A 72,089-nucleotide genomic window follows, 5' to 3' on the forward strand; every position below is an offset into this window, starting at 1 on the left:
TATACTTGTGGAATTTAAGACAATTGTAGTCTTAGCTTAAGACTACAGTAAAAGAAAGTAAAAGAAAAGGAAAAAAATCCACTAGTACCTACTTTTTAGAAGGAATTGACAAGGATGATGCTTGCAGAAAGACACACGTGTTCCTCAAGCGCAATCCACACTCTTCTTGAGCATCTTCAAATTTTTGGGCAAGTCCAAAGGAAATTGCCATGGAGAAACTTCCATTTTTTACTGTAGAACTAAATCTAATTCCTGAAAGAAATATTTTAATGAAACTTATCTGAAAAGTCTTGGTGAGAGATGGAGAAGAGTTTTCCAGGCAAGAAAGGGTACATTTAAGCCTTGAAGCCTGCACTGCCTTCGCTCACACACATTTCAGTCAAGCTGTGTGGAACGGATGGTCTCAGGTGGTCACCTGGACTCGGTGATGGAAGTAGGGAGCATCAGTTTTGGGAAACAAGGTCAAGGGCCACCAAGAAGATGCTGACAGGACTCCTAGGAAAGCAAGGAGTGACCTGTCCGTGATGCCAAGCCTGCCTTTCCGGTGCACTGGGAAGGGGTGGCCACTTGCCAACATCTCCTTCACTCCATTCCCATCTTTCCATCCCACCGTCCTCCTGTGGAAAGAAGTCACAAACATCAGGCTGCTGCTCTGAGGTCCCTTATCACAAGAGACCTTGTGATAAGGTCCCCTTAACCTCATGGGTTAAAAGAGTCCCCCCCAAAGGGACTCCGGGGTACCTTTAACCCATGGGTTAAAACACAAAATAATTAGTGACCAATGCTAGAGAACATGTGAAAATATACAAACAAGAAAAATCCACATTTATTGAGAAACGCAACTGTATTGGGCTAGATCAGATCCAGCCACAAACTGGAAAGAGCCTTCCCAAGGACTCATTAGTTATCTTGTTATGTCTGCTAATGAATGCTGTAGCCTTCCGAGAACATACTTTTTTTTTTAATAACTCATGTATAAATGGCAGTAAGATGCTAGGTGAGAATTAGAAAATAGAACATCTTTTGTAAGCACTCATTTCAGAGAGATTGAGACTTAGTAATAGGCACGTGCATCAAATTAAAAATTAACCAGATTTCTGGAAGTGTGATCCAGGGAGCACAAGAACATCTCCAAAACAAACCGCTGTGCTTTCCTCAAGGAGACATAAGCTCTGCTTTATAGAGCAGAGATTTGTTCCAGGTGCTTCCAAAGGCTGGGTTTTCCTCATGCAAAAGTTGAAACTGATTTCAGCCTGTTGCCAAGACTATTTCCTTGAGCTCATAAACAGTGCATGTCAAGCTGTTTTCAAGAAAGAGCCCTCTCTTCCATGAATTGCTAATATTTAATAAAACATCTGATCACCAAACCAAATCTAGAAAATCAGTACTAAAATAACACTGCAACTTGCTACTAAATACAATGTTCTTCAATATAAGTCCATTTCAACTCCATTTATTCCAAGGTTCTACAGCAGTCAAAATAATCAATGCAGAATTTTCCATGTGATTTACACATTGCCTTTTAAAATGAATTGACTGAAACAAAAAATGTTTATTTCTGCTGCCTGGGTTGTTTTCTAAAACATGTTCTCTTTCTTTTAAAGTGAGAGAACGACCTCTGCTTCAGGAACAATTTTCTGAGACAGTGTTTTTATCAAATAGCTTCTCTGCTTTCATGAAAACAATTTATTTTCACTGAACTCTTCAAGATAAGCATCCAAGTTGGGAAGAATGTACAATGACATTTATAATTACATTCAAGAAACAAATATTTTTGCTCCAAGAGAGGTTGGGGATTTTTTTTTTCTATTGTCTTTTTTTTCTGAGATGCAAGCCCACTGCAATCCTCCACCGTACTATTTAATAGTGTTTTCACCCTGAAAATATAAACGCATGTTTTTAAATGCAAATTCAGCTAACTAGCTATGCAAAAGCTGTCCATCAATTTGGGTAAGGGCTCAGTTGAGCTTGCGTGGCCCAACTGGATTAAAAAAATGTATTACAACCCAAAACAATGAATACCCTTTAATTTGCAGGAATTCATTTTAAAATTAAAAATTCCAGGTTTGGTTTATTCCTTGCCAGTCAAAACTGGAAGCTTTTTAATATTCCATTTCTCAGTGCATGGATATAGTTCTCATCATAGAGGTGCTCTGATAAAGTTCTCCTCTGGAGATGTACTCTTTGGGAAGGCTCAGCTCATGAAGAAATATCCTTCATTTGTAATACTCAAAGTGGTGGCAGGGGGGAATCAAAAGCTTCTAAAAAGAAACTGTTTTTCACTAATATATACCAAGGCTTTATTTAAAATGTACAATGTTAAATTCGATCAAATATCAACCCCCTATTCAGAGGGAAATAATCTCTTTTAATTTGCATGCATCTCCGTGCACTGAAGAAAAGCGCCTTTGCTTTCAAGCAGGTGCACATCCTGCTAGGACTAAATCTCTAACTCAAATCACTTTACCAGAGTGGGATGTGCCTTTTTTTTTTTTTTTTTTTAATTTTTTTCCTGGAATAGCTTCAAGAATTTTCCCGAGCATTTCAGCCACCTGTTTACTAAGTTCGTACTCCAAAGGAGATGTTTGCAATTAGAAACAAGGAAATGAAAATAAATGACCTTGTTTGTTATAAATAACAAAGAGACTCAGCAAAATTAACGCAGCAGAGCCTGACCTCCTGACCTGAAGGAAACGTCACCTCGTTCCCTGCGGCAGGGCTCAACGTGCCCACAACGGGCCCTCTTCCCCAGCTCTGCCCCTTTGGGCAGCCTTAAACCACTATATTCTAAATACTCAATGTTTTACAAGTTAGAGCAGGGAATTTGCATTAAAAGCAGGTGGAAGCTGAGACAAGAGAGTAGCACTAGAGATGGTCATTTAAAGAGCACAGGTGAACAGAGTGTGCAATCATCTGTTGTATTATGGTTTTTCCACTGAAAAAATAAAGCAAACTGGCACTGCAAACAGGCACTACCAAGACATGGGATGTCTCTTGCAGTGTTCACCGAAGTGGTCAAGAAAAAGGTTCTAAATGACCTAAAGCTCTCCTTGTGTCCGTTGTTTGTGCTCTGATGATCTGATTTTTGACGGGATAGCAAGTGTGGAGCTGAGGACCCCTCCATGTGTCCCATGTTTAGACTAGATCTGTCCTGCCTATAAACTGCAAATTCTCCCATGAACTCTCTCTTTCTATCCCAGACAGCTTCATGCGCCTGTCTTTAGTTGGGTTTTAGTGGCTTCATCCATCTACTGATAAAGTTCCTCTCTCCTTGTGAAGAATAAGGGGAAATAATCAACTTCCTTTCGTAAACTCCCATGTTGATCCCTTCAGAATAAATTCTGGGTGAATATTCTCCAGCAGAGTTACTTAAAATTCACATGTCTGTTGTTTGTCCTGAATCTCAGCCACCAAAGTACTTGTAGAAATTCAGCTGAAGCAGTGTGCCATTCCAGGCACTGCAATTCAGGACTCTTCAGGAAAATCCTATACACTATATTCTAACCTCAATATAAGATCTCTTAAATGGGAAAAAAATATTGCAAGTCTTATGTTGATAAGTCTTTACTCAGGACAAAGTGCACAGATAAATGAGAGCTGCCTGAACTGTAAATAGAAGTATTGTAGAAATATTGTAGATATTGGACTGGACAGATTTCCAGTTCTTCTTATTCACCAGCAAAGGTTTCCCACTGGAGCTGCGTTCCAAGGATAGGGTGAGGAATGCTGGAGACAATTTGAGAGGATGAAGTTGGTGTCTGGGACAGTGTCCCTGTCTCTGTGAGCTAGCCCTTGCTGCCCAAGGTTCTGGGAGCTCTTGCAGAGCCTGTAGTGATTTATCATGGAAATATTAAGCTCACTGTGCCCTGGACCGAACAACTATAACTTGTACTCATTCCTCCATAAAATGCTTTGCTGTTCCTGGAGAATGAGTTCTGTATAAAATTGCATTTTAGCACATTCCATCACTAAAGAATATCTCATATATATTCAACTGCCCTGTAACAGTCATCTGTTCTTCTCCAAAACTGACACGACTCTGAATTATTTGCTATATCAGCTATTGCTCTAATAAATAGGCCCGTTGTGCTGTGCATGGTGAAGCTGCAGAAACATCCTCGGCAATAAGAGGAGTGGAAAATTTGCCCAGGATGGCACCCCCTGAGCACATGGTCCTTTGGCCACACTTGGGCCTCGACAAACCAGCCTTTCTTCTCCCTCTATAAAGGGACTAGATAGGGGCCTGCTTTGGCCAGTAGTTTAAAGAAAGCTTTTATCAAGCCTGTAGCTGCTGCTCGTATTGAAAGAATACATCACACTCCTATTCTGGGTATGTCCTTGCAGCATTCACTGCTGTCCTTGTTTTCTGTGGCCGAAAATCTGGGTAAACAGCTTCCCCGCACCACTGTGGCTACACGGCTAGCCGAGCAGCCTAATTTCAAGCCATTTTGGATGCCCCTGTAAGAGCTGAACCCCCAGGGTCGGGTCTGGATGGCATTGTGTCTGTTGCAGGAACGGCTCCTCAGGCTCCTTCCCAGAGTCTGCACCCAACAGCAACTCACTTGGCCTCAGAGGGAGGAAGAGGAGGAAGAACTCAGTATTTTCTCTGAGCTTCCTGAAGCAAACACAGTTGGGACATGTTTCAGAAACTGTTTGGAGGCCTGGGATTTTTAGCATTATGTACATCTGCCTCAGTTTCAGCCACATGCACACATCTGGGGACTCGATGCCCCCTGTACTGTTTTGAAGCCACAGCAAGCAATGCTCTGAGCTCCTCCCTGTACAGCAGTGCCACATGCCACCAACTGCACAATCACACGTCACTCCTCTCTGCAGCTTCAATTTGCACCATCATTTGCCATTTACTTACATTTCTGCCTATCTTGGTGTTATCAGAGATGAGCAAAGCAGAAGCTCCAGGTTTTGGCAGACCATAGGGACCTCTGCTGACAGCTTCTCTGCAGACAGTCATCTGTGGGGAACAGAAATGGTCTTGCATGAGATCCAAGCTTCATGTTCACCGTCAAGGTGTAAATCTGAGTTTGCACCACAAGCCCAGGCTCCCACCCACAGATAGGATGTGAGAACCTCCTTTGAGCTCTGAAGGTCTCCCAGGTACAGCACCAAATGCAACATATGGACAACCACGCAGCCTACAGAGGTGCTTAACTTCAAAAACAAAACAAAACAAATCATCTAATTGCACGATGCCTTCCACCATCCACAGCTTCCATCAGGACAAGGTGGTAGACACACAAATATACTCAAGCGAGTCATTTTTACTCCCTTTGTACACAACATGCATCAGTGCTGCTAGGGGATCCCTTTAAGAAAACATCTACTACTCAGAGCTGCACCCACCTCTGAGTTAAAATTTCTCTTACATTTTTTTCCTCCCTTCTTTATTTGCTTTTAAAACAGATGCATAATTATTTGTAAAGATAACAGCTCACTGCAAAAGCAAACGTTAATTGTCAGGATTCTTTTACGCTGCAAATAATTGAAATGATACTTAGAAATTTAAAGTATTTTCTCCTCTTGATACTGTTAGTGCACTATTCTATATACACAATTTCTTCCAATTTCTATAAGAAGCTCCAACTAAATATTTTTCCCAGACATATATTTACATATATTTATATAGTTACACAGGTTGGTGATGAATAGGATACATATAACCTCAGACAGAATATACAACTCCAAACTATGGTGCCCATAAAGAACGTCAACTTGTCTAATTCTTCTGTTTTTATAACGGAAGACTTTGAACTAGACTGTGGGGCTGTGTGAAGGGCACAAGCACTGGGAAGACTTACTCAGCAGAGTCTTTGTCTTCTTGGACTGCTCTAGTTGTAGTTGCTCACATGGAAGGAGGACATGTCCTATACCATCCAACACCTCAGCTGTGTCCTGTCTCGTTGCATGACGTGCTCAACATCCTCCTACCTGTTTTATCTCCTCCTAGCAATCTGGGATGATTTTATGAAGCCCTAGACTTGATCAGTATTCAGACGCAGTATTAACTCCTTATTCTTTTGCTGTGTTCCCCTATGTCTTTTACTTGTCCCTACCTGACCTCAGAAAACTGAGTCAAAATGTTTAACATTTGAAAAAAGCATTTCTTGCCTGTCAGTAGGTTACCTTTGCTGTATGAAGCTACTGTTTTCCCTAGTGACCTCGTGCTGCTTCCATATTCAGAAAATCTCTTATCTTAGCCCTTTGCACAAAACCTTTTATTTTGTGCTTCTCCTTACACTCTTCACTTTTTCATGTAATCTTTCAACCCTGCTCATCAGCTTTATCTTACAGATGTTTGATATATGCACTTCTACAGTCTCCACTACTCTCATCCCAAATACACACTACACAAAGTTAGACATAATCACCCACAAAACTTTACCTTTACACTCCCTCCAGTTTCATTCTTCATCCATATCATTCCATGATGCTCTCTTTTTAAGGCTTTTCTTTCTTCAATCGTTTTTTGATTTAATTATCAACCTACACTGGTGGTAGCACCTCATATTCAGATATTCTGCTATACCTGGTATGCAGATCCAAGACAAGGATTACTCCCTTTTTGGCCCATCCTTTTAAATTACGTAAAGAAGAGATATTACAGCATTTGATGTGTGATTTAGGCTACGCTCCCAGACTGAATTAAAGCTAGATGGAGTGGCAGCTCAGGTACATCGTGTGCTTAAAGGTCTCTGTGTGAAAGAAAAAGAAATCTATAAAACTACCCTCAGGATTTCAGACAATGATATTCCAAGTCTGAAAGAAAAGGAATAAAGGAACCTGAGAAAGGATACACACCACTGACCAATCAATTGAAACTACGATAAATGGAAAACAGAAACCTCCCTGGGTTTGCCTGGCGGGCTGAGAGCACTGGCTTTGTGTAACAAGAGAGAACAGTTATGATCCGCTTGCTCCTCAGGACAGAGAAATTAGGTTTTCTAAAGCTGTAACCTACAACAGCAAAACTTAAGGTGGTGGGGAAATCCCATCACTCACAGGTATGGAATGGGAATGGCACCTTGTCCTCATGGACCCCAACTCCTCACCACACAAAGGGGACTGGTATGAAACCCAAATGCCACTGGGATGCTCCAGCACTTGCCAAACTGCCCGTCACCAAGGTCAAGGACAAACAACCAACTTCCCTGCCCCAGGTGCCACAGACGCCACCACAGCAGAGAGGCCTTCTCCTCTGCACCAGTCTGGCCACCATCTCCATTGGGGCTCCAGGCCCCAAGATCCCAGGAACGTCTGTGGGACCAGTCCAGAAAAACAAGTACAGTACTCACCTCTACAAAGCTTTTCTCAAACAACTCGAACACATTTTGCAACCCACAGTCCACCTTTTTAGTATAGAGACAGTTCAAGCAAAAAAAGTAAATAGACAAATATTAAGTGAGGTGACTCAAATGTTTATGCAGACAAAGCCAACCTTATTTTGTCAGAAAACAAAGTTCCATGCTGGCAGAGCTTTCTAAGCCATCATGCTTCACTTTGTTTTTCCACTTCTTTTTCAGGGCCTAAACTGGAAAGGGGAGGTCACCTTGGTGGCTGCTCCAGCCAAACACGGCCTTTCCAGACGGTTCTTCGGGATGTCCCATGGTGGGGACATGCAATGGACTGCTGGGACCACGTTGGTGTGTGGGGCATCAGCTCGGCATGCAGAGAAGATCAACCCAAAACCTGACCTTTCTTTCCATTCACATCAGAAGAACACACACTGGTGATATTCCTGTTTTATCAAGCAGCCCCACATGGAAAAGGGAGACTGAAGTATCTTTGGTTGCATTTCAGCCATCAAAAAGTCCTACCTTCATATCCGAAGTCATTATTTTTTCATTTGATAGATCAATTGCTATCAGGTTTCTCAAATACTGTGGAAGAGATAATGAAAAGATCAATTCTAATGGACCAAAAACACACCTTCCTTTAAAACAAGGCAAGAATTACGCAGCAGCTCTACAAAATCTGTATTTAATTTTAATCCAAGTTATGTGTCAGAATAAATCAGATCTCACTGAAATGCCTCACTGTCTGAGCTTGGGACTTGGACAATTCAAGCAATATAACTTCAGGGGAAGACACTGAAGGGAGACTTGATAGCTCTGTTCCAAAATGAGGCATGCAAAGGTTGTACAAATGTTTAGTGGATAGTGCCCTAATTCATTACAGAATGGGATTCATATACTTACACAGTGAAAAGCCCAGATTAGGCACACAACATAATTTCCATTATGTTAATGTTGCTTTAAAATATATTGCACAGAGTACTGCAACAATCAAATTATCAATTATAATGTCTGCTCAGAGTAGAAAAGTGTTGCAAACAGAGGGCTGATTACTGCTTCAGTACTTCCAATCTGCATACTCATTGTTTAGTACAGGGAAAACAAATTATCTTGTGTTGGCCCTAGTTCAAATTTAATTAAATGAGTGCAAAGCAATTATAATAAAGTACAATAGTATAGTAATGAAAGGAAAATAACTCATTAACCTATTAATCTTTATTTATGTTCCTCTCAAATAAGTATGTAATTTCTTTATCACTGCATCCCATAAGAAATAGCAGGCTCTCACTGCTCGTGGCCTGCTTTAGTGGGGCTCCTTTTGCTAAAGATCACTACATGACTTCACCGTTGCTACTTATATAGATTTTATTAACATGCCTGATTTTCCCCTTCTCCCTTGCATGGTTTATTTTTGAGCCCTTTGCACCACATCTCTGGGATGCAGATTAGAAGCCTGTTCTCTCCCACCGTGTCTCTTTGCACTTGTCGCTGGTGCAAGGTAAGGCTCTCGTTGAGCACTGTGGTACTCCCAGAGCAGCTGCTGCAAAAGATGCTCTTGCATTAAGACATGAGATGAAAGCACATTATTTCTACAAAGACCTGACACAGCTATTGCCTTACAATCTTTATGGGTATAACAACCGCCCCAACCTTTGAAATGTGCTTTTTTTTTTTTTTTTTGGCTCCTCATTGCGTGTTTTACTTAAGTAAAGCAGAGGTGTTCTGCTCTTCTGACAAAACTCAAGTTTAAGAAAAAAATGGTATTTTAGAAAAGTAGTCAAATATTATACCACAGTACATTTCAGCCCATCTTGCTGCACGCTAGCTATCATTATGACCTTATCTCTCCAGAGCTGCTGGTTTTGTTTTCATTGACATCTTACATTCTGGTGTGTACATTTAATGTCACACACCAGTGCTTAGCTTATTGCAGCCAGTCGGAGATCATTCTATCCTTTCACTAAGCTAAACCATACAAAAAAAAAAAAAAGAGAAAAAACCCCACCAACCTCCAAGGCTTTTGCTCTAAATTGTGAGGAAGCAGCAGGATTATGAGTGAAAACATGTTTCAAATATTGTTAGAGGCAAAGCTTTCTCCTTATCATGCTAGGAAATTAAATGGTATTATCATTAGAACTGCTAAATATAAAAGGAAAGTGAGGTGATATTGTACCACGAAAAGTGGTATTGTGGTGAACAGACCACATTGGCAACAGTGACAAAACTGCGTTAGAAATACATTTTTAAGAAAAAGCTTCCAAATGTTCATTATAAATGTAGTTATCAGTACACAGAGAAAATGAGAGGTACCTCCGTAAAACATAACCCGGAGAAATAGTCCTGCATATGCATGAAGTCTGGGTAAAGGGTCCTTTTGAGGGCTGGGAAACAAAACCTTCACAAAAGAGTTTGCAAAGTCAGATGTCCCTAGGCTTTCTCCTGATACAGCTTGGATTCCGGACCCCTTGCTACCTTGCAAAATTCTGGCAGAAGAGCTTCTAAAAAGTTATTAACAGATTCTCCGAGAGGATGGGAGAGGTGCAAATTTGCAGCTCAGATGGCTGGGAAACACACAAGTTCACCATATCCCTCATATCACACGTCGCAAAAAAAAGGAAAAAAAACTTCTGCCTTGCAGAGTATTTCTGGTCTCACAATCTGCTGCCGAGCACTGTGTTAGCAAGAAACGCAGCTCTTTAATCTTAATGACACCTAATGAATCAGCCCATTCTTTGCACATTTTTAGCGCGCTGCTCCTCGTTTCGCGCTTGCTGCTCAGTTTTGCGCTCCGGCCCCGCGCGGGCACCCGCGCGCGCCCCGAGAGCGCGGCGCCGCTGCCAATAGGTGGCACGTTTGCATTTGAGGAGCACGGTGCCAAAACCCGACTGCTTGCTTGTTTGTTTGTGTTGCTTCCACAGCGAGCCCTGTTTTAATTGCAGCGTTTCGACATGTGAAGTTAATGCTATCGTTAAAACAAGGAGGAAAGCAAAAAAAACAACAAAAAAACAAAATAAATCCCCATGTGCAAGCATCACAATCTCACACTAATTGTCTTTTTCAGTCTAGAGCAAAAAACTTTACATTGAGGTGTATTAATATTTAACTTCCGTGTGGAGCAGCCACTAGAGGGGAGTTTGACACCCATGCTCATACCTGCACACTAGCTCACAACTACATGCTAAATGGCAGGGAAATGTAAAAGATAAAAAAGGCCCGGTAACTACACACGATCCTTTTGTCAAAACCACAAGTTCTCATTCTCTTTCCAGATTACTGGGTAAGATGATTTCTATCTGACTTCATAAAAGTCTAAACGCTGCTACCAGTTCAACAGCACTTTGTCCAGCTTCCTGATACATGAAATGGGGGGATGAGCCTGCAGGGAACAGGCATAGAGTGCTCAGTAATGAAGCAAAATAAAATTGCCTGTAATGAGGCTAGACATCATAGACATTGGGCTATAGGAAGCTTAGGAGTCTTCCTCTCTCATCTTTATGCCTGCAAATCAGTGTCCTAGCACGGTATCTGGTAAAGATTTCCAAGTTCCTACTAGGTCCGACATATTCCTTATACTAAAGACCTGCCTGTATCTGTTATTGCAACTAAAATGTACATCTAACTGTCCTTGCTGTTTCCTTCTCTTCATCTGGATTTTATTTAAAACCTTACTGCTCTGTGCACCCAATGTACAATGAAAAGGTCAGAATTTCAAAAAGTCTTGATATCCCTGTGCAATAGGTAGAATAAAACAAAATTTCACCAAGATGTATAACTCAAGCAGGCATAGCTTCACTGAAGTCATATCCAAAAGCTTGGGATTGTACTTGGTGCAACTGCAGATATTTTTAAGTGCAGGAACATATCTGTCACAAGGAGAAAGAATTTATATATGTATGTGTACACATACAAAAATATATGTAGATGCACAGGCACATATCATCTTTTTCACATACTGGGTCTCAGATTTACTTCTACTGATCTTCAGAATAATGGAAGAGTGCAGATTCAAAATAATGGAAAGGATAATGCATCTTCTCAGAAGGAAAGAAATGAATACACTGCACATTGCTTGTCACAAAGAATGTACTTAATCCATACTCTTATTTATAGCATCAAAATGTTTTTGACAGTAGTAAGGAGAATAAAAAGTCAACAAACACAAGGCAAAGACAAGAGGCAAAACTGTACACAATTTAAGTCAAACAGTATTTAAAGGGATATTAATCATGTAATAGCCTGTGAAATATATACTTAAAACTTAAAGCCGTCTCCTATTATGATGCTGTTCCTGTTGTGTGCTGCAAGGCACTATCCACCTAATTCTTTTTAACAACCTACCAGTGTAAATTTGGAGTTATTCCTCTGACAATGGAATTTTAGTCGTACAGTTAATGCAAGGGACAAATTTCACCCCATATCTGAATGCTGCCTTCCATTAAAAAGATAATTAATGTACACAGGTGGGTTTTTTCTCTTTTTTTCAAAAATAATTGATGTGGAAGTCTAACAAGTTCTAAAGGCTATTTGCTTGAGAGACAGGAATTTATTTTCCTCAGTAATGAGCTGAGTTTCAAATGTATGTGCCTTTTTTTTTTTCTCCCTCCAGAAAATAGAAAACTATATTTTTTCATATTTTCAGCATATATTTCAGTCCTTCTCATACCAAAACTACAAACGGCCCCTAACAAACAGCCCCACTGAGCTCCCACAGAGGTTTCAGGGCAGATAATAGAAATCAACAGACAAAATAACCCAAGAGCATTACTTCATGGTGGCAACTGTATAGTGAAAATACTTCTTACGCCAGCCCTCTCTGAGGTGCAGTTCCAGAGGAGGACAACGTGAACTCGACATGATGTCTAGTGATGTGACTATTAACCCTACAGAATAAATCACCCTCCACCAGCGGTTCGTAGAGGCTACCTCAGTGCTGTGACTATATGCACTCTCCTTTGTAGATTAGTTTCTAGCATCCGCATTAAGAACATCTACTATAGAAGTAGATTTAAAGATCATAGCATATAAATTGATCATGAAATAACTGTGAGACTGCAATGTAACACTGTTCCCACAAAGGGCTATGGTGGTCTTTAAACATTTTATGAAAATGGTAAAAGGAACATGTCAGTGTTACCATGTATAGATGTGCAAATAGGATGAACATGAGTATGCTGACCTAGTCTTATAAGAAATATTCATAAAATTTGCCAGGCTAGCAAAACAAGCAACTCAAAAAAATCCTTAAAATCACTCTTTATCAAGGATGATTCATCTGTTTAATGGTGACAGCATGTAGTCCAGGTAGTAGTGCAGATAACAAACCTAGTTTGGCTTTTTAATAGCTCACAAGACAGACTGGCTCACAGGAGAGGTGGACAGACAACAACCTTCTCTTTTTTGAAACAGTGTTTGCTGTTAATACAATAGAATCCAAAATTCAACTGGGCAAGGACCTTATTAACCTACAAAACTAACACAGAGACCTGAAGACATAGACAGGTTTCTATTTCAAGTTTAGAAGTTCTTATTTTTCTTATTTTCTTATTTTTTGTCCCCTTAGGAAAGAAAAAGGCAAGGCCAGAGTTCAAAAGCTTACTAAATAATGGATCTTAAACTTGAAGATGGAACGGGACAATTTGGGGGCAAGGCAGTGATTCCTCAACAGCTGGTATATGTAGTACTACAAGTTTTTGGCAAAGAAATTCCTCTAACTGGATTGCTTTTCCCCAACTTTTAACCCACAGCAATTTACCTAACTTCTGTCTGTTCCTAGTTAGCCATCTGGTAAATAGATAATATAATTGCACCTCTTATAGGCTCATTGTGTGGCTTTATTATTGGACATCTTTAAGATATACTGAGCTTCTTGATGAAGAGCTCTACAGTCTATTAATAAATGATAATACAGATTGACTAAGAGGAGTGGGAGCATGAAACTAAATTGTTGTATGAGATAAACACCAGTCAAACAGAGGCAAGGGAAATAACAGAAAGCTGAGATGATCCAGAAAAGGGCATAAATTAACTGCACTAGGAAACATAGGGAAGAAAAATTGGTGAAAGGGAAATGACCAAACGAAGAAAACTTGGGCAAATGAGAAGGGATGGATCTGCAGACCAGAGTCAGCTTCTTCTAGCCAGAGCAGTGGTGACATTGGGCTCAACCAGGAAGCCTACACTGGTGAGGAGGAGAACCAACCAGCACCTCACAGCTTCTTCTGCTCCATCTTATTCATTTCCTCACGGTATTGCTTACATGCATCCTTCTAACAGGAGGCACTGCCCCAGGGCATGTGCCCTCTTCTCCCTCATCTGAAGAGGGTGGTTCCCCAGGGACTTGACAGTTTATCCTGAACACCTGATATTCCTGGGACAGACATCTGCATGGAAATCTCCCTAGTAGCTTAAGGGAAGCACTCCCTTTACCAGCCTGATCATCTGCACATTGCATCGTACACACTACTTGAACTACCTAAGTGTAATTGCCATAAGTGAGCAGCTGATTGCTATCTGACACTTAGCTTTGCAGCTTTCATTTCCAGGTGTTTCTGGTTTTGTCATCACTCATAATTCCATTTTATCACAGACATGGTAACATGTATTTAAAGGACATGACCATATTCAAAAGAACGAACTATACCGGATAACTGCAATAGAAAACTGTAGTGCTTGGAGCTATTGCAAATTCAATAATTGGCAAATAAAACAATAAACAAGCTTATTGCTTATTCAATCCTCATCCAGAAAGTGGATTTCCGTACCAGAATTCCTCATTACACACACCATTCTGTAATTCTGACAGTGTGACAGCATATAAAACCTCTTCCCTTAATTTTAAATACTACTTAAACATCAAAAAGAGTCTTTTTTCTCCTGTAAGTCCTTATTTAATTTGAAAATCTTTTGTTAAAGTTAGATTTGTAATATCCCCAACCTTATCTTCTACTTGTTTCACAATTTTAAATTATTGCCTCCTCTTATTATAAATGTAGTGAGTATTGGAGCTATCATTGGATTCAGTTCTGCAACCCTTATTTACATTTAGTGTTTTAAAACAAAGGCACCAGTGTGAATAGAGAGATACTTTGAGTTAGGCTGCACAGCAGGAAGAGATAAATTTTTTTGGGGTCTATTTTTGTAAACAAACCAAGGCAGGGCCATTGCTCTTAGATTTATTTTTTAAGAATCCCCATCATTCTAGATTTTTTGGGGAGTATATTATATTAGCTAGGTAGTTCTTATTTCAAAAATATTGAGTGATTACTTACTAGGAAGTCAAGTGGAGTCCACAAAACCCATCTTTATACTAATACTTCACTAGAGCATTGCCTCTGCACTAAACAGATAGAATTTAATCTTAAGAAAAAAGAGACAGAAAGAGAAAATGATATTTTCTAGCAATATGGATTGGTTCCTCTCTAATGCAAGAAAATGAACAGAGATCTTCTGTTTTCAACAACATTTTAACTCAACTGAGACATCCCTCAAATGTATGAAAGTATTAAGAGCACACACATTGAAAGTATGAAAAGTCACTTCACACATTATATAGAAAAATACCTGATACTAATGTAGTAAGAAAAAACACTAGAAAGACAATATAATATCTTGCAGTCATCCACCTGAATCCATAGGACACACCCTGAAAAATGCTGTGCAGATAAATTATTCTTTTCCATACAGTAAATCTTGACAAATTATTTGCATCATCACTTCACACTCCACACCACATCCTGTTCAATCTTATTCTTAAAAGCATACAAAGTGGCTCAGAGGAATTCCATGCCTTTTATCTCTAAAATACTAAATATGAACATTTGAGTTTACCTTTATTCCCTCCACCACTCATTTGCTCGCTATTGACAACGAAGGAATGTCACTACCAATAAAAGTCCATCTTATCATTCATTTTTTCTTGAAAAGCAAGCAGGTGAATCCTTGATCTGTAAAAGATAAATGTCATGTTGTTCTAGTCTGTCTGACCAGTCTATCAATGACAGTCATTCACCTGCTATAATAAAGTGAACAGTGAGTTTGCTAACATTGCATCTGCCAGTACATTTTTCTTTGAGAGTAAATGAGGAATAATAAACCTTGATCTTTTATACACTGATTTTTGTTAGAGAAGTATGATTCATCAGTTTACTACCACATCCTGCCCCTCTACAGATTCAGATTCTGCAACCACAGCCAAAAAACAAGTTAACGCTACTGAACAAATAAAATATTATTCTTAAAGAAAATAGAAAAAAAATCCACACTAAAATTTCAGACCATTTTCAGTCCTGACACTTGCAGAGTGACACGACAGAAAGATGACTTATTATGGAAAGAACTCAAGAAGCTTCCCCCTGAATTCCAGTAAATATCTTCCTTTTCAACAGCTTATTCAAGATATATAAACGTGATGAAATTCTGTGTTCTGTGTGAGTGAATGCATTTTCATTCAGCAAATAGCAATCTGTAGCCCACAAAGACATTAGAAAGAGCATTTGTCTTTGCAGTGCTCTATGGAAATGGTTTAAATACTTCTGCCAAAACATTTCAAGTTAAAAACTACATTCATTATTATTTACATATAACTAACTGACCATTCAGAGGTTGGAGAAGTATTCTTATATTGTTCGCCATTGCATTTTCCTCATAACATATGTTTCAGTAAGTCCATTTCAAAAACAACTCTATGCATGGGGTTATTTTGGGGATATAGTTTTATGCAAACTAGCTTTCAGCTTGTGCATCCTGCTATATCTCACCTGAAATTAATGGATTCATGATAATTGACACTTACTCTGAACCTAAGCCAGTGTGTCATGTGTATTCAGATGAAATAACACTAATTAAATGAAATCAAAACAGAAAACAGCAGGAATGTTCCCTGTAAAATATATTTCATGTGTACATAAGGAAGCAATCTGAAGATTATCTTGACTCCCTTGCCCTTTCATGCTGCGATGCATGCAAAGAAGGTTTCACAATTACACAGGATAGGTATCTCCCCCCCGACAAAGATGCCTTTGAAAAATAAGTGAGTGTAAACTTGACAAAAATCTTATTTGTTTTAGATGTCATAAGACATTCCGTACATTTTATTTCTTCATCTTGGTCAGTGGAAAGTTATTATAATCTATTATCTAGAAGCATAATCTATTATAAAGAAATAAAACAAGTAGGTAGATGTGTCATCTGAATAAGGTAGTATGTAATTGCTAAATAAGATGCAAATTAATATATTTTTATGTGTTTACTGTTAGAAACATTTTTTCAACACTGTGCAAGTAATTTCTTGCCCTCCAGTTCTTTTACTTCTATTCCTAGGAGGCAATTTCTCTCCTAATGTAGATGCTCTCTAGAGGGGGACTACAACTGTATTTATAAGTACACAGCAGCAGTACTCTCTGACACTATATTCTTAATTGATTTGAATCAGGAATCACAGAAAGGTTGAAGGAAGATTTGGTACAGCTTAACTCACACAGAAGATACCTTGTGGAGCAACTTCCCCTTGTTAAAAGGGGACATATATCAATCCTTTATATTATGAGCAAATCATTCCCATGACCTTTACCTTATTTAATACTCCTCATATTTATTACAAGATACACTTTTCCTTTTTATATTGATGAACTCTTTCCCCTACTATAACTTCCCATATTCAAAGTAGCAAAGAGAAACATTTAAAAAAAATCATCCTTATGAACTAACCTGTCACCTTCTATTTGACTTAGATTTCCAAATTATTGTAAAAATATCTATTTAGCTTTCATTTTGCGGCAGTAGGGAAGAAATAATACTCTGAGTCAGTACTCCCTTGCATAATGACTAGTGCAAACAACAGCAAAGCAATTCTTTGTCTAAAGACATCACATATCAAATTATCAAAAACAGTAGCACTGATCATAATGTCTGTCCGTAAGATTGCTTTTAAGTTAACGGGCAGATGCCACCTTAACTACCAATTTATCATGACTTGAAATATAATCTGTTTTAGGATAGAAGATCAAAGCTTACCTTCTGTAATTATAGGCTGACTTCACTAAAATAATGTCTTGGTATGGGCCTAACTCTTTTGTTGGAGCAAAGGAAAAGCAGGCTTATTATCAGTAAGAGTACTTGCCTACAACAATATCTAATTTAAGGTACACAGATTTAACCTTCTTTACATCATTATCAAGTCTCTGATAGAATGGACCGGATAGTTTAGTCTATTAATCGGTGGTCATAAACTTCCCAAATTCTAGCAGGTCAGCAAAACTTTACTTCAATTATATTACTGCCATCAAATTCTACTGCAAAAATATAACAAAGCAATAATTATATTCTTAAAATAGATCTCATTACATGTAATTTATATAAACAGAAATTTATGCAGCTTTTCTGTTCATAGTCATCTTTACTCCAGAGCTAATCACAACATGCTAATTTCTAAAATAATTATCTAGTAATGCAAATGCCTTACCTGCATGTGTGGTGCTCAGGTTTTGACTCAATTTCAGCATGGCTTTTATTTAGAGATTTATACTTTTTTTTAACCGATAAATACTAAAAATATTCCCATTGTAGAATATGTTCCCTTAAATTATTAGGCTTTTCATATGCACACATTCAATCATTAACCATTTCCATTTCAATAACCAGCAAGGTACATGACACGGGTTGGTAAAACCTACTACGTTAACATAAATACCCTATTGCATTCAGCACCCATCAATGCTCAAAGTACTAACATATACATATGCTTTGCTACAGATCTAAGCATTAACCCAGATTGAGGACCTTTCCCAACCTTTAGGGGAAAATGGGGTCATAAAACCACAGAAGCCTTAATGCAGCAAGCTGTGTTAATATCTGCACTTAGGTTTTCACCAAGAGCAAGTTATATAATCCTTCCGTGGCATTACAGGCCAACCGGGGCGGGTCATGCTAGACCATGGAATTAATCCCTAATCCAAAATGGCAACGTTTAACTTTCAGAATCCACCTAGCACAAAAGAAAGCACTTGTGTTTCCAACCCACCACTATTTTTGTCTGGATGTACCAGCACCACAACCTGCTCCCGAGCAGCCGTGGCAAGCCGGGCAGCCGGGTCCAACGGGCACCACACGGCTCCGAGCGCCAGCAGCACAATTTACAACTCAATGTCTTTTAGATACAGCTGACTCTAGCAATTGAGATGGCAGAATCCTACAGCACTCGGGATGAAGCACACTAGAAAAGTGAATTAATAAGTTATCTGATGTCGAGCTCCAGATGTTTCCTACGCTGGCAAGGTTCTTTAAGTGATGATAAGCAGATTTACATACTAAACTAATATGTTTATTTAAAGGAAATTTCCAAATCCAGACTAACATCCAGATTCTTTATTTGGCTTCAGATCAAAAGACATCCTATCAGTAAGGATGGCATCCAGGAAAAAACCTTTTCAACATCTGCTTAGAACTAAACAACAGATAGTTGATTTTCTGCAAATTTAATTGCAGACCAAATTTTACTTCATCCAATATTCTTTATATCCTCAAGGCAGTCTGACCTAGGCATTTTGCATATTCAAATCCCAGTTGCTCAAGAAAAACCCATAACTTGTAGTTCGCTTTTAAGGCAGTATGAACAATTTCATTCAAAGACAAAAGAAATTTTGTGAAATAAAACCCTCCTCTCACAATATCAGTGATTTAAAGCAGCAAGTTCCAAAAAAATCTTATGCTCCTTATGTCAATACATTTAGGCAAATCTGTTCAGCTTCTGATAGCCTCTAATTTAACAACTATGTCTCGCAGCATTAATTCCTCTAGTCCCATTTCCAACTCCTATTTACTCGTTTGGCATTAACAGGTCCTGCTCTTCTACTCTTTCTTTTGTTGTTGTTGTTGTTTTTTTTCATTTCATTCTACACAACTCTATCCCCAACCCTTTCAAGCTGACCTCTCTCCAGCAGCCGTTCGCCTGTCCAGCTCCCTGCACCCAGCACAAGCACAGTGTCTTGTAACCATCCATGATTTCTGTTCCTTCAGGATTCTGAATGCAAAACTACAGTCACTTCCCATCTTCTTCTTTCAGGGCTTTTTTTCCCCTGATCTCTCTTTCCACGGTTATGCTCCCCAAATCCCTGAACCAGTCCAGGCTGCTCTTTCTACATCCTTCTCCAGCTCTACGGAAAACATAAGATATTTTAAACAAGAAGCATGATACATGCTTTTTTTCCACGTACATGTAAAAAGCAGTACTACCACCTGGTCTTCTCATTTCATATCCTTATATTTTCAAGTTTATACGTTTCCCATTCTTAAAATTTGCATTTTATAAAATCTACAATTTAATGTTTTTGGCATCATGATTTCTTCTTTTATATGGCTTCTTTCATATGACTGAAGACCCCCGGACACCTCACCATACGTACTACTGTGAACCAATGTGCCTCACTGAGGTTGGTTAGCACACAAAACCCACCTTACCTCCCTCCAGCCATGGCAGACAGTTCAGTGGGTCCAGTTTAACCTTGGCCCGGTCTTTACTAATGAAGCATCTTAATAGAAGGCTGTTTTGAACTCTTACCAATAGCTGCCCATGAACTGCTCCACATGTCCACATACAATAACCTAATAAGAAAATGAAAATGGTATAAAAAAACCCTAAACTGACATAGGAGCTGCAGTCCCACTTTCCAAAGCAACTTAGAACATTAATGTTAGATCATTGAGTTTAAGAGATTTTGAAAACTGCAATAATTTATCAATATATAAGAGATGCTGAAAACTGTCATCAATAATTATGCATTTCTCAGGATTATGGTATATTTCTGTTTGATTACTCACTTGCAATCATTTCTACGGTTCATTAATTTTCTTTTGAAGCAGCAGTGCATTGTTCCCAACAGTTTACTATAAGTTAGATACTAACTACATATAGCAGTGTAAGGAGGTTTATAGAAATCACCCAAAGTTAATTCCTTGATTAGGCTGAGGAAAAGATTTCCAAAAAAGAAAAGCTAAACAGAAGCTGGAGAGAAAACCTCTTGCTCCCAACAGAAGGAGCTTTGTTTGCTATCTGCTTTGGGACATTGGTACTGTTATGGCATTTGGGCCACCTGATGAAGGAGAAATTCTGGCATACCTGGCAGAGAAGATGAGCAGGGACAGGGTGTCTATCTAGTCCTAAAAGGATGATAAAAATGATTATAAAGCAAAAGCCAGGACACAAAAACAGAGCCGTCCTTCCAGGGCAAGTACGGGAGATTTCCTGCAAGCTTGAACCCATGCTGCATCCCATATACCTTGGTATCTGTACCCTGCACTGAGGACCAACCTCTTTTTCTTCCATTGTCATGGATAGAGTTCTGCTGTTCTTCCCATTACTTTTTTTTTTCTCCCTGTTGCTGTAGTTCCTTTGTTGCTGAAAAACTCCAGAAAGTTTGAAATGCCTGACAGGCAACCAAGACGCCAAGTTTAACACATCAAAGTGCTTGCAATGTCAATCCGAGAGCTTCCCCAGCTTCACACACTAATAAAGCAGTATTCCTACAGAATCGTAAAAGCCATTAGACCACAGTAAGGGAGACAAAATCACTTCCAAACTCACCTGGCATCTTACAGCTAACAACACAATTACACATGATGCTATGCCAGAGAACACCGGAGCAAACATTAGGAGGTGTTTGATTTGTATGCATTATTTCTATAGAGCAGTGTCAGAGCTGACAAATCAAATGTATTTTCCCAAACTCGTACTGTTTAATAATCTGCAAACGTGATTGAAGGAAGCAGTAAGAAATCTAATAAAAATGAATGCAGAAAGGATTAAGGAGACAGCTCCATGCCAATTTGCAGTTCTACATAATAGTCTCTGGGTACGAGTTCTGGTAAATCTTGTTTACAGTGTGTTAATCCCATGTCCCAAATAATTCCACTATGCAAAGGATTCAAGCCTGCCTTAGAAGACTGAAGCTGTCATCCCATAAAACAGGCAGATACAGGTATGGGCAGCCTGAAGGAGAAAGCCCAATGTCAACGGCCACTCAACATTACACTTTCTGATATCACTGTTCTTCAGAAAAGCTTTGGTGTAAATTGTTTGAATGTAAAGCAGAAGTAAAGTTTCACTTGAGCTCTTCTGGGTCAATCATTGACTTTCATTCTTCTCAGTACAATGAAATTCAAAAGTCAGCTTTCAGGCTGTTTACATAATAGATATTTTATGCACTTCCTGTGACTCAAGTCAACTCATCTAGCAAAATCACTTCAGTCATAAATAGACTATTTATAGGATATTGGATACTCTTCCAGATCAATTTCAACTGAGGACGTAAAACTTTGCATTTCTCTTTGCATAGCAAATATAGTTCAAGGACTACTACTATTTTTTATTTTTCTTTTAATCTTTTTGTACCCAAGTCCTGACATTTCAAAATACTAGGTAACTAGTATTGTCCAAAGTATTGTCCAGAGAGCTAGTGGCTTGGCCCATATGAGACAACAATTGAACAAAGAATTCATATTCTGTGATTTTTTTTAATCTTCAGCCTCTCCCATATCTGTATTGACTTTAAAGAGGCACAAGATTCTGTTTCCATATACAGATGCCTCTTATCTTGTTTCAGAACATGCAAAATCTACCAGACAAGAAATAACAATAAAATTCATTTGAAAAGATAGATTCCATTCTAAGAATCCTGCTCAGAGCTTGATATTTGCAGTTGCTGCTTACTGATAATAACTGTTATTTTTAAAGTACTTTACTCATGTTTTTGAAACTCTGAAAATAAATGTTTCTCTATAGACAGTACTATATGTTGCTGGTGAGAAGTTACTTCTCCAATAGAACTTTTTTTTTCTTTTTTCCTGAGGTTGTTCTCTGAAGCCATAAGCCAAGTTTCTTTTCTTTCTGACATGTGAATACCTACACTCTATATCAACTGCTAAATAATCTGAAAGCCATGAAGCTGCGTTCTTCATAATCACATCTGTCATTACAGGAGATGGCCACCTTGGCAGAAAGATCACTGTAATGGGGTTGTTAATGGGCTATTAAGGGGCTCTCAAGTATCAAGATGATCATAAGTAGGAACTGAGACTCATTCTTTATTTCTGTGTAAGATTAATTTTTTCTTCAGTAATTCCATGAATTAATAATGCAAGGTTTGTGCACCTCAGAAACTGCTTCTTCATTTCTTACCATATGCCATGCATATTCAATAATTTGCTTCTGACTCCCCAGTTTAAAAATATGCTAACACTAACTGCTTTCAAGAATGGGGAAGGTAACACTGAAGAAAACCAGTCAATGCCATTCTTGAAATCATCTTGAGAAAAGTATCAAAATTACCTGAAATGATACCAACTTGTACCCTAAGCACCAATGCACCAAATATTCCTACCTCAAAGCTATTTTCGTTTCCTGATCAGATGCATTTACAGACATTAATACTTTAGAGGGCTTTACAGACTATATAGAAATGCTCTGCTCTCTAAGCTCCTTCTCTCAAAGCCGACATCCTTTCAAAAGGAAGCAGGCAACAGGGAAAGTGGCATGAGACATTCAGACATGCAATACTGAGCTTATGTTCTTGCTTACATAACAAATGAAAATGAAGAAAGTGGGTTCTTTCCAGTCCCAGCTGGATATGAATCTTATAACAAACTGTCAAACAGTTTGACTTCTGTCAGATTTTGCTTAGATGCCGTTTTCAGTTTCTTCTGAGCTGAACAGGTTCATTTCACTGATTGGCAACAGAATAAAGAGGTTTGCTTACACTCAGACCTTTCAGCTCTATAGGTTATTCTTCCAAAGTTGCACATATATAAACGATATGTATGTACATGTGTGTATATATATATACATGCACACGCAAAGATTTTTCTTTTCAGCAGTGTCCTAATTCTCAAACACTTTTTTCACGTCAAATTCCTCTTTCTGTCTTCTTCTGGATTTGCATGCTGATCAACATAGCACGTCTTACATTTCAATTGGCTTTCTGAATTCGCTCTTGCAGTTCTGCCTATATTTTCTGACAACCCAAGGTCATCCCACATTTCATCCCCTCTCCTTTACCTCTTCAATATTATCTTGGCAGATAAGTGTCAGCAGGTGTAAAGGAGAAAAAAAAAAGAGATAAGTGGCACCATTAGAGCACTGCTTTCTCTCAAGAGGGGCTACTTTCAGAAAAGAAAGCACTTGCGGCAACTCACATTTGATTGGCATCATTGTCTAGTGAAGCTGGCACACCGTCTTGTGAGCAGGCACAGCGCCATCCTAACAGATGGGCATGAGGATAGGAAGCCAAAAGATAATGTATGAGTACCAAATGTGTGCATTGGAGGGCAAGTTTCCCGGGCAGGAACGTCACAATGGCAGTTTATAAGCTTCAGCACCTATGTTTAAGGGAGCTAATGTACACATTCCACCTTCATGGGAGACAGCGTGGGCACCAACTCACTAAAAATAGAAAGAGATGGTGAGTACTGCAGTGCAGTGGCTGGAGAGGGAATTATCACCTAAATAAGTCCAAAGACAGCATCTTTATAGATGCAAGTGAAGATAAGCAGATGAATCTACAGGAATCAAACCATATTTCTTGCCTATGACACTGAGGAATAAGGGAATAATTAAAGACCAGGAACCAGGCACTCGGTAGAGGGACCCTGTCCAAGGTTTGCCTCCCAAGTTTCAGCAGTCAGTGATTTACAGACTTTCTGACCTGGAATTTGGACGGGGACCACCACATGCAATAATAGCTGGACTTAACTTTGCAGAACTGAACAAAATCTTTCTGAAACCATTTACACTTTTGGCCTCCATGATATCTAAAAGTAATGAGCTAGCTCTGCTCTACAAATGAATTATACATTATAAAATAAGCAAGCACTTCTTGTTGATATCAGTTAAACTTGGCACTTATCAGTGCCGTAGGGTAGCAGAAACATTCTTATACTATTAGAAATAACCGTTTCTTATTCCTCTTTTCTGTAGCAATTTTAAGTGTATAGCCACCTACAGTAGTCTCTGCCTTATATTTGTTTTTTTGGTTTTTTTTCAGTTATTGTTTTAGGCCTACCAGGTTTTCCAAAATGGTAATAAGAATAGGCAGCTTTTAACATCTCTTCTGAAATCCTATTTTCGCTAGAATTTGGTCTTTGTTTACTTTTTTGCTCCCCCCACCACCGCTGCCATAGCTCATCTGGTCAGCAACAACCTTACAAGGCATACAACATTGATCAAGGAGCCAAATCACTGACATGATAAATATTCATGACTGATCACAGTCAGTTCAGGCTTGGCAGTATTACACATCTTCTTTGAGTGGGCTTGAATCACAACGACAACCATGTCCCACCAAATAGGGCCATAATGTACTTCAGTATGAAACCACATTCTTTGGTCTCAAATGTACTTTGTGAAGCCCTGAAGTGCAGTAGGAGAACATAAAAATACCATATATGGCCGAGAAAAATACAACTTATCTCAAGCATCTGACAATATCTTTCTCAGCTGAGAAACAGAGACCATTATCCATTACCCATTTGTGACACCCCATTGCTTAACACCAAAGTTACATGAAAGTATCCATTCACATTCTCACCTCATCACTAAATATTCCCTTAGCTGGAGCCTTTTTGGCCTTATTATTAGCCGTGAGCTGTGATATAATTATAATCAAATGGTTTTTGGATTACCATGGGGATTTTTAGTATTTCTAGCAGGTATAGCCCTAGACATATAAGACAGGGCACAGCAATGCTCTCCATTATTCTCAAGAACAACAATAAACAGGTAAGAGCTATTTAAATCTTAACGCTTCCATTTTGCATGAGTAAAATTTCAATAAGATCATACAGTACAGGAATTTTTAATACAGACAGCCTATAAATGATAACACCTTTACAAAACAGACGTCACCTTGTCAGTATAGCACCATCATAGCATATTGTAACAAAACAAACTAAAAATCGGAAATTTTGCTTTTCTAATCCCATATAGAATTTCCTTCAGTACTGCATTGGATTTAAAGACTCATATTATATTCATGTTACCATTCCTGTGCCACTGAATACGTATATATGAAACTCTGGTTTAATACCTCTGACTTTTTTTTAATCCTGTTTATTATACTTTAAGATATATAAAAAGACATTATCAGGCTTCACCTGCCTTATTCTCCCAAAAATAAACCAAGGCTGATCTATTCCCTCATTTTTATACATGTCCTCATGCAAGCACATTGAGAGATGTTTTATTTTCAGTCAGAGAAGGTGAAAGAGAAAGTCTACGATCCTTTTTCGGTGTATTTTAGAGCATTTTGCTGTCTTCTCTAGCAGTGAAGGTAGAATAAGTGATAATCAATAGTGATACCTGCTTGAATTGGGAGGGTTTGATGGATATGCTTTAGAAACACATCACGGTGCCTGGTTTGCCATAGTCAGGTGCCCCTACCTCTGCAGCAGCACTGTCTCTAATTTATACCAGTTGCTATCTGAAATCTATTAAAGGTTATTAGTAGCATTTCAAAGTACAGTTGTATCTAGCTGGTTTCTCTCGTTAAAATTGATGAGTTGGTTTAGCTCTTTTAGCATCAAATTTGAAATGAAATGGAATTTGCAGAAGTCACGCAGGTGTTGATTGCACCTGGAGCTGTTGTTACACTTCGTTCTTGGTTTTTCTCTACAGCAAAATATTCCCTCTGGTTTAATCGTTTACCTGACAACCAGACAAGTACATTACAGTTATGCTACATTAAATAAACTTAAGACAAAAGTGAGTTATCCTTTAAGTTAGAATAGGACCCAAACGCCATACTCCTTACAATAACATACTGTGTTTGAATGGGCAACCTCTAAGACACTAGTAGCTTATGGTGTTTAATCCATCAATTCTGGGCATTTGTGTTAAAAGGCACATTTGATCCACACGTATTTTGTTTAACAATATTAGATTTTGCAAACAGCTACTAAGTGTCGAGGACCATATTTAACTTTCTGGTAGAAAAGTACTAATAAATCTTTAACCTTTTGCTCACAGTGTTTCTACCAAACCAACTTAAAGGGATTTTGAAAAACAAGACAAAAATTATGGTTCTGTTTTTTTATGATAAATGCACACACAATGTCCTTAGAAATATGGCACATATTGACATATTTTAAAGTTCAATGTCTCAAGTATAATTATTTGAAATATGTTTTCTATATGGCTCTTGTCTACAATAGGTTCACTCTTGCTAGATCATAAGTGCATTGATTCAAAACATCTTTGCCAATACTTTTCTTGGAAAAATGCTTATGTGAAATATAAGAACTGTTATTTCTAGAGTTCCTATTTTGCTCCAAATTTATCATGGACTATTTCCAGTAACAATTCTATTTCTAATGCTTTTATTGGGAACTTGCTTCTGTCTAATGGGAATTTGGAGGCAGGTAAAATGCTGTTTACAGAGTGCGTCTGCCAGAGTATAAATTGCTCAGTACCAAAATACCCACTCCCCAGAGAACAACTTCTGCAGGTACTCTATAAACAACTGCTGAGGTTACTCAACCTGTTAATTGCCAATGAAAATTGAGCCTGGTGTCCAAATTATGTATGTTACAAAGAATGCTCATGCCAGAGATGTCAGCAGCAAGCTGTCTTCTCCATGCCACCCCCACTGCCACTCTGAAATGCCCTTGAAGCTAAGGAGATATGGTGTCAGAGAGGAATAAAACGAGGAATTCATCAGAACACACATAGGCTACACAGGCTGTAACGACAGCCTCTTGCTCTGTAAGCAATTCTCATACATCAGATGTTGCCAGCCTAAGTTACACACCTAAAATAACCACTCATGTCACAGGGTTGTAAAGCAGGAGGAACAAATACGACTTCCTCCAAAGTTCCAAAAAAACAAGCGGATAAATACTCTAGCTCTCATAATTGCAGCAAGGACCACTTCAGAGCTCAATTACAATTGATCTACTGACAAGACTGGGTTCGGAAAAGGCTCCTGACTAAATTCCCCACCTCAGGATGAAGTTAATGAGGCTGTCGAGGGAGCAGCAGGGCCAGATTTAGTGCCAAAAATGCACCAGTCACACTAGAGAGATACTGAAGGGGAAGCAAAGGCAGTGCTAATTGATAAGGAACAGTGCAGCTCAGTGGCATAGATTTAGCCTCCTTAAAGTTCAATAAACAGATGACAAAGATTGTTAAATCAATTCATAAGAATTATGCTGAACCCTAAAATGTACATCAGACAAATAGTGCAGCATTTAGAGTCAGGAAATAGAAGAAGTCAAGAAGGTAATTCGTGTGTCACATGAAATATGAACAAGGAAAGGCTCTCTCAGGCTCTTTGGAAGCAGTTTAGCACTTTGCTGCTGACCTACAGCAAGTTTCTACCATTAGGATGATGCCCTGGCATCCTTCCCCCCTGGCATTCCACAGGCTCAATACAGGAACTATAAGGATCTTATAGGAAAAAGGGCTCCTTTATCAGGAGGCACTCAAAGCTCAGGAGAAAATTTCCAGTTCTGTTTCCAAGCATTTCTGCACAAAATTTGTCAGCTGGGCTGGAAGAAAACGGATAAGGCAGAATGTACAATAAATCAGCTAGGTAATGCTAAGTCATTTCTGTTGCAAATAACAAAGTCCACATAAAGGCCTTTCAGTGAAATCCTGATAGCAGATTACCAAAGCCAATAACCATGAGTGCTTTTGCAAACCTCAAATCCACTCCAAGTTAGTCAAAGTGGATTGGAAAATCAGATCTCCTCAATGTAGTGCATTGATGTTTACACAAAACCTTTAATTCATCGCCAAAATGTATGTGTTCAAAAACAGCAAGAATATTTTACTTTAATTTAAAACTATGCAGATTTTTCACAAGTGCATCTACCTTCCAATCTCTTTTGATTTTTTTTTTCTTGTAATAAAAGACAACAATATCTAAGGAGGACAAAATCTGGTTACTGGTACACCTAAATGACCTAAAATAAATGAGGTAGTAGAATTTGCAGAGAATAAAGTTATGCAGGTTTCCCAAGTCCTGAGACAACGATAACAAGCTTCCAAATGGCTTATTAATCTAGGTCAAAGCCATAGCAAAAAAAAAATTCAATATTGATAAATGAAAACTAACATACGTTGTAGAGATAATGGACATCAGTCATCCATTTTAAGAAGTTCTAAACTGATATACCGAGGGATAGACACCTAAATATTACTATTAGTAGACCTAAAGAAAGGCATATCATAAACAACATCTTGCAAAGAGAAAATATATATGTTTTAATGCATAAGGAAAATGATGAAATAATACAGAAAAATGACAAATTTTCTGCATCTCAGAGGATATAAGTTATGGGTTTCACAGAAGCAGACAAATTTGATGAAAGCAAAGAAAATCTTAGATAAGAAGAAATTGATTTTTAAACTCATATTTTGTTTATTTTCCTCCAAAGAAGACAAATAGAAACAGGCATGACAAAATGTGTATTAAGAAGTAATGAAAGTTATAAAGAAGGTCAGGTGGGAGCTTTTCTTTTCTTTTTCTATAATACAATAAAATGACATATATATTAAATTGAAATGGGGCAAATTAGGAACTGATAAAAGGAAAATAATTTCTCTCACACAACACATAATTAGATTCTGGAACTCTTTATCACAGCATTTTGCTAGGGTCATAAATTTAACAAGATTCACAGAGGGATTAGATTTTTATATAGACAAATTCTTGAAATATGCAGTGGTTGAAACCAGGTATTTTACTTAGTATAGATGAATTACTCAAAACAACCTAAAACTCCATGTTTTGGATCTTAAGATAAACTCATTGAGCACTTCATGGATGACCCCTGTTAGTTTGAATGTGAAGCTAGGTCACATGAGAGTACTCTCATTCCACAGAGTAATTCCCATATCCTTGTTTCACACAGGACTCCTCAAGGCTGCAGGTCAGGATTTGCACTGCCCAGCTGCCAGACAGCACCAAGCTTTATTAGAAACCTGGGAAAATGTGGTCCTGGCCATAGAGGGGAAGGTTGTCCACCTCCTCTGCCACTTTTGGTTTTTCCCCTACTTATTTAAATTGTGGTAATGTTACTGGGTATCTCTGTTTTCAACGGCAACCATGATCAAGAACAATGTTAGGCCATTCAAACCAATTCCATTTAGAGTGGAAAAAATACTTAATTCACATAAAGAAGATAGAAAGTAGGTGCTTAAATGATTTATCACAAAACATATAAAAATGCCTATTCAGAGGTATTTCAGGGATGAGGGAAACAAGAGAATAAGGTGAACTGCAAAACCTGACCCACAGCTAGAGAGATCTGGCAGCTGGCAGTCTGGCCTTGCCTGAATCCAGAGCAGCTTTAACAACACAGAACGAATGTGTCCTCACAAGGACACAACAGCCCTGCATCACACAACTTGTGCTGGCCTTCAATCCAAGATAAGATATAGGTCAGGTGTTGGGGTCAACAGAATTTAATTTATTTTTGGTCTTCTAACTTACAATTCCTTATTGAACTCCAGTATTGATTTACTTCCAAATCATAGAGAGCACCTTCTTGCACTGCTACTTTTGAAGTAAAGGCTAACAACACTACAACACGGAGCTGATCCAAAGCATTTGCTAACTCATCAGTAGAGGGAATCCTACATGTTTCTCAAGCAACGCATATTGCTTGGGCTTCTACACCGCTCCCGCTTCTTTCAAACACTGACGGCAAAGAACCTTTCCCAGGACTCATATCAAGTATTCATTTCAACAACATTAATTTATGATGTGTGTTATTCCATTCTACGCTGTGTAACATGACTTATTCCAATAGCAGGCAATTTTCCCAAGTAAATACCATTTTCCATTCTATGATGTTCTTTGTGGATTTTAAGGGTATTGGGGCATAATGAGAAAAACCTTTTTTCAACAATTTTTTCCCCTTGGAAAACACACTGGTATTAGTACTTAAGGAATTACTAAAAATCTCTTCTTTATTTTAGGATGTGAATATTATCTGCTATACTGTATTTATTACAAGTGTAACTACAAAGTAAAATTTTGACTTTCCAAATAAAATCCCTTCATCTCCTTTTATTGCTTTTTTTCATGTTGTCTGCTTGCTTGACCTCAGAACACTATAGATCCTTATATGATCACTCAGCTTAAGAAAAAAAGATATTTCTCAAAGCAACATTGAAATAATTGTCCATAAGTCAATTAATGAGTGGAGGGAAATATGATGCAATTGTGCCCTTTGTGCAGGAGCCAACTCGTCCCTTCCATCCCATCCCTGCCATCCTGCTTAATTACACTCAGCGAGTTCACAGGGACTCTGTTTCTTGGGCTGTGTACTCCCTCTTCTTTGCGATGCTTACAGGGAAAGTTGTCACAACTAGGCACTAGTTAATTCACAGCAGCAATAAATAATGAAGAAAGGAAAATTGAGCTGTTGTTAAAAATCCTGAACGTAGATGCAAATTCCCAGATCAGCACATACCGGCTAATACTAGCCTTACAGGCCAGGATTTCTTCTTATGTAATCCAAGGGTTGGGATTTCTGGCCAAATTTGCAGTTCTATTCTTAAGCTGTCACTTAAAATATCATTCAATTAAAGTATTTACTATGCAAAATATATAGAAATAAAATGGGTAACTTGTACAAAATTTTAAAGACAGTATAGATATTGAATACAGCACAGCAAGTCTGAAAAATATTCAGACAACTAAAACTTCACAGCTGATGCTGCTGGGCTGGGAAAACAAAGTCTTGTGACCAAAACATCCGCAATACCAAAGACTGATGCTGAGAAAAAAATCCATTAAAAAGATAGTTGATGTCCGATTCCTCAATAGTTCTTTGAAAAACATCTCTGAAACTTAAATAGATTTTCCTAGACATTTTTTAATTATTCATTAACTAATAAGAGGTAATAATAATTATTTTGTCACAAACACCCTTATTATCCTCTGTCTGTTTGAAAACTAATGGCCTAACCTCAACTAATTACATCCCATTTGTATCAATTTTCAATTTACTCTGTGTTACCATCATGGTTTTTAATAGAGTAGTACCCTGTACTCTAATTTCCTATATCCAAGTATGGCTTTCAAAACCTCTAAATGAAAGCTACTCCCTCCATCATCTAACAGTTAAAAACATTAACTGCTAGTGTTCTCTGTCTAAAGAAAGTGAAGCTGAGTATCATGTTGATAATTGTAACCAAAACACAAGACAAATTGAGTATAAATAGTTGATATTTTCTTCTAAAGAACTTTAAAAGTTAAGAAAGAAAATTATACATATGAGCAGAGCAAATGTATTATCATGGTATGTTGGGAATCAAATTGTGCAACGCTGAAGATGCTAATGCTGTTTCCTCACCTAAGAGAAGCCAGGCAGGTGACAACATTAAGCCCTACCACTGCAGGGGCTAAAGTGTCATACTCTGATATGGGGCATCGTGTGGCAGCTGACATGAAAGACATGTTAAAACTAGAATACTTAAGTTCCCTCCCTGTATGCGGCATTGAAAAGAATTGATGAGTCATTGATTTATTAATGTAAATGGCAGGCTAAGAACTATTGGTAAAGAAAATTCTTGGCATTTTTCACATTTCGTGTCCCACTGATGAAGGCTACCTTCAACACCACAAAGGGTAAAACAATGTTATCAACATTAAAAATGGATATATTGTTAGCAATGTTCTACTATGTCTAATGATTAACTGATGTTTTTGCAAAGATGAAGCAGTTGACCATTTCTCTAACCATACTAGCGATGTCATAGCTATTAATACTGCCATGCAAGTAGTGTTTGTCCTTAGGGATCAAGCACTTGGAGACATTCCAGGTGCTCAGGCTGCTCTAAGGCCTCATCCTTGCTTTGCAATCCTATCGTCTAGCTATTGGCACCAAGCACTAATACAATCAGCATACTTGGACATTATTAAATTATTAAACATTATTAAATTATTACACTTGAGAAGGGAGAAAACAGGAATAAAAAAGACTACAGAAAGTCTGGGAGGGTCAGCAGATGCCAACAGACCCCTCTGTTTCTGTTTCATGGTGAGTAGAGCTCATGTGAAGTTTGCAGCATTCAGCACAAATATCGCTTGGAAAAATTTGTTAGATGAAATTGCACTGTGATGTAGGGTGGCGTAAATGATTTTACATGCATGTCATATTTCCTGAAAGCATGCTAGAGTTACAAGACTAGATGTATAGAGATTTATACTCAACAGCAAAAGCAACCTGAGCCGATGTTTGAAATATATATACATATGACAACAATTTTAGGAAACAGCGGACTTAAGACAGACAACTGTTAAGAAATAATTTATGACAACAAAAGCTTCTATTATGCTCCCTATTCAAGTGCTTAATTTCTGGAGAATTCATACATAAACTCACTTTCAAGCATTGTTTACAATTGCTTTTTAGAAGGTGCTTTAAATTTCTACTCTGCAAGAATAATTATGTCTAGACAAAAAATCTTCTATACAAAGCCATCAATTCTATTTGCTTTCTAGAAAAGAAAAGAAAACTAAGCAACTTGCAACTTTTTTTTTGATCTGCATAATTGTTTTCTGGCATTTAAAAATACTGTTAAAATCCAATTAAAAATTAAAAAAATTTAAAAGTTGATTTTGCTCAGCATTATTTGCAAAATAGTGTTCCAAAGGAAATCTTTTCAGTTTTGGTCAAGGATTACCTTTTTCAGGATTACATTTTTCATCAAAAAACAAATGAGAAATTAGTACTGCCAGATTTCCTTCCAGAAATACAAAATACAAACTATTTAATAACAAATATATTCTTTGAAGTCGGTGAGTTGCGTGCAGTGTTTCATACCAGAATATTTAGATTTTCCTAAGGAAGATTGCATTTTCAACTACTTTCAGAAAAGAGTCTCTTATTCTTGCTATATTTTTCTCTTTAAATTTAATACTGACCTTGAAGTAGGCTAAATAAATTCTAAGTGGATCAAATGATTACTAAAATAACCCATTTATAAAAAGGAAGCTACATAACCATGGAAATATTTATAACTAGATGGTGCATATAGAAATACAAAAACTGATTTTGCAGCTAAAGCATGATTTTAAGAGATCTGCAGCTGTTCTCAACCTTTAGGATTGCCTATTGAGCCAAGAATTTTTTTTTCTAGTACTGAAACTAAATTAGCTCCATGGCTTGTTTTCTATCCCCTTGGGTAAACCCCGAGATGTACACTGTACCAGGCAAAAAGCTTTCCTTCAATTTCATTTTCCCAAAATTGAAATGCTTTAAAAAATAAGCAAAAATGTATTTCAAAACCCAATTGCTTTGGCCCTAAATCTAGCTTTTCTTGGCAGCATGCACTTGTTTTTAATCTGAATGCTAATATTTCGCAATGTGGCATCAGATATAAAACACTCATTTACGTTGCACCAGAGATCTATAGTATTTCAGCAGTAGTCAATCAATAAATGATTAGAGTAGCACTTTTTTTGTTTCAAAGGATCATTGTTAAAGCTGTAACATAATACTGTAAATTATTCCATGAACAGTACATACTGAAATATCAAGAGCAAAACAAGCCTATCCATTACAACAGTTTCAAAGAAGGAAAAAGGAATAGGAGAAAGTATTGTGATTTTAGATCAATTTGAGTATGTATAAGGTATATACATGCATTAGCTTCTAAGACTAAGATTTTCATAATTACTTCAATAGGAATTAACTTGGAAAAGTAGAAATAGTTACAGCCTTGGAGAGAATTGGAGCATCCATTCCAACTTTGATTCCTTCCCACATATCTTGCCATAGGCAGGGAAAAAATTAAATTGATTCACCCTTATATGAACTAAAGCAGGTAAAAAGCATTTACCTATTTTGCAACATGAATTTAGACAACTTCTGGCTGGACTTTCCCATCCAGGATTGCAAAACAAATTCTAGGATTAAATGTTTGACCTTAGTTGTATTTCTGGAATATATCAGATGATACGTATTCTATCAGAAATAAGTAATCTCATAGTCACACTAATCAGACTAATAAGGCTTACACAGTCCAAACTCATGTCAGAAACTGGAAAAATTAGTGAACTGTTGAGGAAAAGCACAAATTCAGAACAGGATTTTAGCTTCCTACAAGCTTAATAACTAACAAGAAAGCTGAAGCTTTCTTCCTTATCAATAATTTTCCACAGGCATAAAGAAAATTTGCATGTCTTTTCCTGGCTGGTTGAAAGGATAATTTTGAAGATTTTATGCAAGTAAATCCTTTTCAGAGAACTTACCAACAATTCTTACAGTGAAAGAAAGTTTTAGCCGAGAAAAATATGCTGATTTTGTTGTGACAGTAAGTTTTCAGCAAATATGACTTCACATAGTCCCTAGAGTTCGGAATCTGATGTGAAAACTTCTGCCTTTAGCGACATACCTGGGATTCTGCACTTCTGCATAAGTGAGCTGATACACTACAACTTGGACAAAGTTCTTTTTTATTAGTGTGTATATAGACACACACAGACTTTTCTCCTTCATAAGTACGCTATCCTTAGCTATGCTCTTTAAGGATATAATCAGCTGTGCTCTTCACTCACTAGGTCTGTGCATTTCCCCTCTAAGACAGATTTTCTCCCTCACAGGACCTACTCCATCACAAAGGATTTTCATTACTCCAAGCCATCAACTTCACTTTCAATTAAAGTCTACCACCTTGTTTACTATTATTTATCCCAACCCATATTCCAACTTCGTAACATGACTCTCCAGATGTTTTATGGACCCACCACACAGTGCATGTAGCTAAACCACCACTTCTTTGGGGGTCATAAAGACACAACCCATTTGAGCTGCCCCAACCTTGTTAGTGCATGAGAGCCCTTACCAGCTTGGACAGCAACGTGGGAAGGGAGGACAGGCCTTCGGGAGGATAACATTACACAGGTTACATGGCTCTTCTGTACCCAGCCATGCAGTGAAAGGCATCAGCAAAGGTCTGTAACAGGGGTAAGACACAAAAAGCTTAGTCACCTGCCAGCACTGTATCCTATTCGCTTTCAAATCTTGCCCCAGGAGTAGCTGACTCATGCGATAGAGAAGGGCTGAGGGGTTGCAGCTTGGGAACACAAGATTAGCATGACCTGTTTCTTCTCCTGAACTCTCACAACTATAATTACCCAGCAAATACACTGAAAGGAAAAAATATTGTAGGAGCCTTAAAGCATTTAATCATTTAACAGCCACTATAGGAGCTAAAGACCAAATTCCTTCATAAAGAGCGGTGGTTTTCTGTAAATTCTTTGGTATCAGTTGTGCTGTCTTGAAGGATGGCTATCATATATGGTTTTGACCCTAATTTTATCTCCTGGATGTAGATACTTTCCTACATTAAAAATTGTATTTGCATTTTTCCATTCCTGCACTCTTTACATTTTGCCATGCAGGAGGTGATATATAGCATACATTATGTGTTCTTACTGTGATGTGTGCTGCCTTATTGCATGCTTTTTATATGAAGTTTACAAAGAAATAGCTTGTTTATTTCGTGTACTTTTAGTGTCGATTTTTATTTTAATATTGGGATTTGGTTTAAAAGAAATTAATAACCTTATAAGCCCTAGTAGCTGACTAAGGATTACAAAGCATAGAAAGAAGAACATTATCAGTTCTGTGCAGAATCAGGACTGAACAGAAAAAATCTCACCCAGTTTTAAATGCCATCTAACACTATAACCGCGAATCCAGACAAATCCATCCTGCTACCATCTATAGAATATACAGAAGAAAACAATTTTTCCAGTGGTACTTTCAGAGAAAAAGCTTTTGATTACTATTGCTTGCTGAAACATATACACATATCCAGCAAGCTAGCCAGCTTAGTTTTTAACTCTTATGCTCTTTGAAACATCTGCAATATCTGGAGGCTTACTTAACTCTCAGGGTTTTCTCTAGTTGGTATTTTTGTACTTGAATTTGTTGTTTAATATAGTAACTGATTCCCTCGAGCGTGAAAAGCAACTGGTGTGGCCAGGAGCCCACTCAGCTCCTCCTCCTGCCACACAGAACCACTTGGTGCCTTTTTGACAGGGGACTAGGGATTTTCTTCCTCCGACATAAGACACACAGATGAGGAGGTGCAAGACCATGTACATCTCCTGCGAGATTGTATGGGATACAGAATAGTGATGGAAACATCAAATTCTGGATCAGGAGAAATACATTAGCAAGAACATGACTTTTTTTTGCATATTTTTAGCTCCTAATTTCTGTACACCTCCCGGTTCTTGACATAAAATTCTCATACCCTAACCCAAGCAGGCATGAAAGTTGAAAAACACTTTTAGGAAACTTTGGCTAGGAGCTTAAGGGATATAACAGAGTTTTTAACTGAAAACATGTTACTTATATCTCCTACTTTATTCCGATCAGTGCTCCATCTGCTACGAGGTAGTGAGTAGAAATCATTTCCTTACCCTTTATATTTAAAGTTATTTTTTTTTTTCTCCAAAGAGCATTAGAAAATTCCTTCTACAACATGTATGAAATACATTATTAATTTCTACCCACAATTACATGCTGTATTTTTTAGTATATGCCCTTAAATCGGACATACGTATCTCAGGTAACAATAAAGGCAAAGAGAGAAAGTATATAAAGATCAGGGATATAAACAAAAAGATAATCAAATTAAGAATAGATTTACGGGCTAGATAAAGCACTGATACTTCCAAGCTGACTGGAGCATAAAATCAAGCAAGGAAAATAATGGCAGAAAATGAAAGGAGGGCTGTAACAGTAGTTGAGATAAATTGCTGCATTTTTAGGGATACAAGGAACCCAAGGTTATTATAGGAAGCAGTATGATTTCCAGCAGCAAGAGTATTTTGGTGGCAGAAGGAGCAGATATGTAGATACTGCTGCTGGAAAGTGACACGAATCATTTCTGGGAAGAAAGAAGAAAATCTGCAGGAAATCAGGAGCACAGCAGATACTGAACATCTGAAGACTGACAAAAATGACAACATCAGAAGGCATCTAAAGACACACACTTCACAGTCCTCGATGAATTAGTTTTAGAAGGCAAGAGACAGAAGAAACATTAATAGATATCTTAGGAAGCAATAAGACAGGTGACAATTTCAGGCTAATAGTATCATCTCTCTATTACCATATACCAATACCATAAATTAATGCCATTTCCTAATAAAGACTTGTTTTAATAGAATAACAGCAAAACTCACTAATATAGTAGTTCATATAAGCAACACAAGCAAAATGAAAACTAAGTTATTTCAGACCAACCACTAAGTCAACAGTAGAAGACAAAAATTCCAGAAGTGACAATTTACATTCCCTTCAGTTGACAAATCTTATCTTTCTCCATATGATAACATCATCCTCCAACAGCAACATAAAAAATATAGGATAAAGAATTAGAATTAGAGCTACTTATTAATTAAAATTAGAACTAATTGTGATTGATATTTGCACTGTCCAAGTCTTTCACCATAAAACTGATGAGTATTTTAGATCAGTGCCCATGATGAGCTGGTCTGAAGTTTGGGCAGGTACGAACACAAATTCTAAAGCCTGAAGAGAGACCTATAGTTTACCTATTTTGAAATCCTCCCATAAACCAGGTCCCTAGAACAGCACGGGTGCTAAACAACTGGGACAGAGGTACATTTTTACATGCCTTTTGCTTGCACACTGCATTTCTTATTCTACATCTGCTTTCTCTTACAACCTACATCCTTAATGGCAGTTGACAGTTCAGGAATTTCATGAACCTGATGCCTGTTTTTATAATTGACTTTTGGAGAAAATCTGTTGTTTTGGGACAAATTGACTTGCCAGAATATGGCAGACACAAGGTCTGAATCAAGGATTCCAACATATGATTCATATAATGTTATTGCCAGTCAAGAGATTATTCACTCTGCTCTCAGGCAAAAGAACAATTAAAGACTGTGTTCTATATTCGGTTTCAAAACTATAAAATACCCTTTTTTTGCAATCATGCTTTACCCTCTTGCATCAACAGCTCAGCTCAGTGTGCTCCTTACTGAATGCAGTGATTTCTGAATCACACAACATAAAACCCCGCCTAAGCCCTTGCTGTTTCATTGTAATCCATATTACAAAAAAAAAAAAAATCTGTTTGCCATTCTATTTCTGATTTACACTTTACTTCATTTGAGATACCAAGAGCAGTAGTAGAACAACCCACGCTGGATCAGGACCTAATTTTCCTGCAAGTATGATCAAAATCAGGCTGTTGCCACTAATTACTCCATATGGAAGTGTGGTTAGAAATGGACAACTTTTGATTTGGCTTAAATCAAGTTGATTAAATATTTATAAAGATTTAGAGCAAGAAACATAGTATCTGGTTTACTTGAGTGCAAGAGAAATACGAGCAGAGAGCAGCATGAGCTCAGTAGTCATCTGAAGAGTAATACATTTTTTGTTTGTATTTTCTAAGAAATAACCCCATTACATTATGTTAAATACCCCAAGGTCTTAGTATAAAACATGACTGGAATGAATATAAAGAAAAAACTTTCTGTCTCATTAGATGGTCTGAGTTTCAAAATCTGTTCTAAAAGTGTTGTAAAGTGTGTAGTGTTGTAGATTAATGCACTGAATACATTTCCACAGTGCTTGATGTGTTTCATAAAAGGTCCATTTCAGAAGTGTGCTGTATTATAGGTGAACAGTCGCAGTAAATAATCTTGTTACAGAAACCTAAGCAATTTTTACAAGGCGTATTTCTGGCTGACTGAACAATTTATTCTCCAGATGTCACATTGTATTTTTCCAATATAAAATGAAACAGCTTTTTTTTCTCCATTTTTCTTTAGTTCTTGTTTTTTTTTTTTTTTAAGGCAGAATCTTTTGTTCATTGAGACTGGATCAAAGATACTTCCTTAAAGAGAAAAACCTATTATTAAAACCTGTTGTGATATAAAATTTATACTATATATGATTACTGTATGTAACTTATCATTTAATTTGATTTAGTGGTGTAAAAGATGGCACCAAAGTGTGAATAGAGCCAAAGACAGCTGTGTGCTCTTCAAAAACAGGAATCAGGAACCCTGGCTATCAAATTGACCATCAGTTCATCTTAGAGATAGCCAATCCCTTGCCTATCTCTATCTAGAGTTAAAAATTTCATATCAGACATTACCAGATAATAAAATTATATGCCACAATATAGACCCTGGAAGTTTACATGATAATTTGATATGAGAACTGACTACCTAGAAGGCAAGTTCAATTAAAAATATTTTGACTAGGCAGTCTTTATCAGGGGAGATAAACTTGAAACCCCAGGCTAATATTCAAGCATGACTTTCTCTAGTTTTAGAAATAAGCCACATATTGCAAAAGAAATATTTGAGCAGGAAAATTCATAGAATATCAGCAATCTATTTTTCCAATAAAAAATATGGAGGAAGAAAAACTATGCCCTAGTAAGCATTACACATTTTTTTTTTTTAATTTTTCTGTGCCCTTGAATATACACATGGTTAATTGGTGTTAAAGGATAGGCTAGATTTTTAAAGATTTCTCCCTTCCTTTTACAAACACATTGTTTCTCTTTCTACCCACAAATCTAGCTATGAACTAATATAGACACTTTTAATACTGTCAAACAATCAAATCCTCCTTTTTGTTCCAAGAAGCATATATCTGCTTACAAAGAGCGAAGAAAACTCTCCACACACTAACAGACATCAGAGTAACGGACTTCCAAAAGTTTGCTCTGTTAATCAATCTGAGTTTCATAAGAGATAGACTCAAGTTTAAAAGCCTTACTTTGAATCAACTGTCTTTGGTTTTCACATGCCAGTACTTTTGGAGACACCACAAACATACTTGTGTTCTGCTATACTCTGGTCGCAACAAAAGTATTACCTGATTTATCTCTAATGGTTTTTTTCACAACGTTTTAACTCTGGAGAACATAACTTTATTCAAAGCCTGTCAGCAGGCAGCAGCCCTAAACGCGAGCAAAATGCCCAAAGGCATTCACAGATTTAATACTTCAGCAGACCACTGCTTACTTCACGACTTCCAAGGCAAAGCAGTTTCAGAGATGAGCTCTCTTTGAACCAAATCTTCTGCACGACTTTAATGGCCTTCTGTCTATGTGATTTCCAGGGAATCATTAGGAAATCCCTTTGCATTCCCTATACATGTGGATGTATAGGTTGTGCATATAACTACATATGATGTATCACTAATGTAAAAGCACAACTTTTTACTCACATTAAAGTGAACTTACAGTGCATACAACAAGCTTTTCAAATCCAACTCCCCTCACTAGCATACACCTGTGGCTAACTCATTAGCTGACACCTAGTGCCTAGAAACAAGCAGGGATTCCTGCATCCTCTATTTTCCAACATATTCTTTATAAGTGTGCATCTGCTGCGTGGGTTTGAATTTCAGTCATGAATTATAAAACTAATTTTAATTGTTCTTGAAAGGGACCGCATTAATTCAAACCCCAAGTAAACAAATACATAAATATACCAAAGAGTACATACTTTTTCTATAAAACATGAGTTTGTCTTACTTTAAACACATAAAAGTAATATATATACTGGACACATTAGAAGATGAGCAAATTATCTTCCTTAAGCTTATTTTCAAGCTAGTGTGATCTGTGCAACCACACGATTTCTCATCACAATAGTCACCAAGGTGAAATGTATCACAGAAGATGCAATCACAGAACTGATAGCAAGCTGCTCTCATATTAATCTCTCACATCCTTTACTGCAACAGCACTTATCTGTGCAGAAGGAATAATATCATCTATTGCAAAGTAAGAAATAAAACCTTGTCAGCAGGTACCATATGGTGATTCTAAAGGTCTGAGGTGCTCTGTCAAAGATTCCTCTGAAAGCATTGAAAAAGTGACCCCAGTAGTTTCAGGTACTCAATTCTGAGTCTGATTTACAGACCAGGTGCTTAGCACTGTAGAAGAATGAGTCTATATGACCAGATTTTAAAAGTTATTCTAATAATTTTTAAATGTGGAAAGCTGGATATTAGAATTTTTATTAATATCTACATCTCCCATTCACTTGTTTAAACTCCTCTAAGGATCATTTCCCCCCGAGAGGTTGTTTAATCTAAAACTTAATTCCATATTCTCTATTTAAGTTTTTGAGGGTACAGGCTTGGCATCTAAGCATTAGACAACAGTAAAACAGTTGTTATTAAACTTTTATAGAGGACTTGGCATATGACGAGTAGAAATTATTAATAGTAAGTGCAGACAAAGATTTTATTTTGTGTCAGGAAGGAAGGATTGAAACTAGTAAACTGTAAGGGCATGTCAGAAAAGCAAAACCCTGATTCTGATTTCTTACATAGGACAGCACTTCAGCAGGACTCTGAGCTGCAGCTCAAACAATACGAAGGAGAAAATATTACCAAGACTCTTGATGAGAGCCAAAATCAGCTTACCAAAAGTATCTATTTGGTTTCTGTAATTTATGTACTGTTGTCCCAGAACACCTTTCAGGGATCCTAACACTGTTTAATGAATATCTGGGACAGGTCAGGGTGAATTTGTTTTTTGGTTTAGGTGGGTTTTTTTTTTGTTTGCTTGTTTTTGCTTTGAGACAGTTCACAGCATGGGCTGGAGCACTGAACAAATGCTATGTTCTCCAGCTGTGCACTTCAATCCTAATCATTGAAACTTCTACTGAAAAAAATACAGGTATCAGCTGTGGTCTTAATCTTTGGTAGCTTCTCAGATTTTCTGAAAAGTGGGAATGCTTAAAGAAAAAGCCTTTTTCAAATTTTGAAAACCCTATATGAAGAGAGAGCTTTTTTGACAGTGCTGAGGAAACATTTAAATGACTGACTGACTTGCTGGGCTGTCCAGAGTACTGCTGATTTCAGCTATTGCTGTAATACAGCTGAAAAGTGAAAAAGGCACCTTAACCATAGCAAAAGCCTTATGCTCTGGGATGAAGTGGAATTTAGATAACCAGAGATGACAAAAATGATTTTTTTGAAATGCTGAGGCCTTAGTATCCAAGGCCATTGCTGAACTGGCTAGCTTGCGCATGTACACAACTGGAAATTCTTCTATCTGCTCTTTTCTGCTAAACATCACTACCTCTACCTCACTGCAGCTCAGGTTCATCCAGGTATCTTTTGCATGTCATCAGATATCTTTGAAACACTGGACTCTTTGGACTGCACTGATGTGAACAAAGAAGTAGACTGTTTCTAGACAGAAACCTGTCTAGTAGAAGAGGTTCTAAGAATCTGTCTAGTAGACAGGTTGACTCCATTTTGTTAGGCTACTTAAAAAATGCCAACACTGAATTTGCCATCACGTAGACATTGAAAAAGACCAATGTAAGGCTGATTTTTAAGGGATTCCACAACTAAATCCAGAATAAGATGTGAGCAGTTGTGACCAAATTTGTTTGCACTCTATACCGTCTGAAACCCTGTGTCCCATATAACAGTATCATTCACCTACGGCTTCACTTCCACAGCCCATCCTAAAAATAACATTGTGCCAGGCCTAGGATATTTGCTTCAGTAGCTTTAGAAGTATTAGATTCTTTCTAAGCTTACTCGAAAATCAATTTCAAACAAGGCAGTAATGAATTTGTAGTGCATCCTCAGTCCAACCTTTGGGGCAGAGTTCTTCTTAATGCCTGTTTTTTCTCATTGTTACTTGAATTCCTACCCCTAATTCTCATCTGGGATGAGCAATATGAACAGTGCAACAGGGTTTAGAAAACTGAGAGAATCTGTGCAATGAGGAGACAAAAGTGATTTGATGACCAGAGCATTGATCATACTACTTACTTCTGGCTGGCATAAGCAAAGGCCAATATACAACGATGACAGCTCAATAAGACTTCAGCTTCTCATTCTGTTCCCTTGTCCTGAAACGGCTTTGGAATTCTGTTTGAGTCCATTCTTTTTTGAGGTTGAATCAGGATAATTGGTCTGGTCTGTCTTCTTGCCAGAGAGCTGGATGGTCTCTCTCTGATCATCATCTTATTAAGGTGATAACCTGTCAAAAATATGAATGTCTTATGAGCAGCTCAGCTTGACAGACAGTGCCTTCTGGCCTATTGTGTGGGTTGCATGAAAGTGCAAGAGAGATAAACGAGGAAATGATTTTGATGCTTTTCTATACAGGAGCAATTATTTTGCTCCTAGTCAGATATCTGTAAGCACTGTTCTGAATCCTTTCCTTTCTAGTAGTCTACAAATAACTAAAGAACTGCTGTTTTAAAGTTTGCTTCTTGTATAAGACCAAGTGGATTTCAATGACCTTATCTCACATCAGACAGACCAAATTGAGGTACAGACGGAAGAAAGGTTCCACAACCTTTTCTCTTTATATTGTTGATGATGAACATCAACTCCCAAGGTGTTTCTTTACATTCCCTGCTCCCGATTCATTCTATGACTACTTAGCATCTCAGATTGAGCTACTTCAGTCAGATTCCTTTATTTTGAGGCATGACCCCCTATCCTGAGTGCAGTGCAGCTGTTGGCAGAGGAAGCAGGGACACTTACCTCACAGAACAGGAGGAGGACCAGGACTGTGTGTGTCCTAAAATGAGGTAGAACTTTGGACACAATAAAAGGCTGGGAAGCCTGGGAGTCACAGCAATGGACCAGACAAAAACAATGCTCCAGAAGCTGAAAAAGAAAAAAATGGCCTATGAAATTAGACATTCTCTCCCGTAAAATAAGCTCTCTAGGTTGTCATTGTATCCCTTCTCTTCTTACTTGCTTTGCTAAGGGCGTAGAAACGAGGCAGAAAGGCTAAATCACAGTTGTCAAGCATACTGCTCACTAACAGATAGTAGGGAGGCCCAAAGAGTAGCTGAGCCATCCAGTGCCCAATAAAGCAGCCTTAACCCTAAAACAAAACAAAACACTTGGTTTTCAAGTCTGCAAGCATGACAAATAAACCAAGGCTCCTTCACTGCTGTATCAGAAGCCCTACAAATAGGGTGGACCACAAAAAAATACATGTCACCAAGTGCCATGGAGGAGAGGAAGGTGCTAGTGGCAGTGAGACAAAGGCAGTGGGAGACTGAGAGCCTCAGGACCAAACAAACACAGGTTTTAAAGCTTTAAATTAATTAACATAATCTTTCCTTAAAAGTCTATACTGAGCAATTGCAGAAGAAACAATCGAGAGACTGTGAAATAATAATGGCAAAAATATTGAAAAGCACCTATTATGAATTAAAAGCAGTGGCTGTTTCTACAAGGATTCTACAGTAACTGAGTTTCTAAAGGAACAGAAAACTTCACATGCAGGCAAACTGGAAGGGAGTCCTTTCACAAAAATACCTTTAATTGGCCATCATTTCCCATGCTCTTGTTTTCCCTGACTAACGATATTTGTGTCCCTGTTAACTCTGCCTCCCACACAGCCCAGTCTTTCTTTTGCCTGCTCCTACAATAAAATAATAACGCTGTGCTCCTCAACTATCCTATTACCATAGAAATCATATCAACGTCAAAAACTTACCACTCTGATTCCTTGACAGGGTTGATTAGGAACAGATGAGCTTGAGAAGAGCTGAACCCTTGATTAAACACAAATAGCTCTTATAATGAACAAATATGGGAAGAAAATATGTTTAAGGCCACGTAAAGAATGAGGGCCTTCATGTTTTAGATGAGAGATTTTCATAGATTTTTAGAATTGTTTGCATTTGTTTTTGAAGTTCCTTGCTTTAGTTTTAAATCCCATGAATACATGTAATTGGTGACCATATGTGGTCCAGAATATGCCGAAAAATCCTTGTCAGCACAATTTGTAAGTCATTAGTTTCACCTTCCATTTCTTTCACAATAAGTTCAAGGTACATGTTATTTAGGGACTTCTTTGCACTAAGCTCTGGCTAAACCCTTAATGAAGCCACCTCCAAAAAAGTCCTCTGCACCTTGCCCAGGTCCTCCTGAAACAGTAAAGCACCTTTCCCTGCTCCCAGCAGGGCCTGGGCTCTGTAGGACAGTGAAACACTCATCTTCCACAGCCTCAACATCCTAATGAAGACAAACCTAACTACTTTAATCCATCTTCTGAATCAAGACATTTAACGAGCTACCCTGACATTAAAGATAGAAAAGCCTCATTCCAGCCACTCCACTCAGTAAAAGCACCATCCCAGAAGGAGAAAAGCAATATAAACTGAATTTTTTTTAAGTGTCTCAATACAGCTCAGGGGCAGATATTTTGTTTTAATTCCTTGCTCTAAGCATCACCAGTAAATGCGTAGTTCATACTTAAGTGGAAAATTGACACCTTGGGTTTCCAATCATCCCCCTTTTTTTATTTATTGGGATGAAGGTGCAGTAGGGGGTGCATCCCCAACTTGCAGCCACCTCTCTTCTCAAGCCTGCTGCAGTGTTTCTTCTACTTCAGACTGTTTAGTCAATGCCATTAATCAAAATCCTATAGCAGAAAATGCATGCATAAGTCCTACACATTTATTGCCATGGCAACAATTCAGGCTCTTGTTCATATGTCAAACTACATCAGTGGAGATAAATTCTATTGTTTTCACCCTGACAGTTCTCTCTGTGTTGGACTTAATCCATGGAAAAATATAGCTTTGCCTCTTATTAAAATAAAACACAGACCACCCAACTCTTCAAATTCTCATTCTTTATGAAGTATCAACTGAGCAATCTGAATAGTTATAAAATTATAGTTTAATATTTAGGGTTATAATAGTAATTAAACTATAAAAAAGGGCTGTGTCCTCATGATATTGTTTTAATACCTGGAATTGGTTAGGAATGTAACTCTTCATGAAAAGATGAGCTCATTGCTGTGAAGCCAAATAGCTGTGATACCAGAGCACAGCATTCTTGAATTAGGCTGCAGTATTTTAAAATAAATGCCTTTAAGCTTTGAGTGAAGTTGATGTGATTCATTTTCCCACTTAGCTGTAGATCCTGTATTTTTCGTAACACAAAAACCAATGATTAATGCATAAAATAACTTACCCAGAGAAAAATTTTATATTTCATTTAGCCCATGAGAAAATACTGCTCCTATATGGGTCATTCACAAATATGAATGAAAGATAAGCGCCATTCTTCATGCATAAGCCTCTCTCTATTTATTTGTATATACTGTATTATGAATAAGTCTTAATGCCTGACATAATTTTACATGATTTTACTGCTCACTAAACCACAATTCTGATTCCTTGCCTCTCTGCAGACACACATTATCTCTCCCATTATCACAGACGACCAAAAAAACAGCCTCTCGTTAATAAAATACTTTTAATGCTCCAGAGTCTATTATTTCATGCATACGACACCTCCTCGAAAGGCACAAGCCTCCTCACACCACTAAAGACATGTCCTTTCCAATCTGACCCCCTTCTCACTTCCTCATGCAGATTTAAGCCCCTGCTTTTGCAGCATGCTTCATATTGACAAAGCCTATTACCATGATATACTATACCGGAGTTCATTTCAACTAATATCCAGGGCTACATCTGTTACTGTCAGCACCTAATCTAAGTTCCTGTGTCAATGAGGATGAAGACAACCATTATATTTACTTATTGTCACGCCGTGTTATGCTGGTATCAGGAACTGATTCATATACACACAGTGTGTGACTTGCATCAAATACATATATATATTTTTTTTAAACCAGGGGCTTTGTGCAATTTGTAAATATCCTGTGAACCTCATTCATATTAATGAGGCAGCATTTGCACTTTGCTGGCATTTTTATGCAAATGGCAGTAACTCTTTGTGCACCATGCCTCTGTACATGACACAGGCCACGTCCTCCAAAAGCAAGACTGATTTCCCAAGACGAGTACAAAAATACATAAATACATAAAATGCATTTTTAAGGTCACCTAAAAAAGATAACCTAGGATTTAGAGGAGGATTGGAATAATTTTTCCATTTTTTTTTTAATCTTGACATGCTTTAAGAAAAAAATAGAGTATTTGTCAGTTTCCATGCAACAGAGCAAAATTTCCCTTATAAAACCCAACAAAGTGTTTCACATTTTCTTCCCCCTGCCCCTGTGAAGAATGTAATGTTTCTTTTTGCCTCTAAAACTAAATGTACCCATGTTGTGATAAAACAAATACATTGTTAAAATAATACTAATTAGAGCAAAGCAGAGACAGCTTTTTTTCCCCCCTCGCACACAAATTACACATTAAAATAAAATTTGAGTTCCCAGCTTACGGCTGCCCTTTGGTGACGCACATCTTGGCTAGGTAGGTGACCCATTTCTTCACTGTGTATCAAACCCAGACCTGGACAGGAGCTACAAGTTACATCAAAACTAGGGATTCAAAACATTTTAAGGCTTTCTGCACCAGGAGTCCTCCAACACAGGTCCACAAGGGGTTGGCCATTGCAGTCATACTCTTTGCCTTCGAAGGCCTGGGGTATCTGCTATCATACAAGTGTTTTAGCCCATAAATCTGTCGGAGGTTTTTGCAGGAGGGTTGCAGAGAGTCATCCGAGTCGCACAAGGCTGCAGTTCATGAAGCCTCCTTGCGGCAGATGGCTTCCTGATGAGTTCACTGCTGCTTGTGAATCTCATCAGGAGGCACCCAACTACCAGACCAGCATCGGACAGATCAGTATTTCTCAGTCGTTTAAAACCTATTAAGGCCTAAACCTTTTGAAAAGAATCCTTGGACCAGGATGGCCAAGACATAAGAATAGCTTTTAAATATTGATTTATCATTAGTGCAGTCCTTAAATCTCCTAACCCTTTCAGTACACCAAAAATACATCGGACCATTGTTCTCCCCATGTAAGCAGTGAGCAATGCTCGATTCAGGCAGAGCTGTTCTGTGTCACATAAATCAGAGGGGGAATGCAAAAAAGATGCGCCACATTTATTAGATGGTTTAACCTCTCATTCAAGATACCTTTAGGAATGCTGTCAGGTTCTGGACTTCTGGTAAAATCTGTTTTTTTGCATGTGTGGCTCCTTCTGCTTATTGCTAAAGATTCACCAACGAGAAGACATACAAGATGATGGCACTCTAGGTATAGCATTTTAGCAAAATTGGCATTGGTATAGCATTTTAGCAAAAACTGGCAAAATTGAGTTGTCATTTTAAACACAGGAAGATTCTATAATAGATTATTTTTAAAAAAGCAGTGAAAACAATCTGTATATTCCATGTCACGGACAAAGTTTCAACTAAAAGTAGAATAAGGTGAATCTGATTAGTCTCCTTAAATGATAAATGAAGGATGAAGTTTCTAAGTTCATCGCATAATACTTCACATTATTAATCAGAATTTTGTCTGAGGATTGTTGCTCTGCTTATAACATATTTAATGTAAATTTAATGTAAAAGATCCATGATGAAGGCAATCAAAGCTCTATTAAAATCCTTTGCAAAGTTCAGCCAATGCATTAGTAGCTTTAGGCTAGTACCCTAACAATAATTTGGATCTTAATCTATTATTTCACGTGATATTTAATGTGTTTATGTAATTTTTTTTCCTTTTTTTTTCCTTTCTCTTTGAGAGAAGGCAAGAAAAAAACAAACAGGGCAGAGTGCATGGCTGTCATTAACTAGAACACATTTTTGGGACATGTGTAATCACAACTTTTCCAAGGAAATATTTTATATTATGCTCCAGTCAACAACCTGTGTCTCATCCTGTAAATGAAAAAATACATGACAATCAGAAGTGATAAATACCTGCAGCTGTTCACACATACTGTTCCAATTTGAAAGGTTCCCACCCTCGTAGATGGTCCAGAATAATAATTCCCATAATCATTCCTAACTCTGGTTCAGTCAAAAGGAGTTAGACTAACACTTCTCTGAAACTTCGTTAGCTCCAAATGAAGTTTGAGAACAATTTGAGGATTAATTGCTCTAGGAGTAGTGACAAGGGAGCAGCCTCCAGGAAAGAGGACACAAGCATAGCTGGAACAGCACAGAGGACCACAGCACAATCATGACTAGCAAGAGATGCATTCTCTTTCTCCAATTTTTCTAAATTCATCTGCCAAAATACATGAATTCTAAAAGAGTGATCCAAGATACTCAAGTATTCTTTATCTCAGACTCACTTATTTTATTTTCTTAATATGATAAATTACTGTAAGATTAAAAAATTATAAATTAAAATCACTCAGATTCAGACAGAAGGCTACAAGTTCTCTAAAATTCCGGGGTTTGAGGTCACGCCATTTCTTGTGATATTACCATCAGAAACAATACAATACTCTTAAATGCTAAAGTCACTAATTCCATAGGAGAAACCAAGGAGAACTTCTGAGAAAAAAATTTTGTTTAAGTATTTTGTGAATTAAATATTTGAGAAATCAAAAACAAAAGTACATGTCAAGTGTACTGCTTTTGTTTCCTTCATTTTAAACTACTGAATATTTAGGGTGTTTTATTTATCTTCCTTCTGTCTGCTTAGGAATCTACATGCCTTTTGCCTCAAGGAACAAACCAGACATCTGAAAAATGTATAATAATATTATGCTGGAATTTTGAACATATCTGAGAAAAGAAATCATCACTGTTATTCAGTCACAAACGACATGATGGTACAGGATTTTGTCTTATAGCGTAGAGCTGTAGAATATCATAAAACATGTTCCAAGGGATGATGCATTTAAAGGTGGTTTTTTTTTTTTTTTATCCAAGCATCATCAAGTAGACAGTCTTTGATTGGAAGTCTGTATAGCTCCATAACACACTTCTCAAATAACTCTCCCCCTACAGGTGCAATTGGAATAGATATGGCTACAACCCTGTCCTAAACTTAATTTTAGCTTCATACACCTACAATAAAGGAAATAGAAATGTTTCTATCTTCAGCTAACCACAATCCTTTCTGTATTACTCCAATCTGTAAGTAGACAAGAGATAACAAGACAAGCAAATATGTTCATCTTCTATTAACACTTAAAACACTTAATTCACATCAAAAGCAGTCAATTGGGTCAAAAAGCCTCCAGAAGCATCTTTGGGATGGAACAGTTACCTTGACAATCTTGTTTTCAAGGCTTTTAAATTAGCATAACCATGGATCTACCTAAGGTCGTCCTTCATCCACTTCTCTTTCAGACTCCCCCATGATCTTTGCTGGCTGGAGCAATAGGCGAGGACTCCCCCTTACACTCATGCTGTGCTCCACACAACTACAGCACTTCTGCTGCACTCAGAATCATCTCAAGTATCTGTAACAGCCAGCAGTATTTCACCATTAGGAATATGTTAAGTTCTCCTTTTAAAGAGTTCATAGGTTTTCTAATGGCATTTATCACTTGGAATTCAAATTGCACAACATTCTAAGTGCTTTGCATTGTACCCAGTTAACCACATAACAAATCTGTTGAAAAAATATCACCAATAATTGACCTTTAAAATAAATACAAGCATAAAATCTAATTCTGAACAATGTCCAAAAAGCTGGAAGGAAAAGAAATATTCCAAAACTAAGTAACAGTTCTTCATAGGAGAGAATTAGTAAGGGTATAACATAGCTAAGTCAAGGAAGATATGCTTGATTTATTATATTGAGTCCATTAAAAGCATTCCATTACAATTTTAAAACCATATAGTCATATAATACACACATTCTTTTCCATCATTGTAAGATATTCCTGACAGCATATCATTTTTAATGGTACCATTATAAACAGGATTCATAATGGCTCTGTTTAAGATGTAGCAGAACTGGAAGTCAGCAATATACAGACTTGTATTCAACTTAATCAGAAAACAAAGAGCACTGAAGAAAAGATGAGTGCACAATTAATATATGAATAATTATTTTGTGTAAAATGAAACGCATTTTAAATAGCGTGTCAAATAGGCATTAAAAAGGAAAAACAAAGCTGTAATATATTTGATGTACGTTACTTACAAGTACAACATGAACTCGTAGTGTTGATATATGATCTAAATAGAAATGGAAAGATTAAGCCTAAGGCTAATTGAAGTGATAATGCTGCTTTCTAATTGCAGCAAACTGTTACATGCTGAAAACACATCTCAGATTGACTCCATGTGCCTCAAAACACAGCTTCAACATAACCACTGCTGTTGTTTGTGATCCTTTCTAGTGAAGGGGTGGGTGAAGAATGATTTTTCATGACTTTTGTTCCTTCAGGTGCATTGAGATAATAAGTCTTGAACTGTCAGCTTCATAATAAAAAACCCTGAAACCTAAATGATCTCAGGAGCATTAAAGTTTACCTTTAGTTAAGTTAAACTAAACAGTTTAAGGAGTCACAGTTACAAAACAAATCCTCTACCAGATATGCAATAAGATAAAGATTTTTAAGAAAGAATGAAATGAGAACATTCTCATGGCAGTACAGCCCTCACTAAGAGCAGTCACAAGAGAACAGAGTTGTTAGGCACTTATGTATGCATGTATGTACACATATACATATGCACATAGCACTATTTCTATAGAACCTCTAGTGCTTGGGAGGAAGGAGAAGTAGAGTCATTAAAGGAGGTGTACACAATCCATGTCCTTCACTATATCATTTGTGGCAGTGCTGCAGGGAAAAGGAGGTGCCAAACAAGAGCACTAAGCCATTTCGATCAAGAAAACAGTTACATACCTCTGCATGTAGAGATAGTTGGCCTGCTACCATACTGATGCAATCTATTCTACCTTGCATATATCTACAGGTATTATCAGCTGTAAATATTCCTATGGCCTATTCTTACACAACACAAAGAAATTAGAATAAATAGACTCATCTCTTTAAAGAGCAGCACTTGAATTGGTACAGCTTGTATTGCTCTGATTTTCCTAAAATAAAGATATCTGAGTGCTCAAGTTGCATCATTACAGTTCTTAAATGGAGGCATGTGAGCAGCACTTGAACAGCACCATTAAGACTGGTACTTTTTTTTTCCTCCTTTTCTACTATTAAAAAATTACCTATGTAATTAGAAAGTATCTTTTCCCCTAATGGGCTATTTACATAAGCAAAACAAAAAAACAAACATGTCAAACTTGAGACTAATGATGTTGGTAGTAAGTACTTGAAGAGAAGTTCTGATACAAAAGATCTTATAAAACTATAGTCAGCTGTAGTTCCATAAGGTTTGCTTGCTGTTTACACCTACTTCCCCCCAAGCAGCTTCTCCACATTGCTGTGTCACTTTGGAGCCTAAACTTTTCCTCTTGGCATGTGTGGGGATCTCCATATACTCACAAGAAAATCCCACTTTGGTAGTCTAGCTCTATCTATGTCAGTAGTCCAGCTCCTGTGAGTATCCCTGGAATGCTGCAGCGGCCAGAGCTGATAGATAATGTACACGCTCACACACAAGTGAAAGGAGTAGATTATATATTGAACCTGCAACAGTCACATATTAGAAGTGATGGGTGTTTGACAAAGTAGGTTGAGAGCCTCTAATGATGGTGCAGATGCAAGAGCTGAAGCAGTGGGAGGCCAGTTCAGGATGACACATGCAGTCCTGATCTATGACACTGGCTGATATAGAGCTGCCTGAAGAGCAACTTCTTGAAACCACATTTTCCATAGGACATTGCTAACTGCCTGCTCCTCAGATTCCAAGACCCACTTGCAGCATGAGCTTAGCTCTCTGAGCCAGGTCTGTATGAACAAGGCTCTCAACACTTCAAAAGCCACATCAAGTATGGTGAAAAATCAGGCCATGCGGAGCACTAGCTTTAATAGCTCTCAGATGTATAAATTGTTACAATCATCTCTGAGCTTCTCAGATCCTTAGCTGTAAAATGGAGATATCATCCGGGGCTGTAGTGAAGAAAAATGTAATAGTATTTATAAAAGTTTTCATATTATTGTGATAATTTCTACAGAAAAGACAATGAGAACTATAATTCTGTCAGATTTACATGAAATAAATTTTGTTATTATTATAAATTGTTAGCCAGATTTAAATAAGGCATAAGAAGCATAAGTAAAGACTACACCATAATATTTATGCACATCCTTAATTTGGATATTCTGCAACTTTTGTAAGCTTGACTTTTTAACATGAATAATATGGTTCAGGTATATATCTATTATGTGTGTAATCTATAAAAGAATAACCTTCATTCATAGTGTCCTTGTAGGAGAACAGTAGCGTTTACTATAGATTTTATTATAAATGCCTTAATGAAATTCTAATCAATAATACTTCAGAGAATGCTAAAGGAATTGAATACATTCATAGGTAAAAGGAGAAGTTATTATCTCAGTTCAGTAACTATGAAATAGAAAGATGAAAAAGCCTGTTTTTCATATTAAAACTGAGCACAGCTGTACAGTTATATAATAAAGTATTGCTTGTATCCATGGCAATAGGGAGTAATTGATGCACCACAGTTATTTTTATAAACCCAAACAAAAAATTGAACTGGAAATTTCTTTCCCAGTTTTTTTGGCATTGAATGTTTTTTATCTGCACATAATACACAAATTTATAGTCTGAATACACTCACTGATCTGACTTGTTGAATAAAACATGTGGTTTTTTGCTGCATATTAAAGATGAGGAACCTATATCCAACCACCAAGTCTTTCATGAAAGATTTTATGAACAAATAACCTATGGAGCAAGACATGGCATCCCTTAAATACAGGCTATGTTGAATTTGGAAAATATACACAGGCATTTATATATTTTATGATTAAACCTTTAAAAAGCGAGTTACAGTAGTAAATTTAGGATCATTTTAGTGAAAATAAATTGATAATTATAACGTGAAGAAAAGTTAATGGAAAATATTATTGTATTCTGACTTTCTGTGATACTGCCTTTACTTTTAGTTTAGGCCTACTTGAGCAAGATTATGTTATAGACTGTAATAATTAAAGATATATCCATACTTGCCAAACAGCTCCATTTACTTCTTGAACTGATACCAGGAAAGGATATTGCTAACAGCCTTTTTAAAGCTAAATTTTCACCTATTAGAGAAAAAATGTTTTTTCTAATTATTCTATTAAAAATAATCCTGGCTATAACAGAACAAAAATAAACCAACTTTCCTCTCTTTTTCCAAATGTAGATCCATCTACTCATACAGTGTTTGTATTCCAAATATTTTCTTTACTTCTAAACAGCTGCAAAGACCATGATGTTTTTCTACAAAGACAAGTACTCAAACGCAATCATGTTGAACCTCCACCTTGCACGTTCACTTGCAGCACAATTTTCCAGGGGCAGTCAGATGACCACAGTGATAACAGGGCTTGTACCTAACTGCTTCACATTCCAGATGATGCATATTTACTCTTTCTCTAAACTACCTTCTCATGATAACTAAGTAAAGAGTATCTCCACAGGCAAAGACAGGTAGGATGCAATGTTTTTTATTTTTAAGGCCTTACACAACTTAAAATATTCCCCAAATATGGATTTAAATAGGGAATATTTAAACACACATTTGACACTCTATTTCCTTACTTTAGATAGCATAGCACCACCCCCTTTTCTCTTTCCTATTCTCCAAGACCCATATGAATATCATCTCAGACACATGAATGCAAGTCATTTGTTTATTCACAGATTAAAAATAGGTAGTCTCCTAGAAATGACAATTGCTACTGGTGAGCAGAGCTTCTGCTGCTTTGGAAACTCTGCATCACCTTTTGCCTGAGCAATAATCCTCTTAAAACATTTTTAAGGAGACCAGCCAGAAAGCCTTGAAAACCTGGAGCGGGTGAGGATATATACAAGATACACGTGCCCATAGACAGACTTGGTTTGCTCTGTCCTGGAATTTATAGCTTATTTTGCAAATCGCTTGGCCTGGGTCCTTAACATAGCACAGCATCAGGTACTGACTACAGTGCACACATACACAGGCACGCTTTTACATACTATAAATCAATTTTAGTTTTTACTTCCACTCATGATTCAAAAATCACAGCCACTTTGAATACAATTCACGTTTTGCTTAACTAATAACTACTCTTTTGCATGTTTCTATTTAACAAAAGCAACTAAAAGTTAGTTCTCCTCCATGATTTTCTTTTTGGGGTATTTCCCCTCCCCTCCACTAGTATATCACAACGCCTTTTTGTCTAGGGATACTGAACAGGGGATTGAAATGCGTTAACAAAAGGAAGGTTATGGACTGTGAGTCAGCAAGAACAAAAGAACCAAACACATAATGTAAAAGCTAATAATATTTAGATAGGAAGCCCAGAATTTAGCATTTCCATTATACTCTTCAGTTAGCATGAAAGTTTAATCTTTCACTAATCATTTAAAATGTAAAATAAACAGAGCTCTCAGCATATCATAGTCTATCCTCAGATCCCCAAGAGAGGGAAAGCCACAAAAGAAACCTAACAATATGATGCTATATATTCTGAGATATTGCCATTCAATCTGATTTGCCACATGCCCATACATTTTAATGCTGACTTCATTATGAAATCTCTTCTTGATTAATCATTGGTGAACAATGACTAAATTGCACGCCAGCACCAGCTTCAACTGGGGCATTGTTAACAGCAACATTCATCTGCAAAGCCTACCAGATGGGCTGAGGAGAGGTCAGGATGGTACTGCCACAGCAACAATGGACAAAGCTCATAAACCAGGGACTAAAATAGTTGAACTAAGACTAGTTTCAGAGAACGTGCTATGGCACTTTTTTTGTTTTGTTAACCCAGGTTAAAGAAATGCATTATAAAAATATGTAAAACTTTTATAACCATCACATACAGTCCACAAAAAGAGTAAAAGGCATAAAATCTATTGAAACCTCTGAAAGAAGTATAGACAGTGATAAACAATTCTGTACATTAAAAGCTATTAGCAAACAATTAGATTTTCTATAAATATACAGTGCTGCTCAGCATCTGAACCAGATCACAATTGTATGAACTCCCGGGTTTAGTAGAACTTGGAACATAACTTCCTTCAAGCTCTCCAGTTCCTTCTGCAGTATGTGTTAGCTTATTGCTTTCATGTTAAAGACTTCCATTGACAGCCTCTAGCAGATGCTTTTTGACCACTACCTACATAACCCCCACTGCTGAACAAACAGAAAAGGCTATACTATCTTTATGCTATTTTTTCCCCCTGTAATTTTCAATTATGCAAGCTATCTTTAAACATGGAAAGCTAACGGACACTTCCAAAATAAAAAAATCCTACCAAGGAGCTAAAACACAAAATTCTCCTCAAGCCTTGCACAATTGCCATTTTGTCATCAGAAGTGCCTCACCTGCTACCCTAGAATATGCCCAGGGCACCTAAAATCAACAGACATTGCTTGGTTTCAATCCTATTTCACAGTTTAGTTGGTCAGGCCCCTCTGGGATGGCTTTTAAGAGGCCTTTTGGACTCTTAATTTGACAGGCAAATTCCAAAACCATCTAGAGTGTATCTTCCCATACCCAGGTTCAGCATAGCATATGGACTCATTCAAACAGGGGAGTAATGAAAAGGAGGAAAAAAAAATCTATACCAGATACATGGAAGCGGTCACAAAGCATCTTCAACCCTCCTTCGGTCACCGAGCAGGCAGAAACTGTCCATTGATGTTTGCTCAATCACGACATTATCCAATTTTTACAAGGAGTATCTACAATTATCATGCTTTGCCATACTACAAATACTAATGCTACAGAGTCTCTGTATCTCCATTTTAACTTATATGCCCTCAAGTATCTGATCAATACTACTCATTTATTGATACTGATCTCATGTCACTGAGCGCAGTTAAAACAGATTGCCTGATGCCGACCATTTTCAACAATGAAATTTTGCTCTGCTGTAGTATGATATTCTTCATGACATTGGACAAATTTCATTATTAGCAACATATTTTAGCAGATGATTATTTTGAAGTGATTCAAGGAAATGTCAGAATGTAACAAAATATTTGATCTTCTAAGAGGAGGGAAAGAAAATTATCAAAAAACTAATTTGGGGCTTTCAAAGACCACCACCCTCTCTTCTTACCACTATAAGGATATTCAACACTTCTAAATTCCTCTTTGTTCTGCAATAGCCTTTCCTCACATCAAATCCTGCTTCACAGAATCAATATGTAAATACTAGCAAGTGTATTAGACAACCAGGTCACAGTCAGGAGGGAACTTTAATGATACCATAAAGACACCTACCTAAAATTTTGTAATTTAATTCCATATATATGCATTTCTAACACAAATATTTATGGGTCCTTTAAACTAATCTAGAAAAGTATAGTTGATTTTTTCCTCTTGTTTGCTCAGCTGTCTCTAAGCTAAGAGCAGCACGTGCTATAAAAAAGATTGCCTTTTTTTAATAAGATTGATGTTCCCTCTTAGAGTCACAGTCCTCAGACTGGAACAATCAAAATCTTAGAAGGGAAAGTCATATCTATACAAACTCTATATCCAAGTGACATTTGAATTTTGCATAGAAGAGTGTTCAATAATTTATAAAAAATGGAAAGTGACTTTTAAGTCCTATTTTGTATTAGGAAGGAAGACAGTAGTTGTGGCAGGTTATTATCGTATAGAATGCTGAAAAAACAAAGTTAATACAAACATTGTACCCTAGTGCTGAACATAAAATAGCCTCTCTGCACCCTGTGCTTGAGATGATATTCTTGTGATAACATTGCTAGGTGAATATACCACAATTCAACTACTCATGCAAAGAAATCACCTATGCCTGCACACACATATATAACACTATATACATATTTACACACTTACAAATACATTTTAGATAGAGTAAATCTACATAGATATAATAAATCTACATAGATACAATAAATATCTTGAAAAATACGCTTGATTTTCTTTAGCAAAATATCCTTGTTATATTAAAATTTTCCTGATTTTATTAAGATATATTTATCTTGGTGCACACACCAAGATATTTGATGATTTAGTTATATATTACAAATCATTTAGCAGGTTTGGATTGTTTGCTGCTTTCCATGGGCATTGCTCCTGCATGCTTTAGGCCTACAGCACTATCAGTGATTAACATAACTTCAACAAGCCAAGTACCTCATTCTTTCACATCTTTCCTGCCTTTGAAGCCTGATGTGCTGCACAGTTCCCTGGACTACAACATCTCCCAGGGCACCACAGCATTTTCCAGTCTCAAAAAGTTCCCTTGCAACTGAAAGCGTTTCCTAACATATCACAACTGAGAATTATTCCAGTAATTCTCCTTCCTGCTTTCTTGCTCCCTCTGTCTACTGCCAAGGGAATGGTACTGCTTTGCACAACCACTTTCTTCCCACAAAGACATACAGCAAAAAGTTTGATTGAGCCAACTACAAAATAAGCAATAGAGTGCAATTACTGAAAAGGTGCTATCTAGTCATCTAAAACACTTTTTTTTTTTTTTTTATTGCCATTGTCTCGGTTTGATTTAAAGCCCAGAAAGTCTAATGGGAGACTATCTTGATATTACCCAGGCTTTTGGTGGTCCTTTCAATATTATACAGTATTATATTTTCAAAACTACTTCAGAATTCTCCCACAGCGTTTCTAACTAGAAACAAGTTCTAGATGCCGCAACTAAAGAAAATCCCTGTATTTAACTCTGAAAAGATTTGGTTAAAGTATGACCTTAGGGACAGATGTCTACTTTGGTTCTCAAATACAAATATATGTGTGATTCACATCTACCATTAGTCCACAGTAATGTAGCATCTTACCTATGTGCCTGTCCTTAGCTGGAAAGAATGGCCCACATATAAATCTTGTTCTAGATATCCTAATGGATAACAAATATAGACTGGTTTCACACTACCCAGTGCCATTACAACCCTCTCACAATTTCATCCAGAAAACAGCAAACTTCACCCTTAGAGAGACTCATAAATAGTTCAGTACTGTCTATCAGCAGAGGATAAAAAAGAAAAATAACTAATAATAATAGATAATGAACAACTGGACAGAGCTGTAGCACTCAAACACAGTCAAGTTATTGCCTAGGCTATTTTGCTATTGCCTAGGATTTTGCCTAGGATTTTGTAGTAATGTCATTTAATTTTCTAGCTTCATGGCAATTAAATCAAAAGCATTTTACTTTTTTCAGATGTGTATCATTGCTTTAAAATAAATTCTATTCTCAAATCCAGGGGATGAAGGAGCAAAAAAGTTGTTCAAGGTCACAGATAATCATGTTTAATAGTGTATTTACCATTTCTTGCCACTCTAACCCCTGGAAGCCAGATGATGCTATATTTTGCTGCTACCCCAAGAATGCAGTACAACACAGCCTTCCTTTTGTCACTATAAATAGGGAAAGCTCAACTTCTTGATTCTGGATACAAATTGGAATTTGCACAGTTTAGGTTAAATTGACTTTGGCTTCATCTCACAACATCTGAAAACGTATTGCAGTTCTCCGATGCTTTTAGGACATAATTAGATAAATTCATAGATTAAGCTGCTCCTGGCAGTACTTGCTCTTCTGTGAATAGTGAACCAATTCCACAGCACATTCAAATACAAACTGTAGTTGTAATACCAAGTTGGCAAAGCCTCTTTGCTGTCAATTGTTGTGTGCCATATGGACCTACTTAAGCCTCTTCCTCTTTTGGCTCCTCAGGAGAAGGCACCATTGTGGCCAGTCATGAGGTCAGTTTGGAAACCAAATGGCCCAGGTGCAAAAACTTCAGCCGGGACATCTGGATCCACGACTGCTCTTTGGGCTAGATTTAACTCTACCCATATTTAGACATGGTAGCTGCCTTCTTATGTAATGCTGCCATTTTGCACCAAATAGAAAGCAGAGACTGTCTTAATTCGTATCTTATTCACAAAACAAGGCCAGCATATTGTCCTTTTTTTTCCCTATCCTCTTCTACTACTTTACTTCGAATAGAAATTCTTTCTTAGACCGTTTCTTATATTGGAAAGCACCCATTCAGGTGAGAGTTATAAGTTACTCGCAAATACAAGTATACTCAAAGTGTATAAAAGTTGGATGCCCTGCCACCAAAAAGTAGGGGCATCCAGAGGGAAAATTGAAAATATAAAATTATAGTGATATTGATATTGTTACAGCCTCAGAGTTGGTAAAATGCAAATGCTTTGTGCTTTGATATATAGTTCTAAAAAATTTGATAAATGTATATGAATCAAAGTTATTTTGTGCTCAGCAATATCACAGTTAACAAATAAGGAAATAACCTGTAAATCTCTCCTAAAAATACCCAGAGAAAACTGTCTGTACTTTTACATATCGAAACAAAAGCTATTGCTTTATTCTTAATAAAGCCTAATATAACAAGCTTAAAGGAAATCTCTTAACAGAAGACTCTACATCAGCATAAAATATTTAGGATTGAGATAAGTCAGCCTTGAAAAATAATCTTTTGACCTTCCGGGGTTTCAATTAGCTACTTCCATTTAAAGGTATCTGACTTACCTGCTCAGTGAACATAGGGAGTGCTAATATTTTAGAGCACTTGAAATAATAACCAGCATAAATATTAAGAGAATGACTTGAAATCTTCTGTAAGATATCACAACTTCTCAGAATATTTCATTTTGATATTTGTTATGCAATGTACTAATTTAAATTCAATTCTGTAATTTTAGCCTTCTGTAAAGGAACTAAAAGCATTCTTCCAGTTTACTAACTCTGTGATGATGTTTGTGAACAAACATTTCTTAGTCAAAACAGAAGATGGCAAATATTCTTACATTAATAATATTCCTATTATTTTTTGACATAAGTTTTTAATTAATTGAGCTCTTTGATATAAGCTATAGAAGATCAACTACGTAAACAAGGGATGTCATCTTCCTCACAGATCAGGCATAATGTAACTATTTCCATCATATCTTTACAAGACATCAGATATATTAATATTTATGGAGTGTACACTGAGGAATACTGCTAGAATTAATAAATAATCAAGCTAATATTTTTGGTAAAAATAAATCATCAGATATCTCATTATAAACTGGATGTCTTCAGCTTTAGATAATTTAGTACAGTAATAAATAACTGAATAGCACAGAGGTGATGGAATTATATTCCATTATTTAAAATATCTTACTATTCATACAAGAATTCCTTCTTTTGTGTTAAAAAACACAGAAATAAGCTGAACTGATTTGAAAGAATTGAGGGTATTTTCAAACAAGTGACAATGAGTTTGTCAGGTGGATGTTATTGAATTTGTGTGTGCAAGACAGCACTCCTCAAACATACCTCAAATCCATCCTGGGATGCGACTCATAAGGAGTTGAAGGAAGCCAAGCCAGTTCCTTACTGTCTCAGCACTAACAGGTTTTTTTTTTTTTTTTTTTTTTCCCCCCTGAGTTGAAGGCATGATCTACAGATTTTAAGGTTGAGTCTTGAATAAATGCTACAAGCATTCAGGCTAAGGCAGCTGCAGTCACCAAAGATGGGTATAGCTATCACTATAGTAGACTTAGCTCTTTTAGTTTGCTTGGGTTTTTTGACCCACTATTAATAGAAAAGTTGATGCTTGAAAAGCTAGAAAAGCCTGGGTGATAAATTACAAAGCTCTGGCATTATAAATAATGGCATCTATAACAAAAAATTTTGATGGATATTGATACTTTAGGTGAGTTTTGATGGTAAGTTTGTCTCAATTGCGATGAGTCTACAGCTCAATCTGCAAAGTCAGTGCCAAGCTAGTCCATTGCAACACATGGATGCAGAGGGATGACAGGTCACACAGCCTCTACCACATGCCATAGGACTAGGGCCCTTCCCTGCATGTCTGCAGTTCTCCAAGTGCTGGAGAAACAACAGAGACTTCTCCATGCCAGCAGGAAACTATGCTGAGCTCCCCTGGACCTCTTCATTTTACATTCCCAGCCTATTCTCCTTGACATGGGACATGTCTTCTTTCTTTATAATGTGCACCTGCTATGTACTACCATATAAAAGCATTAATTAACTGATACAATTAAGGAAATGTATTTATGGATCATTGTAATTCCATTTCTCACACTGACAACCAATTGAAATAGAATTTTAAAACAGCAACTTCCTGTCAAGCACAAGGGAAATGGGAACACCAGCATGAAGCTATGATTAAAAAATAAAATTCTTCAAAAGTAGCTCATGACACTATTGCTTTATTTCCTTACAGCGCTCTCCCTTTTTATACAGAGTTCCTAATCTACACACAGTACATGCCTATGAGATTTACATATGATTTTAGCAAATCACTAAGCCCATTCTGCTATTGAATTTCGTGGTGTGCGACTTGGTGAACTGGTTTTATGTGTCAAAAGCACATTAAAGAAGATAAGCCGAGGCAGCATTTTCAGCCTACAACAGATAAGTTAACACTGTATTGTTTAGCTTCCTGTGCCTGCATCTAAAAGACAGGGTAAGGATTTGTTTAAACTTCAGAGGATTTAAACATACACTGATCAAACATGATCTAAGAACAACATAAAGAGAAATGGTACATAAAAATCAATGTTTAATTGATTAATTTGCTTTGCAAGTCAGGGACTGATGCAACTATAAGCTGATATAAACTCAAGGCATAAACTAAATTGTTCAGCAGGTGGATTCCATTACATTTCTATCTGCAAAATTTAAATCCTGGTAACTGATGTTGCAATAGATACTAGAAGCCAAGGAAAGCAAGGGTGTGTTGCTCACTTCAGCTGCCCCTACATACAATAGCACTATGATAAGTTACACACCAAAATGGACTCAAAAAGGTCATGAATATGCAAAGCACTCCTCCCTAGATTTTTCATCATCTTCTACAAGATTTGAGTTTGTTCATTTTAGCCTGTTCTAGTAACATTAGTGGGAGAGAAAAATAAAAAACTATTCTGCTGAATTTTCATGATATCATGCAGACAACACCCAAGTTCGATATCCAAAATATCAAGTCTAATCCAAGTTTTCCTTTAATGTAAAAGGCCCAGACTCCTCATAGACCTGTAGTATCAAGCTTCTAGAGATCCTTCATACTGCTCCTATTTCTTGCCACTAAACAAGGACCTCCTGGCAAAGGGGCTATATAGAAAACAGGAATAGGGAGATAGCAAGAAGGGAATAGAAAGAAAGCAGGAGAGGAACAGGAAGCATATTTTGTATTCTGCATAATCTCCTTATGTCATCAGCTGCAAACAGTGCCATTACAGGAGTCACACAGTCCCTTTCAGCAGGTTTACACAAGTGGCCCAACCTCACAGCTGAGTCGCTTTCTGTTTTCATGTATCCTATACTTGCCATTGGATGGCAGCCCAGGAAAGAGTGTGGTGATGCAAAATGTTGACTCCCAACAGACATCTAGAACCTGTGAATAGTTTTACAGATCTCTAGTTCTCACATCTTTGTGCATTTGTGCCTCACACGTGTTCATCAAGACATAAAAACTCTAGCAGAACCCACAAGTATCCCTCAAAATGAGAGACTGCAAGTCCTACATCAGTCACAGTAACAGTGGGACCACTACCCTGCAAGCTGGACACAGAACTTCACACATACAAGCTGCTGCACTGGAGATAACAGAGCCAGCACCATGTAAAGTTGCATAAATAAGTGCAATGGGACTAGAGCCTCAGGCACTACACAGCTGCTTTGTACCAAAGATAAAGTGAGGTACATCCTCTTTTCCACCCAAATACTGTGTGGAAACAGACCTCAGGGGAGCAAGTGTCCTAAAATGTTAAGTGACAAGAACATCAACAAGATGCCATTCCTTAGAAATATCTTCCAGGGCTGTTATGACCACACTGTTATCCACAGATTAACTGATACAGCTTGACTGTAGGTGCTATTACTAGGAGAGTAATAGCACCATTGTTTCTAGCTGATCAGCATGCAACACTGACGCTGAAATTTGTATAGGCAATTTTTAAAGACATCTGGAAAATAAAGAAAATATTCATTTGTCTCCATTTTGTCATCAGAAGGCTATTTTAAGCATTTTTTGACATTGGAATTCTTTCTGTTTATCCAAGTTAAGTATATAAGCATTAATAACATAAGAACATGGTCATTGTTTGGGATTAAATTAAAACCATTTGCCTTATGCATGCTCATTTCCTTTTTTACTACTCAATTCCCCTGTGATGCCATCTGATCACTTTTTGCATGTCCCCTGTGCTTTTGCCTTACAATCTTGCCTAGTAGGCCATTCCACACGTTTGTGATTCTCGGCATGAAAAAAACGCTTCCTGACATCTGTTCTGAATTTGTTTCTCTTTAATTTCCATTTATGCTTCCTTATCCTAACATCTGTGTCATTCTGAAAACGGTAATTCAGATTGACGTTATCTGTGCCATTTAAGATTTTATATTCTCCATCTGAAAACTCCTCATAAGCGTAGTGTTTTCGTAGTTCTTATTGATAGTTAGTTCAGAAACAATTCCTAGTTATCATTCACATGCTTCACATTATACATTGTCTTTGTTCTCAGATTCTTCATCTCTTTTCAGGCACATTTCTTTTAGATTGAGGACTGGTACAGTACTCAGTGGGCCAATTTCAGCCCATAGGTCTCTCCCACTGCTGCCATAGAGAAGGAAAAGTAGTAGAATTTGGCCCAATAAGCTTAATAGGGGTATCCAGAGAATTGTATATTATGCTAATTCCTGTTGTGTCTTTATAACATGCTCAGGTCTTTAGTAGCTATATAAATGCAGCACTTCAATTGTTTCTTTTGATGGCTTAAATATACAGGTCAGGAGACCGAATGGCACTCAGCGATTATGTTTTGATAAATTTCTCCTTATTTTGTCCAGATACTGACAGAACAGAAACATTATAAAAATGACTTTTGCTTCTATGTAAAGTCTACAAAGAAAGGAAATAAGGGACTACCTTGTGTTTTTGAAAGATCTAAAACTGTGACAGAAGTGTCACTTACCTGTCCCTAATGAAATTAATGATGGGAAATTACCTCAAAAGAGCCTAGAATCCCATCAAGCAAACCAATCAGAGAACAGTCCCATTTCAGATGATTTTCTATGATTTGGATTTTAAAATGCACTTTTTTTAATATTAAGAAAACAAATGTAAGAAAGCAAAGCAAAATATGGTAGCAGACCCTGGACCCCAGCCTGAGGGATCACACTGGAGAACATAAAACACCAACTGTTGGTCTCATGAAAGCCAAGAGATATAATTCAGACATCAAGAGTCACACCTTAGTCACAAGCATGGCTTACGCTTATACTCACAAGATACACAAAATACTTGGATTATTTGAAATGATTGAAGGACTGGAGATACTTCAGGTATTTTTTGCTATCTGCCCCTGACTGTTGAATTAGTATCTCTAGCATACAAACAATCCCAGAGGTACCACTGAACCATGAAATTGGTACTGCCTAGAAAGGTTCAAGCTATAACTGCTAGCTTCTTAACTGCCCTACATAAATTCACCAAAAGTCAACATTTTATAGGAAATATTGCTGAAAGGATGGGAAAAATACTCTAATTTATTCTACCGTGCTGGTAGATTGTTTGGAAAATAAGCCTAAACACCAAAAAAAATTGATATGTCAGTTTGCCTCAGGTTCATAATTTCCTAAGATAACAGAGTAAGAAAACTCTATTCATAACAAAGTAAGAAAATAAAAAGTCTATTTCTGTTTACTTAGAATAAGTGAATGTTCAGCTTACCTGTGTCACTTAGTTTTTAAATGATGGAGATGAGTTTTTCTAATAAAAAAACTGTTTATTCAGTAAGGAAAGAAGTGACATTCATCATATTTTAAAAAGGTTTGCGTTGTTTCATTCATCAGGATGAAGTACACTGAGTTTTGAAGCATGTGAATATGATCTAGTATTTATCTCCAGAATACATCCGATTAGAGTTTAAAAATGCACAAGATACTGTACAACTAAACCCAGTGGAGGAGTGTGTGAATGTGTGTAGGAGGGGAGATCGATATAAAAAATGAGATATTCAAGAAGTAACGTGTCACTTAAAACGTGTTTCACATCAAAGGAAAAATCCCACTCTTCATAGCCAGAGAACTGCATTTTGAACATGAATAGAAGAAAAAAGGAAAAGAAAGTGATTTCAGTAACAGCTTTAATGAAAAGGAAGAAATATTTTTTTGATGAACGTAACTTTAGATTTAATGCAGCGGTTGCACTCCTTTCCTATAACCCAGAACTGTACCCAGTATATTCTAACTATTTCTGCTGAAAAGGAACAAAATCTTTAGGAGCCTTAATTTGTATTTTATCATTTTTCTTAACTAAATTGAGACAAGTTTACACTCCTTATTTTAGCTTGCAAAGTATTTTCCCCAAACATTTGGGACACAACAGAAATTCCTGTACTTCTAAGCAGTGCTTCCTGACTCACAAAACAGGCTCAGCTTACTCTCCCTGGTTTAACTAAGCTTCTTCCCTGATTAAAAGGTAAATTTCTTTCATGGTTATATCCTTTGAAAGCCTATTCAGATGTGATAACATTTTTGCTCCTGTATCTTGGCAACATGATTTATTCCGTTAACAGAGTGTTACAGTCTCAAAAAGCTGTACCATCTGGGTTGAATTAATAGCATACCCAGAGAAATACATGAGAATGGTCTGCTATAATTAACATGTAGGTAAAGTATATTTAACAGATTAATTATAATTAATATGTCAGTTACTGATTTCATGCTAAACAGTTGTGAACACAAGATATTAAGATTAGTTACCCTCTCCCTATGTATCTAGTAAAAATGCAATGAAAGAATGAGATTCACAGAATCCAGCATCAATAAAATTGACCTTAACACTATCATTAGATATGAAATTTTAACCAGAGACACAACATGTAGAGCATCATAGAACTGCAGTATCAAATTACTGGTTTCATGGACTCAATATTAAGACCAATAAACCTCAAATATGGCCTTATATAAAAACAGAAAAAAGCCAAGAGCAAAGAAAAGAAATACTGCTGACTGCAGTCATCTATGAAAATAGACAGTGAAGATTTGTTTCTTAAAGCTTACTTGGCAGTCTCAGTTGCTGCTGTGTAAAATATGAGTAAAAAGCCAAGGGATGTGGATGTGATCAAAACTGAGAAGGGACCACACTGCACCTCCTCACAAAGCAGAGGCAGCTTTTGCTGTGAGACCTTTCGTAAGAAACAAACTTGGGTTAATTTTTCACAAGCAGCAAAAAACCCAGTGTTTATTCAGAGTGGCTGCAACAACATTCCTCTCCCAAGAGCAGAATATTCTATTTATTTAGACACCCCTCAAAAATGCACATACCTTGTTTCAAGGTCTGAGGTATTTTCAGATGAACTGATAAGATTACCAGGAGATATCAGGTAGACAATTTCAAGTTGACATTTTAAGAAAATATATAACCTTACTGTGCTTTAGCAATTCCAGCAGTTCACACAACCCAAAGACTAATCTTTGAAATGAATGCCTCAAGTTTGGCAAATAAATTAGATCCACTCAATACCATCACCACTACCCTCAAAAAAAAAAATAGAGGATATTCCCAACTACCCATACTTAAGTGCATAATTACTGCTTTTGTTTCTCTGGATTATCTTTAAGCCACTGCTATTATAGGTCCTGTTTATTAGTAAAATGACTAAGGTCACCTGACACTGACGTTAGGCACAGTACAAACAAAAAACATAGGAGAACAGGTTAGGAAATGTTTGCAATTTAAATAGACAAGACAAAAGGGAGATGAAAGGGACAAATTAAATTCAAATGAAGGAGGAGTCAGGGGAATTCCCTCCTTTCTACTGACTTGCAGTTTACGCAAAGGCACAAGATAAAATATAGTAATAGTATTTCTAAGTGCATTTGAGATGAAGAAAGTCATGCAACACAATCAATACTACAAACAGAAAAGCTAATCCAGATATTTCTATTTAGGTTGCATAGAAGAAAACAAGAAAATATTAGAAAGGAGGAAGAAATTAATGAAGTTAATGATTTTAAACATTCTCTAAGAAGTTGAAAGAATATTTTGGAACAAACTCGTTAAACTGTGCAATTTTGTTATCAAAATTCTGCTTTGGGATCAATAGACTGTACAAAATCCTGAACAAAACTGGCACATGGCTGCAATGAGCATTTAGTGTTCACATGATTCCACAATTAAGTAGTTAAGAAGAATGCCACAACCATTGCCATAATTTAATTACATTACCTGATTGCTGCAAAATAGGAAATAAAATTACTCAAAGGCATAATACCAATAACACAAACATGGCAGAAAAAGCCTTAAGGACTTGCACACTGGAATGAAGCAAGAACACCACTTTGGCCTTCCTTCCTACCTCCCCATCCACTGTAATGCTGCTCCTGGCACTCTGCAAGGCTTTCACTTCCAAACCCAAGTGATACTTCAGCGCAATTATATTCCCATCTCAATCAGATTTTCATTCTTTTACCATACGTTAAAATCACCTTCACATTGGTATGTCTATAGATCATCAAATCTAAGCCTTGCACATTTCAAACTTATTTTACCTGAACGTTGCTGAAGAAACTATTAAGATTCTAGAGCGCCAGTTTTAAGTCTTTTACCTGAGATGAGTTAGTGTCTGATCCAATCCAAAGGGGGATCTGCAGCCTGTTCCAAAACTGTAAAACCACAATTTGACTCATCCAGACCTTTTTGATTCAGTACAAAATTATCTGCCGTAGATACTACATGGAAAGTACTCTGAACTATCAGTAACTGTACCTGCATTTTACAGAAGATCAACTGTCCTGTTTCTCCTTGGCTGCATGTTTATGTAGTATTGGTGAAGATCTAAACTATTACATCTGAAAACTTGCAAGGTATTTTTTAGTACATCTATTTTTATAAGATCATTTTTACGTAAATTGGAAGTAAAAACCAGCATAATTACCCAAAGCAATTTTTTAACTGTCCATATATAATGTTATCCTAAAAGCTTTACAACAATGACTCTTTGACACTGAGGCAAGTTTTACCACACCATAGTGCTGAGTCACTCACCATCATATGTCCCTTAATACACTTCTCAGAGGATTAGGGAAACAAAACTGTATCTGGCAGGAGAAGTCATCTACAAGATCAGAATTTGGGATGAACAGCTGGTGTCATAAAAACAGGCAGAGATTCAGACTTATGTGCAAGTCTACAGCAACAATGTAAAATTGGGGGAAAGAACAACAAAAGGACAGGTTTATTCACACATTTTTAATTAAAGGAAAACAAAATATCAGCACTTTAAGTAGCTATTGCAGATTAAGATTTGTGGAAAGTGGCTCTCAATTCTAAAACTTACTTGCTCTTTCAAAAAGCATGGAAATAACAAGAAAACCATGAATAGGTTTCACAAAGGGAAAGGACAGAAAGAAAAGCTCTGTGTACATGGTCAAAACTCAGCAAAGGACAGAGTAAAGGTTTAAGGTACCTTTGGAAAGCCCAAGATGCTAAGGGCAAAGCATGCAAAGACTTGCATTTCAGCAGCCCCAGTTGCTGAATTAGCAGCTAATTGCTGCTGTATTTCCACGTGGAACAATGCCAGATAGACAGTCTGAAATGCTAGAACACATTTCCAAAGTACTTTTCCCCAAGGATCCCAAAGTATTCATGTGCCCGAGTTCCAAGATTAACATAAACACAGCTTTAAGTTTCTTCCACTGTGTTCCATGAAAAAGTTCATGCAGATGCAAGTCTTAAGAGAGCATTTAAGGCCTCCATTATATGAGAGGTGAAAAAAGACAAGTTTCAAGTTAGGTCGAAACTGAGACCTCCCACCATAGGCCAAATTACATAATGCAAAAAGAAGGAAAATAAGAGTAGGAATGGCCTGCTGAAGCATGCAACCTCATAAGTCAGATTAGAGATGCTTTGGTTAAACAGCACCTGGTTCTATGATATAATTTTGGCCACATAAGGGCTCTTGTATTTTTTTCCATAAATACCTTGATTAAAAACACACACAAATATATATAGAGAGAGCATGAACAAGGGAGAAAACGTTCACATTAATAAAGTGTTTCCTACTACAATCAACATGCTGTGCAATTTCATGCAAATCAGGTTCAATTTAGTGTGCTTTACTTGATGTACCACTGAAAGTCGAGAAGAGGAAGAAGAGCCCTTTTCCTTAAGTAGGGGTTATCTATACATTTGTTCATAAATAGGACACCTTTTCAGAGACTCTTTTGTATGCGGTGGCAGAGATGATGTCCGTACAAAACACAAAGGGAATAAAGTATCAGCATCAGGTATTGTGAGGGCATTACCCGTGGTCCCTGCCTAGTTTCGGTCCTGTCGAGGCAATAATAACCCTTCGTGGTCTTTCTAGCTTTCATTCACTGCTGTGACTCTCAATACAATGAATACAACACAGAAAACATCTTAAAATTGCAGATAAAAATCCTGTATTTTTCTACCTTTGAAGAAGTGCTGGGAGAGTTTCTGACAAAAGGAGAGAGTAATTTCAGTAAAAGGGATAATGGGAAGCATATTGGATGAGAGAAAGGATAGAGGACAAGGAATTCAACAATAACATTTAATTAAAGAACACACTCCAGCAGTGAAGTACCTGCTGGACTTTTTGCCTAAGTACAGCCAGGACAGGTTGAACATAAGTTAAGATTAAAAAATATATGTAACCCTTAGGTTATATATTGATCTTGAACTCAAAATCTAATGTTCTATTGAATACTACTCATTCTTTACAAAAGTTCTCTTTCTGCAACACTACTGAAGAAACCAAAGAGAATGCAATACGTGGAGGATCTAAAACAGCATCCTCAGCCAGTGGTGTTAGTTATATCAAGTTATACAGCCAAACATTCCTCAAAGAACAAGCAGATACTACCCAAGTGACCCATCACAGCAGCTTTCAGTGGTTTTGCACGTCTGCCCAAACACCTGGCAATAGAGTTCAGGAGGATAAGTCACTTGAGCTAAAATTTTTATTTTTATTTAGAAACTGACTCAGGATTATACTTTTTTCATATACAGATTCCTTCATATTTACACGACTTTTGGCACTAAGACTACTGTCTATAAAGATGAAAATCCAGAAACATTTTAAGATTTGGCTCTGGTCTTGCTTCATTTCCTTGACCAAATTTGCATCATCTTCAATTCAGTAGAGCTGTGATACTTTATACTACTACTTAAGGTCTAAGAGTAGTTTGGTTTTGGGAAAATATTATATTAGAAACATACATCAAGCTCTCCAACAGTTATTTTTGCTCAAGCTCATTATTTCAGCACTTTTTTATTTAATTTCTCTGAAAGAAATACAAGTACTGTATTTCAAAAGAAATGAAGAGCTACACTATAACTCTTATGAAATAGAAACTGATAATCTTCAGTTACATTAGAGCATCTTGGAATACAAAATTTAGACTTAGGAATCATCGTATAAGCACAGCCTGACTGTACACTTTCAGTAGAGGTCTCTGAAAACTCATTCTACCACCTGCACTTAAAAATAAAACTGAACATCCTGTGTAGTCATACTTCAGAAAGGTAATGTGGAGTTTGGCATGAGAGAACAGGTATGCCCAAATGTTTTGATGCTACATTTTACAATCTGTAGAAGCTATTATACAATACTCCATTAACACATGACAAAGCTATTAACCTAGAGGTTAAGCTTAAACTGTAATACTTGGTCCTTTTTCCAAATAGGAATTACCATGAATTCATTTCTAATTAGGATCCCTGGTTCCTTAAACTGTATTAGGTGAACCTTAACTGTGGGCCCTGAGAAATCCTTTTTGACACACAAGCTAGATCAGATCAAAAAGAAAGTCTGTGGACTAACAGGGGAAATTTAAACATGTAAAACTAGCACATTTTATCAGGGTAACAAAAATAAATATTGTCTCAGAAGTATAGAAGACCTTT

General features: G+C 37.1%; 1 long non-coding RNA gene across 1 annotated transcript; it reads right to left on the reverse strand.

Moving 5' to 3' along the window:
- Positions 1 to 7,793: 7,793 nt before the first annotated feature.
- Positions 7,794 to 50,391, reverse strand: LOC112944946. The gene is made up of 4 exons (XR_003248892.1): positions 50,364 to 50,391; positions 43,848 to 43,973; positions 43,125 to 43,335; positions 7,794 to 7,895 (listed from the first exon to the last, which is right to left on the reverse strand). It is a non-coding gene; the product is annotated as an uncharacterized LOC112944946 (long non-coding RNA).
- Positions 50,392 to 72,089: the final 21,698 nt, after the last annotated feature.

Source organism: Nothoprocta perdicaria, unplaced genomic scaffold (assembly GCF_003342845.1).
Source record: "Nothoprocta perdicaria isolate Ctin4 unplaced genomic scaffold, notPer1 scaffold_18, whole genome shotgun sequence".
In the NCBI taxonomy this organism is placed as follows: Eukaryota; Metazoa; Chordata; class Aves; order Tinamiformes; family Tinamidae; genus Nothoprocta; species Nothoprocta perdicaria.